The 70,831-nt window shown below is 52.3% G+C and overlaps 1 protein-coding gene across 1 annotated transcript; it reads right to left on the bottom strand.

Moving 5' to 3' along the window:
- Positions 1 to 43,268: 43,268 nt before the first annotated feature.
- On the bottom strand, positions 43,269 to 57,384 carry VEGFA (vascular endothelial growth factor A). Its single transcript, XM_081140756.1, has 8 exons — positions 56,290 to 57,384; positions 53,216 to 53,264; positions 49,944 to 50,140; positions 49,140 to 49,216; positions 48,761 to 48,790; positions 46,936 to 47,007; positions 45,654 to 45,785; positions 43,269 to 43,376 (listed from the first exon to the last, which is right to left on the bottom strand). Exons 1-8 carry the CDS (start codon positions 56,353 to 56,355, stop codon positions 43,355 to 43,357), a joined length of 645 nt encoding a protein of 214 aa, XP_080996882.1. The 5' UTR covers positions 56,356 to 57,384; the 3' UTR covers positions 43,269 to 43,354.
- Positions 57,385 to 70,831: the final 13,447 nt, after the last annotated feature.

Here is a 70,831-nt window from a genome sequence, read left to right as displayed (position 1 = left end):
GCCAAGTGTCCCACCTCTAAGTTCCCACAGCCCAGTACAGATGCCTCCATTCTGGCACATACTCCGTTGCACTGAAATGATATGTTTCACCCTTTGCTCCCTCACTAGATTGTGATGCCCATGGGGCAGAGGGTTGCTACACTCATCTTTGTATCCCCAGATACCCATATACCTACCCATATCCTCTCAGCACTCTCCATTTGCATTTTGAGCTCTTTGGGTACAGGACAGGCCAGGAGTGCTGGGGAGTTGGCATCACCCTACCCCTTCCCCAGGATTCCTCAACCAATGACTACAAGACTGGGGGCATAATGGCCCAGCTCCCTTGCCCCATGGGTGGTAACTTTAGGAGAGCGGTCTACACAGCCTCGCGGGGCCCTCAGCATGACCCAGCCCCAGCTGCCCCCAGCAGGCACCTGCTGGATAACACGTATTTTATGACCTTCTTCCTTTTCCTGCCTCATCTCCCCACACCCTGACCAGTATTTCACGGGATCACTTCCCAAATCTACCACTAGAGTTGAAATCCTTATGTGAAGGGGAACCAGCCAAAGACAGTGACATATATTAGGTGCTGACAAATTCTAATTAGTAAGGGTCTATTGAGCAACTTCTATGTCCCAGCCACAGGGGCTTCAAAGAGGGCAAAGCTCACGGGGCTGGAGCAGTAGCCGAAGGTTTCTGAGGAGGGGGATTGAGCTGCCATTAAGGATGGGTAGGTAGGACAGGCAGACAGCAGTGGAGGTGAAATCCCAGGAGGAGGAAGGGCAGGAACAAAGGTGGGGAGGCTGGAGAGAAGGTGACCTAGCCAGACGGCAAAGAGGAAGCACTGAGTGACACATCTTATTCCCGCTCCAAGGGGCTTTCCCTTTCCAGGACCAGTTCCCAGGTTCCTCTTTCCCTGAGTCCAGAGCTTAGACTTGGGGCTTGGCATCTTGGGGGAAGGGCCTCTCTGAAATTCCCTGCACTGGCAGAGAAGCAAGCCCCCTCTCTGCCCCCATTCTTTGGAGCAATCCTCATTAAGAGCTTTCTCCAGACAGGCAAAGGGATTAGGCTGACTTCTGGGAAGGCCAATGCCTCCACCTGCCCCCTCTCCCCATGTCTGGAGAAGGGAGGGAGGCAGGAGGGAGCCAGGGATTCTCCGTTCCTCTGCTGATCATTAGGTGCAATTAAAAGCAGGCAGGAAACAAATCTGGGCATGCTGAGAGTGGGCCTTGTAAATCCCCTCATCCACCCTGGCCTCTGGGGTCCTGCTTGAGCTGGTGGCGGCGGCAGCACCAGCAACATCCATCCTGGGCACCCACACTCAGCCAGAAAGGGTATGTGGGCTTGTTCTGAAGCAGCAAGATAAGCCCTCACCCCTTGGGACTGAGTCCAGAGGGCTGGCCGAGGAGTCCAGATAACTTGTGCCCAGCCCGCCTCTGCCACCTGCTAGTTGGGGGACCTTGGGTGAATCCCTACCCTACCTGTGACTCAGTTTCCCCAGCTGTGCAATGAAGGAACCCTTCAGCTCTGGCGTTTTATATTTTAAGTCTGAGATGCTTTCCGCCTGAGATTCTCCGGCCTAGAGATTCTGGGGTGCTAACCCACAAATCTCAAACTAAGCTGCTCTGGGGTCCCGGCTGGGGCCAAGATGCTGTTATAAAGACTATGACAATTCAGAAGGAAGGAAGAAGCCCAGCATTTGAACACTCAGGCAGCTTCCAGGGAGGAGAGGAACCTGCGCTGGCCCTCCTCTGAGTTTCCCAGGCCTCAGGGATGCCGGGCCCACATGTTTAGGGTAAGGTTTCCTCTGGCCTCTCCTTGAGGAATGACTCCCAGGAAGGAGTGATCACCCGGAGCAAGAAAGGATTCATGTAGAACAAATCATAAAGTTAACCTTGTTTTCTCCTTCTATAGGGTCTCTGGTCCTCAGGGACACTGGATACTGGGATTCCAGTGAGAAGAAAAGGGGCTTAGTCCCTGATATTGTGATTTGTCCATCCATAGAGGACCAGCCTGGAAGAAAGGCATGGTCTTTGGTGGAAGTCATTAAGCCTCAGGAAAAATTCCCCACTGACCTGACCAAGTCCCGGGAGAGCACTCTAAACTCATACACCCTAGGCTCCACCCATTCAACCAGAGGCAAGAATAAGCCCATGTGGCTTTTCCAGGCACCATCGGATTTAGAGATGACTTGGGTTGGTCCTGTTGCAGTTAGAGTCTCTGCCTAGGCCAGCTGTTCTTGGGTTAAAGCAAATAAGATCACGAGCATGGGCCCTGCCCCGACAGCTTGGCCTCGGAAAATCCTTTGCTCCCCAACAGAACACTGCATCTGTTGCACCTCAGCCAGACACCTTGCAAACAAAAGCATGTCCAAGTTACAACTGTAGTAAGATAAAATGGTTCACCTATCAGATTGGCAAAAATCCAAAAAAATTTAAATAATAAATTGATAGCACACTTTGTTGGCCAGGCTGTGGGGAAATAGTCACACTCATTCATTGCTGATGGAAATTTAATTGTTACAATCTGCAGTGAACAATTTGACAATATGTATCAAGATTACAAGCGCATATACCCTTTGGCTAACAATTCCAGGTCTGAGAATTGATGCTACAGATATGTAGAACATGCAAAATGGCACACGTGCAAGATTATTCGCTGCAGGATTGTTTGTAAAAGCTAAAGATGGAATGAGGAGCAAATGAGGTAATAGGTGAAAGTGAAGAGCTCTGGACACTGTCACAGACCACGAGAAGCATGGCCAGAACCTGGCTGGAGTTAATCCTGTCCTTAAATCACCGCCCTCATGCCTCAGGGCCGTCGCTCTTAGAAGCTAATCTCAGGAAAAGAGTGGAAGCGCATTGTCCTTGACCTGGTTAGGCTCAATCTGGGCCAAGCAGGAGCGAGTAGAGGCGGGACTTAATATGTAAATGAGGCCCTGGCTGGTTTGGCTCAGTAGTTACAGCATTGGCCCCGAGGACCAAAGGGTCATGGGGTCGCAGGGTCGATCCTGGTCAAGGGCACGTACCTTGGTTGCAATTTTGACCCTGGACCACGGGGTTCATGCAAGAGGCAACCAGTTGATGTGTCTCACATCAATGTTTCTCTCTCCCCCTCCTCCTTCCTTCCATTCTTTCTAGAAAAATCAATGGAAAAAATATCCTCAGGTGAGGATTTAAAAATATATGTATATGTAAATGAGGCATTGGGTCCAGGTAAGAGCAAACCATGCCTAAGTCTCCCAAAGGAACAAAACCCTGTATTCTGGTGGTCCCTGCCCTGTTCATATTGCAGGTGTTGATTTGGTTTCAGCAGGAGCCATTGCACTAAAGTGTATGCCCTCTATTGGAAATTGATTGCTTGTCTTGTTTTCTTTGCATTTAAACTGCAAATTGAGTTTGGTTTCGGCATTTATAAGCTGCAAGTGAAAGGTGTTTTATACCTAGTTGTATGTCTGCATATATTATAGTTAATACTGGGGTCCCATGAGGATCTTTTCCCCTTGAAATGAGGTCCTAGACATCATTCATGGTTGAAAAAAATCTATTTGATTATGAGCTGATGGGGTCTTGACCCCTCCCTTGATGATTGCAGCTCTCAAGGAGGGGGCTTCCTCATGGGGAAGCAAGTAGAGTAGGACCAAGTGCCCCCACCTGGCCTGCATCCTCCATGCATCCCTTCCCTCCTGAGCCTGGACATAGGGGTCAGGGTGGCAGCAGACCAGGGCAAACCACTGCCGATGCCGGGCGTGGTCCCCAAGTCAATGGGATCGCGTTCCTGAGATAGCGGTGCAATGGCCGGAATGTGAGGGGCCAGAGGCAGTGATGGACAGAGCCAACCCAAGAGCTGAACAAATATTGACTCTGAGCAGGGCGGCCTCTTAAAAGCCCTCCACAGGATGCCTCTCGCTGTTCCCCTATCTCCAGCCACCCTCATGGCTGGGTGCCTCTGGCTCAGGGGAGAGGAGTTGCTGACTCTCCCTCTGGGCCCGAAGGTTGAAACTCAGGCCTGGATGTGTGCGACACCTGGAATAGGATGTGGGTCTCCCTAAAACCAGGCTGCCCTTAAAATGCCCCCTGGAGGCCCTTGTCCCAGCTCATTCATTAAAAAATAAATTCACTACAGACCCTCCTAATTCTTGATAGTGATAATGATAGGTAACATTGATTAAGAACTTCCTGTACTAAAAGCTTTACATGTATTAACTCACTGAATCCTCACAATAACCTTAGGAGATAGGCATTATTTTTATTCTCATTTTACAGATGCAGAAACTGAGGCACAGGGAGAGTTAGGAATGACAAATAGAGGAAAGCTTCTCAAAGATATTGTGTCATTCTGTCTGTGGATATAGAAACATGGAGATGAGAAGTCCTTAGAGAAGGCTGGGTACCCAACCCCTTTTCCAAATGGGGAGACTGAGACCTTGAGAGGGAATGACTTATGCAAGGCGGCTCTAGGCTGCAGAGCCAGTGTGCTGAGTCAAAGGTGCTGCTGACTGGTGGACATTCCTAGCGAGCTGACTCCTGACCCTTGGGGTTACCTGAGGTCTTGTCTTCCAAGAATTTCCAAACACTGTTTTCTCTTCCTGCAGGCCTCCTACTTTGGGCGAACACTGCCGGCCCCTCTCCCCATTGGACATCTTTCTCTTCTCCCACTTCACTCACCCCGACCCTGACATTTTCCCACATCACCCAGCAAATTGCTTCCCAGTTCCCAGTCACTGGGCCCTCTCTTCTGTGGCTTCTGTTACTCTACTTGCCCAGTGAGGGCATCGGACTGGATGATCCTCAAGATCCCTCCCTCTCTATCTCTGAAATGCAAGGAATCTCAGACTTCATTTCTGTACTCAGCACAGAGTGGCTGCTATCTCACCTGGACCCTGCTCCCACTCTGAAGGCAGCTGGGTCTCCTGTGGGTTTCAAAGCCAGGTTGGAGGAGGTCAAGAATGGAGACAGGAAGACAAGGAGGGTGGGGGAGCTCAGAGAGGGGTATTCAAGAAGGGGTTCACTCCATTGCCACCCCCAAGTCTCCCAACCAGATATCATCACTCCATCCCCATACACTGTTCCAGTGCCCAAGGCCTGGCCAGACTTTTAGGACCCTGCTGTCAGCAGAAGAAAAGGGACTGTGAGCTGGGATGGGGCAGGGTGAGCACCTCCCAGGGTGACGGGGAGAGGGGGGGTTCCCTGAAATCCACTGGCCTCACAGCCTGACCCCTCCTCAAGGATGCTGAGGGGAGGGATGGGCCCCTCCAGTTCTGCCAAGGGCAGCGCCCTCTGTCCTGGCCGGCCTCACCCGGCTCACCCTTGCCTTCCCAGCCACGGCCTCCCATCCTTCTGCCTGTCTCCAGATCAGACTCGCTGAATGCAATCCCCACGCAGGAAAAAGCCTCCTGGGCCCTCCTCTCGGCTCTCATTGTCCACACACTGCTTGGGCAAAGGGCAGTGGCCCAAAGTCTCACAGACCAGCACATTGGCCAACCCCAGCCCGCCCAGCCCAGGCCTCGCTGAGTGGGGGCTATGGAGTCTGCGCCTTCTGAGGGGGAGGGGTGTTCCCCGGGGGCTCCAGGCTCCTCATGCCCTCAGGACGTGCATGTCTTGCTCTGGGAGAGACTGAGGCAAGCAAGGGCATACACATACCTTCTGGGGTCCACCGGCAAGCACTGAGGGGAAACAAATCAAGTGTTGACATACTGAGCGGGCTGGGAGCTAAAGAGGTTTTCTGGGATAGGAACCGGGAGCCAGGCCCAGGGCAGAAGTGGGTGCTTCAGAACACAGAGGAGTCCCTCCATTTCTTTCACCTGGTCCAGAGGAGCTGGGCTTGTGGACTCCCTGAGGGCAAGGCCGTGTGCCCCCTCAGGCTGGGGCTCCCGGAGGGCAGGGCCAAGTCTCCCCTCAGACTGGGGCTCCCTGAGGACAGGGCCGAGTCCCCCTCAGACTGGGGCTCCCTGAGGACAGGGCTGAGTCCCCCTCAGACTGGGGCTCCCTGAGGACAGGGCCGAGTCCCCCTCAGACTGGGGCTCCCTGAGGACAGGGCCGAGTCTACCCTCAGACTGGTGATGTTTTCCTCATCAGACTGGAAGCCTTCAAAACTGGGACTAGGTAAGGAGAGAAGTCACTTCCAAGCCAGGACCAGAAAGAACTCACTTTTTCCTCTTTTTGTCATTTAAATGGATTCTCTTTGTGGAAAATAAAGCCCCCACACACTCTGGATGTAGGAACAATGTCAGCTTGGTCGTGAAGCTCATCTTCTCTGAGAAACACGTCTCATCTACCGGGGAAGGATGGACAGTGAAAGTGCCAGCGCGCTGGTTTTTAAAATTAGACGCTATATCCAGATGGTTCTAACACCAAGGTAACACTCAAGGATGCACCTTGAGGAGTGTCACCCCACTGTCCCCGTTCCCCCTGGCTTCTGCGTGTCCTGCCGCGTCGTTTATGCAAATACAAGTGCCCGCTCTTGCTTTCCTCTGCCCGGGGGCAACTTCCTGGTAGCTAGAACCAGTTCAAGCACAAGCCCGGGTTTGTGTGGCCTGCGACACTGGCCTCTCCGGGGTGGGGTGACAGCCTGCAGCCCTGCGTGCTGTGAGGAAGGAAGCAGGCTCTGTAACGGCCCGGCGGACAGCCGGCCCCCCTTAAGCCCTTATGGGTTTGGGTTCTTCTAAAGAAGAAATGATGTGACCTCCGTCTGTTCCCTGTGCCCTTAACTGGGCTGAGCTGGGCCTGTTGGCAGGTGGATTCGCACAGAAGAGCTCTTACAGTGAAGAGGGCGGGTGGGAGGAGGAGGCTGAGAAGTGAGAATGTGGAGGCAAGTGGCACTGCTGAGGCCTGCGGGCTCCGGGCTCTGCCAGCGAGGCGGCCTGGTCCTGGGAAGGGAAGTCAAGCCCACGTTTCCCAGCCTCCGAGGCCAGGCTTAAAGCCCTATCTAAGGTACACAGCATTATCTCCATTCCTCCCACCCCCAGCCCCAGGGGAGCCCAGGCCTCCCAGAGGGCCCGGCTCCCACTGCTTTGTTAATGTTTACCGCAGGTGAAAACAGTGGGCACACATGGCACGGGCCACCTTCCCACCCAGAAACGCAGCCAGGGCACGGGCACGCCGCACTCAACAGATCACCCCCGAGGGTCCCCGTGAGCCCCTGCCGCAGCCAGGCAGGCACGGGGGACGCCGCAGACTGCTGGGGTCAAGTCCCTGCACGCCCGGGGGCAGCCCTGGCTCCTTCCAGCACAGGGAGAGGAAGACAGATAACCGAGACCTCCTGTCCCACACACACGTGGCCCGTCCAAATCGAGATGCTCTGTGAGTGTAGAAGGCACGCAGATTGCGAAGACTTACATGAAAAATTGTGTAAATTATCTCACTAGGCTCTCATATATTGATTACCTGTTGAAATGATAATATTTTTTATATATTAGGCTAGATAAATATATAAGTATATAAAATAGATCATTAAAATTAATTTCACCTGTTCATTTTACATTTTCATGTGGCTCATAGAAAATTTTAAAATACAGATGCGGCTCACATGATTGTCCTACTGGACATGCTGACCAGAAGGCTGTACCCCTTCTCTCCCGCTGGACCCTTTTCCTCCCCCTGGACTCAAGATATGGTCACACCACCTGCTCCAGCCCCTAGAGCCTGTCCCACCTCCTGCCATCAGACTGGGGGTCCTCTGAGGACAGGAGCCAGGTCTCTACTCTCTCCTAATTTTGCCCAAGTGCCTAGATATTTGGGAGGTGGCCATGTGGGAACCGGTTGCCCAGGCCCTGTGGTCACATTATAAACCCCTCTGCGCTAACTGATGGTCAGACTCGAAGTTGTTCGTTTCATTCAGGTGGTCTTAAGAAGACACATAACCCTGGCCAATGTGACTCAGTTGGTTGAATGTTGCACCACGAACCAAGAGATCCTCGGCTCTATTCCCGGTCAGGGCACATGTCCACGCTTCGGGCTCCATCCCAGCAGGGGGCTTGCAGGAGGCAGCCCATCGACATCTCTCTCTCATCAATGTTTCTATCCCTCTCCCTTCCTCTCTTTCTAAAATCAATAAAAACATTTTTAAAAAAAGAAGAGGCATAGTTTTTCTGAGACTTGAGATTCAGGCATTCAGCAACTTTGGAACACACCTGGATCAGAAATGGCTTCATATGCTCACAAATTACAAAATGAGAGGGAGAATCCATAAGTAAACGCAGGAAAAGTCATAACACAAAGCCTGCCAGCTTCCACTCCCTCGGCCTCATTCCACCATTTTCAGACACACAGACCCTTCCTGGGAGAGTTTCTATGGGAATGGAAGCCCCCCAAGTCCACTCTTCCAAGCTTGCATTCTAGTTCTTTACCCATTGCTCATGCAGCCTCGTTCCCAGGTCCTTACCCCTGTGCAGACTTACTGTGTCAATCTCTACCTCCCCTCCCCCAGCTGAACCCAGTTCCCCTCATGTGCCTTGAGCTGCTTGCTGAGCCCAGCAGGTCAGTCACCTTGGTCCTGGATAAGATATGTCCATTAACCCAGCCTGTAATTACCTTGTTCTCCGAATCACTACGAGTCACTGCTGACACACCGGGAGTTGTCAACAAGCCTCCAAGTCTTTTGTACTAAGTCCCTCTGCCCCTCCCACTTAGACAGCTGGCGTTTGGAAACCCAATGTAGAGCCTGGCGAATGCCACCCAGTACCACTGTATTCCTCCAGGCCACCTGTCATGCCCTTCTGGGTCCTGATTCTCTCACTGGTGGTTCACTTTTCCTCCCAGTGGGGTCAGCGTATTATCTAGGCCCCCCTCCAAGTCCTAGCTTGCCGTGGGTGGATTTCACCCCCACCATTCCCGCTTAGTGCTCTGGTCACCCCTATGGTCAAGCCTCAGTCAGTCCTCAATCCCAGTTGGCCTCTGAGCACCATTCCGCACAGTTGGTCATCCCTCTTATTGAAAGCTTTTTCCCCCTTGATTTTCAAGCCATCACACTCTCCTGGTTTCCCCCCTACCTCCCTGGCCACTGCTCAGTCTCCTCACTGGTTCTTTCTAACTCCCGTCGGAATGTCCCTGGCTAGTCTTTGCACCCCTTTCTCTTCCTTAACCTCATGCACTCCCTTGGTGATCTCATCTGGATGATAGGCTTTAAATATTATTTATAAATTGATGACTCCCTCTCCTCCGAATCTCAGACTCAAATGTCCATTGCACGCTCTCATCTCCACCTGGCTGTGTAATGAGCTTCTGAGACAGCATTTCAAACCCCACCTCTGGTCTCCCCACTCCCAGCCAGCATGTCCACCCACAGCCTGCGCCATCTCAGGATCTACGGTCATGTCAACTCCATCCTTCCGACTGCTCAGGCAAAAAAAACTTGCACTCATTTAACTGCTCTCTCTCTCACATCCCTTGTCCGATTTGTCAGCAAACCTTGTTGGCTCTATCTTCAAAACATATCACAATCCAACCTCTTCTCTGTCACTTCCGATTTGGTTCAAGCCACTATCATTTCTCACTTGGAGTTTTGCAAGAGCCTCATGACTTTTTCCCTTGCTCTTGGGATTATTACAGTTGTCCTGCTCTGCCCCTTCCCCCCCCACCCCCACCCCACCTCCGTCTTTTCTCAACACAGCAGCCAGAATCACGCTATTAGAACCTAATTCAGATACTAACCCTCCTCTGCACGGACCCTCCAGTGGTTCCCCCTCACTCAGACAGTCAGAGTGAGCTCACAGGGGCCCCAGGGTCTATGTGATCCAGTTCCATTTCCCTCCCTGCCCCATTTCCTCCCTTCTCCCCTTTGCTCGCTCTCTCTGCTCCAACATCCTGACCTCCTTGCTGCTCCTCCAATACTCCAAGGGAGCTACAAGCCTCCAGGGCTTTGCAACTGCCGTCCCTTTCCAGTTCGCCCCATGGCTCCTCCCTCCCTCCTTCAGGTCTTTACTCAAATGCCACCTTCTCAGTAAGGCCTTCCCTGGCCGCCCCATTTAGAATCACAACCCCCATTCTTTCCCACTTAACTTTTCTCTGTAGCACTTTTTTTTCTAACATATTACATATTTTCTTATTTATTTTGTTATTGTCCATCTCTTGTCACTAGAATGCACGATCTTGGAGGAGAGTGATTTTTGTCTGTGTTGTTCACAGCTCTATCCCTAGCTCCTACAACAGCACCAGGCACATACTTGTTGAATGAGTAAGACAGGACTAATGACAGAGCCCTGGCCCATGGCATCCATTGGAAACTATCCTCTTCTAGACCATATGGATTCATTAAAACAATATTCTAGGGGTATAGCCTTCTAATATCCTACCTAATTTACTTATTTATTCTGGTTTAATTTATTATCTGCCTCCTCCTATAGAACATAGTTCCACAGAGGAATTGTGTTGTTTTATTTTGTTCATTGATGTATCCCAGTGTTTAGCAATGCCTAGCAAATAGTAGGCACTCCTGGGTGTTTGTTAAATGAATGGATGACCATTTACTCAGCAACTGAGCCATAAAAAGCATTTCAGGATCCCAGCTATATTTCTCCAACTTGACCATGAAAGACTTTATTAAGAGACCTGGTCAAGTTCCTACACTTCCCACAATTTCTGCATCTTCCAGTCTCCAGTCCTCCTCAGAGTAAAAAAGTCCATTAGTCAGTAATCTTAATTAAGAGAAATGCGTTTTAAAACTAGGGTTTTCTTCTATCTGATCATCCAGCACAGGAAGACCTGAAAGTTAGAAAACACACTGTTAGCCAAAATATAGGGAAACAGACATTCAAGATGAGATAAAAAATGGCACATCTAAGGAATTTGACACCTATCAAAATTAAACATGCATATATTCTTTGATTCAACAATGCTACTTCTGAGTGTCCTATAGAAATACATACATATCACATATATCAAACATACAAGAAAAATATAGATGCAAGGTTATTCATTATAGAAATGTTGATAAGAGAGAAGGGCTGGAGACAGTGGGGGACTGACTGAATAAATGACGGGGCAGCTGTACCATGTGCCCTGTTGTGTAAAAGTTTCCAGTATATATGGTGTCTCAAAAAATGTATGCACACAGCTCAGCTGATGTTTCTTTCCCTATATAACACCTTGGAAATAATAATTATTCAAAGTGTGTATACATTTTTGGGGACACCCTGTATATTGTTAGAGGAAAAGAAAGTTAGATTTTTTAAAATGGCAAGTGTGATATACTACAATTTGCCTTTTTTAAAATGATAGGTAGGTAGGTAGGTAGGTAGGCAGACAGACAGATTGTTCGAATAAGCAATGGCAACACTGGTTGCCTTTGAGGAGAGAAACTGAGAGGCTGGGGGTCAGGGATGGGGGAGACTTTTTACTGTATACCCTTTTGGTTCTGTGGAGTTTTATTCCATGGGTATTTCTTGTCTGTTTCATTGTCCTGACACGGTAAGGCTCCTGATGACCCCCCCACACCTTCCTTCTAAACCCTCACAAGCCATTCCTTTCACAGTCTGCTAGGATCCTGGGCAGGACTGCCCTCTTTTTGAAACTCAGAACCACATTTTCCTTTACCAGGTCCCCATGCTCCAAGCTTCCCAAGAAGGGATCAAGTGGACCCAACAGTCTTGTTCACAAGCTTCCTTTGTGCCTGAAATGTTTTATGGGGACAAGCCCTCTGCAGACACCAGGAGCAGCTGGTGGGGAGGGGCTCATCCTGCCTCCAGCTCCCCACTCCCTCACCCACCCCACACCCCTCTTCTCTTTCCCACTGTGGCCCTCTTCTGGATCTGAAGGCCAATGTCCATGTCCCCAGCAAAGGGGCAGCAGTCAACCCTAGGGGCTCCACCCTTTCTCCACCAGGGTGATACCATCAGGCCCAGCACAGCCTCTTCCTCCTTGGTCTCCCCAGACTCTGACCCTGCCTAAACAAGCTTGGATTGCTTCTAGTATCTTTCAAAAGGTTCTGGCTACTTTTGTCTTCCAGGCACCATCTTTATAGGCCATAGCCTGTCTCCCCCTTGCCCTTCCCTTCTCTGTTTAATCCTTAAAACAGCAATCTGGCAAAGAGCTCCCATGCCGCTCACTCATCTCCTTGGCCGCTTCCCTCCTTTCTTCATCACAGGGACAGGACAGACTACCCTGTGTGTGATTGCACAGTCTAATGCATATTTTGGGAGCTTCCCAGCCCTCTTGTGACATCTTTCCCTCCCAGAGATTCGTGCCATGGAATCTTGCCTCCCTTGTCACTGAAATATTAGCTGTCTGACTTTGGACAGGCCCTCAGCACCTCTCTTCTAGATGGTTGATAGAACCCCACATGCTTCAGTCTGAGCTTCTCCCAGCCTCTCTCATTCATTCTCTGCACCAGCACTAAGTGATCTTTCTAAAATGCGCAATTAACCATGCCCCTCCAACTGCTGAAAGCCATTGAAAACCCTAAGGGATACAATTCAAGGTTGTGGCATGACTGGCAAAGCCCACCATGGTCTGGTTTCTTGTCCCCTCTCCACCTGCACCACCCACCTCTCACTCTCTCCCTAACTTCATCCTTTAACAAATATTTAATCATGTTCACTTCCTGAACGCACTATCTTATTTCACATCTCAATGCTTCTGCTCCTGCTTTTCCTTCTACCTAGTATGACCTTCGACTGTCCTTTTTTTTTTTTAATATATTTTTAAGGTATGTTTTTATTGATTTCAGAGAGAGGAAGGGAGGGAGAGAGAGATAGAAACATCAATGATGAGAAAGTCATTGATCAGCTGCCTCCTGCACACCTCCTAATAGAGATTGAGCCCACAGCTCAGGCATGTGCCCTGACTGGAAATCGAACCGTGACCTCCAGGTTCATGGGTCTACACTCAACCACTGAGTCACACCGGCCTGGCCCAATTGTTCTTCACAAGGGTGCTCATAACCTCATTAAGGAGTCACCTTTTTAAGGAAACCTTCCCTGACACCTCAGGTAGGGCTAACTCTGCTCGTCTGGTTTCTCTTTGCATCCTGGGCTTAATCTAGCTCTTATCACACATGGCATTCTACCTAACAGCAATTTCTCCCCACTCCTTCCTCGTAGCCACCTGAATCTCTACCTTTTCAGGTGGTAATGTGTCCAGTCCCAGGGGATAAATCAAGGTTCACCTGCTCTCAGCCACCTTCCCGCCTCCCTTGCAGCATTCCCTCTCAGTTCTGGCCAATGAGACATGATAGGGCACTTTCTGAAGAGGCTTCTGGGAAACAGAAGATAAAATACAGCCCCATTTTCTTCTTGACCCTTTTCTTTTCTGCCTTGAGTATAACTGTAGGAAGTACCATAGCCACCAACTTGCAACCATGAAGCAACAAGCACGTGGACAAAAGGTTAACATGTTGAGGATGGCAGAGCAGAAAGATTAAAAAAATGTTTGCATTTTCAGGAATATCGTTGAGTCCTTTCACCAACCTGGAGCCACCTGACTCTAGACTTTCTGCTGTGTGAGACTGATAAAGATCATTATTACTCAAGCCACTGTCCATTGGGTAGTCTTTTACTTGAGACCAAATGCAGTCCAAACTGACAGAGCGTATTATATGAAAATACTCTTGTTGGAGTTTGTCTCCTTGACTACATGATATGCTCCTTGAGGGCAGGAATGCTGTCTTATTTCTCTTGGTGTTTGCAGAGCCAAGCACAATGACCCAATAAATGATGAACTGAACCAGCTTCCTTTCCCCAGCTATTGTGAATAAGAGGACAGGTTCACTTTTATCCCTGGTTCCCAATATCACTGCCATCCTGCCAATGCACTCTGCCAGCCAATCCTCCTTCTTCCATTCACTCCCCCCAACCCTCTGAGAGATGTCATGGTCCCCAACACCAGAAGAGAACTAGTCGGATGCCTGGCAAGTCTTCACAGATGAGGTCCCCACTTGCTGGGGCAGATGAGCACTGTGCATCAAGAAAGCACCATTCCTACCCTGGCTGGTGTGGCTCAGTTGTTGGAGAGTCATCCCATGCACCAGAAGGTCGCTGGTTCAATTCTTGGTCCGGGCACATGCCTAAGTTTCAGGCTTGATCCCCAGTGGGGCACGTGCAGGAGGTAACCAATTGTATCTCTCTCACATCAATGTTTATCTCTCTCTCTTCCTCCCTCTACTAAAGAGAGAGAGGAGAGAGAGAGAGAGCACACACCATCCCTGTGCTCCTGCTGCCTCAGGAGGGCAGGACACACGCCCTTTTAGCCCCAACCAGGCAGTTACTCCTTCTGGGCAGCATCTGGATCCAGATCCTTATGCTTCGGGAATCTCACCTTTATTCTTTTTTGGAGTAGAAGTTTCCCAAAGGCAGAAGCTTGGCCTTCAATATGGATCCCAGCCTAGCCAAGTGCAGACACCTAAACAACAAAGAAGGCACTGCGCCAGCCACTCCCAACCACACTACCTTTCCCCATCCAGCTCATTTTCAATAGACCTAATTATTTAAGGTACAAAGTATACCTTTTAAACTTCGTCAATGCTGAGTACTTAAACCACTGACAGCATTTCATATTGATTACCTGGGGCTACAAATGTGTGTACTAAATACCAAACATGGAATTCTTCTTCTGATAAAAAGTAACAGGAAATCTCACCCAGGCACAGCTCCCCACCTCGTCCACAGTCTCGTCGGGGGGCCGACCTGGCCCAGGGCCTCACTGGATAACCCTCCCCCCCCCGGGAAGCGGCAGACCAGTGCAGGCTGCTTGGAGGGCTGCAGCCAGCCCCCGAGGGCTCGCCAACGTGTCTCCCATTTCTGTTTCCACCAGCCAAACCACATGTGTCCCAAGAGCCATTGTGTTTGTCCCCAAACCTGTTTGCCAGTTTCATTTGTTGTTGTAATTATGTAATTTAATTAAATACAACACATAACAATGAAATATGACTAAAAAGAAAGGGTTTTCGTTTTTTCTTAAAAATCCAAGTCGAATGCTTTGGAAGAATTTGGTAATAGCAAACTGCTGGGGGGAAATTTGCCAGTCAGTTAGATGTGAAAGAGACAGACTGGTGCTGACAGTCCGGTTTGGGGCTGGAGGGCGGGTCTAAAAATCTGGAAGACTCCTGTGTTTGATTGGTTCCTAAAATATATGAAGTTATTGCTCCATTTTAAATAAACCAAAACTGGAACCCAAAGAAAACAGAGTGTCACGGGGAGGTTTATGCAAGAAAGACCATTCAGGGCTCAGGAGGGCCTGTGCCCAGGGAAAGGCCTCAGCTATACCTGAAAAGGCTGGCAAATGTTACCACATCCAGAGGTCTCTAGTTAAAAGAAAATATTTACACTATAAAGTCCACATTATCTTATTGAACCCCATTCTAACCAGCCAACTACAAGCCTTGATGGTATTAGATAGGAGGGTTTCGCTGCACCAAGTGTACACCCTACAGCCGAGGTCTTATCTCTCTGAGCCTCTGCTTCCTCGTGGATTATCCTCTGACCTGCCTCAGAGGACTGTGAGGAGTAATTGGGAGGGTGATGTGGTTAGCAAAGCCCCCAGTACACCGTAAGCACTCAGTTCAGCCAGCCAATTCAGCCAGCCAGAAATCGTAGAAGCACTCCCAACTCCTCTCTCTCCCTCACCTCCCAACTCTATCTATCAGCCTGTTAGTACAACCCTGCCAAGTCTACTGCTGAAAAAGCTCCTGATTCTGTCTTAGGAGTTCCATCCCCACAGCAACCACCCCAGCCAGCGCCACCACCATCATGCCCCTGGAGGATGGCACCAGGGCCCTACCTAGTCCTTCAGCTTTCATTCTGCACCCACTCGAGTCCAGCCTCCTCCAACACCAAGAAGGATGTTTTAAAAGCACAAATCTGATCATGTCATTCCTTTGCTCGAAACTCTTCAACAACTTTTCAAACTCCTTCAAATGGCCGAGAAAGCCCTACACACTGCCTGCACACACACACACACACACACACACACACACACACACACACGAGCACTTCAGCTGCACCAGCCGCCTGTCAGCTCCTCAGAATGCACTCTGCCCTTCCGTGCCTCAGGACCTTTGTACATGCTACACCTGCCACCTAAAACAGTCCTTACCCCTTCTTGACCTGGTTAATGCCTCCTCGTCCTCCAGGCCTCTACTTAAATGCCATTTTCTCAGAAACACTTTCCCTTTCACTTATACAAAAAATATTTATTTGACATCTTCTACATACTAGGCACTATTGTAGGTGCTGGGAATACAACAGTGAGCAAGACAAAATCCCCCCCCCCCTTAAAAATTATATTCTAATGGAAAATACAGAACAATTAAATAAATATTATGTTCTGATGGTGGTGATAAGAGCATCTGATCAAAATGATTCATTTTATTATTAGAAGAAAGAGATATTAGAAAAAATGACAGTTTCAACTGTTTAAGAAAATTAAGTTTCAACAATATATCAAAGGCACCCTAGCCAGTTTGGCTCAGTGGTTAGAGCATTGGCCCATGGACTGAAGGGTCCTGGGTTTGATTCCAGCCAAGGGCAAGTACCTCAGTCATGGGCTCGATCCCGGGCCCCAGGCCAGGCTTGTGCAGGATACAGCCAATTGATGTGTCTCTCACATAGATGTTTCTCTCTCTCTCTCCTCCCTGAAAACCAATGGAAAAAATATCCTTGGGTGAGAATTAATTTTATATATATGTGTGTGTATATATGTGTGTGTGTGTGTGTGTGTGTGTGTGTGTGTGTATTTCAAAGGCATTTATTTCTATATATATCAAATATATAATATAAAATACAATATATGCATACAATCATATAACAATGACCTTTAAAATATAGTTCTACAATGTTGTTTCTGTTTGTGTGATTTTGAAAGTGTGACTCTGGCATGTTCCCCCAATCAAGAAATAAAATAAAATACAATGACACTGCTCATGGGTATACACACATGAACACATATAACCTCAAAACCAGCATGCAGAGCCCATCACAGGTCACAGGCTCACCATGTATCCAAGGATATACCAGACTCAAATCATCAAACACATACACTCAGGCAGTCATAAACATACAGAAACAAGAGGCCAGAGTGTGAGCCCTACCCCACCGCCAGGGCTGGCCCTGCCTGTTGAAGGTATGGTTCCAAGGGTGGCAAGCCTCTGCTCTCCATCATCATTCAGATGGTAATCAGCAGCTGGGGGGAACAGGAGGCCCTAAATACCCCCTCCCACTTTCAACAGCTACCCAGCAACCTGACCCCTAACAGAAACTGAGGTCAAATTAAAATAGAGATAAAGGTACCTTGTAATTCTGTGGTCATTCTCTGCTCTGACCTCTACTCAGCCCTGAAGCCCAGCATCACGCCCAGCGCCCGCCCCCCCCCCGCCGTCACTCACACTTCCACTCGCTGCACATGGACACACATGAGCACACACTCGACCTTCACTTCACATAGTTCCCATCCTTACATCCCTGAATTCACACTCACAAACCACACACTCCTACACATGCATGGAGATACAGAACAGGTTCTGGGCTTCTCAAGAGATGGGAAAACCTGGGGTGTGACTCAGGCTCCCCATCCCTTCACATCCACACGTGCCCAGTTCCCATGCCTGCCCTCTCTCCTCACCACTGCCTGAAAGGTGGTTATGACTCACTCACTGCTCTTACGTCCAGAGCCAGCCATGCAGGGCAAAGTGGTACCCCCCCCCCCCGGCCCCAAGCCAGCCTCCAAGCTTCCACTATCCACTGGCACCTGCCCATCTACCACACTGCCCATGAGCATCCAAGGAAGGGCCAAAGTCCTCAGGAGCAAGGTCCCTCCCAAGTGGGGCAGGGCAAGTCACAGGATCTGAGGTGACGTCAGGGGACTCGAGACACCAGGAATCCAGGAAAGGTTGACCCCTGGGCAGAGGGCACAGCTAACTGCCCAGGTCCATGCTGGCCTGGCACCCCTGAGACACAGCTGGCTGTGGCAGCAGTGCCCAATGAATGGAGGGCAGTGGGGCAGCCCTCAGAGGAGCTTGCCCATTGCCAGTGGGTCCACCCGTGTCCAGGGGGTGGCTCCTGGGTGCCTCTGGGTGCCAAGGAGATAATCAAAAGTCACATCAGAGAGTCTCTAGAAGGAGACAAGGCCAGCACCCTTTCAGAATACCTAAGGGTTTTCTCTTTTCTCTGATTCCCTGGTTCCAAGAGAGAACCAGGCAGCCAGCAAGCTGTAAGAACAGGCACAGAATCACCCAGGCTCCTTGGTGGCAGTAGAACAGCTGTGAGATTCCATGATTCTGTGATTTGAGGCAGGGAGATACAGAGGAGAAAGCAAATGAAGAGTGGCAGCCTCCACCCAGCTCCTACCCTCCTGAACTGTCATGCCAGCCACACCAGCCCCTGTCCCAGCCCAACCCTGGGATCCCTTTATGAAAGGCCAAGAAAGAACTAGCAGTTTACCCTTCATAGAGACCCTTTGCTGGGGTCTTCGGGGTGAGACCAAGACCCAACTGTGCAGCAGGACATTGGAGAATAGGACTAAAAGTGTCAGAAAGCTGCAGCAGGAAAAATTAAGGACAGAGTAAGGAAGGACTACCTGGGGAACAAAAAACAATTTAATTCGATTAACAAATGTCAACTAAATGCCAACTCTGCCTCTAGGTGCTGGGGCCACAAAGATGGGGTAAATATGTTCTCTGTCCTCAAAGAGCTGAGACTATAATGAAGTAATAACAGCCAGCACCTGAATGATGTTTATTGTATGCTAAGCCCTGTTCTCAGGTTTTAATGAGTCATTTAATATTTATAACCAACCTTCTAAGCTAGATGCCCTTTCAAAGATGGCAAAGAAATTGAGGCATAGAAGAGATAAGTAACTTGCCCCAGGCTACACAGCCCATAAGAAAGGATTTGAGCTGGGCACTCTGGCTCCAGGGTCTTGCCATCTTATTCCCCCCACTCCCCCGTCCCATATGGCAGCGCCAGGCTGTCTCACACCCGTTCACCATGGCACTGGGAGCTCCTCATCTCTCCCACCACCCTACCGCCAGCCTGAATCACCTGTTATTCAATTCATCTTCACCCATTCACCAAACACACACTAAGCCCCTGCTCCATGCCAGGTTCTGTGCTGGTGCTGGGAATACGGACCTCAGCCAGGCCAGGGCCTGGCCTCTAGGGAGTTCTCTGTCTGGTGGGTGAGGTCAGCCAGGTAAACAGGCCATCAATGCTTGGAGGCAGGTCAAGAGGCACCGTAGGTATGTCACACTCTGGAACCCAGGTGGAAGCGACACAGAGACAGCACCAAGAACTATGGGCGTTCATGAAGACTTAAAATCCTTTGTGCATCAAAAGACACTCTCTGTTCTTTGATAGATGATTGAATAAAGTTGTGCTGCATGTATACAATGGAATACCCCTCAGTCATAAGAAAAGGTGAAACACTGTCATGTGTGACAGCGTGGATAGATCCTGAGAATATCATGCTAAGTGAAACAAGCCAGATGGACAAACTCAAGAACTATATAATTTCATTCATGTGGGATATAAAACAGAAAGCAACAAACAAAAACTTATAGACACAGATAATAGTATGGTGACTAACAGGGAAAGAGGGGAGGTAGGAGAGGGTAAAGGGGTTTAATAGATGGTGACAAAAGGAGATTAGACTTTGGGTAGTGAGCACACAATACAATATACAGATGATGCATTATAGAATTGTACACGTGAAACCCATATAATCCTATTAACCAATGTCATCCCCATAAATTTAATGAAAATTTTTTAATAATAAGGATTTTTTAAAAGACACTACCAACAGTCAAAAGGCAACCCAGCAAATAAGAGAAAATATTTATAAGCTGTATATCTGATAAGGGATTAATATCCAGAATATATAGAAAACTCCTAAAACTCAACAATAAAAAAAATTCAAAAATGGACAAAGGACTTGAATAGATGTTTCTCCAAAGAAGATATACAAATGACCAATAAGAGCATGAAAATGTCCTTAATATCACTAATCATTAGGGAAATGCAAATCAAAACTATTCCAAGATACCACCTCACACCCATTAGGAATGCTGCTATCCAAAAAAGAAAAGAAGAAAAAAAGAAAAAAAAAAAACAGAAAATCACAAGTGTTGGCAAGGATATGGAGAAACTGGAACTCTTGTGCACTGTTGATAGAAATGTGAAATGGTGCAGCCGCTCTGGAAAACAGTAAGGCCGGTTCTCAAAAAATTAAAAATAGAACTACCATATGATCCAGCAAGTCTACTACTGGGTATATTGCCCAAAGAATTGAAAGCAGAGTCTTGAAGAGATATCTGTGTACCCATGTTCATAGTAGCACTATTCACAATAGATAGCTAAAAAGTGGAAGAAACCAAGTGACCATTGACAAATGAATGGATAAGCAAACTGTGATATATTCATACCATGTAATATTGTGCAGCCTTTAACAGAAAGGAAATTCTGCCCTGACTGGGGTAGGTCAGTTGGTTAGAGCGTTGTCCTAATGCACCAGGGTTGCGGGTTTGATCCCCAGTCAGGGCATATACAAGAATCAGCCAATGAATGCATAAATGAGTGAAACAAATCTATGTGTGTCTCTCTCTCCCTCCTCCCCAAAAATTAATAAATAAATTTTAAAAAGGAAGGAAATTCTGCAATATGCTACAATGTAGACGTACCTTGATGAAGACATGATGCCTAGGGAAAAAAGCCAGTCACAAAACCACAAATACTGCATGATTCCACTTATGTGAGGTATTTTGAGTAGAGACAGAAAGTAAACTGGTGGTTGTCAAGGGCTGGTGGGGAGGAGCAATGAAGAGTTGTTCAATTGGTACTGAGTTTCAGTTGGACAAGATAAAAAAGGTTCTAGAGATAGATAGTGATGACAGTTATGTAACAATATAAATGTACTTTATCCCACTGAACTGTATACTTTAAAATGGTTAAGACAGTACATTTTATGTAATGTGTATTTTACCACAATAAGCAAAAATTAAGTAAAAGAACTTGGGGCAAAATGTAACTCCAAAGCCAGTCAGACTGAGGTGAGAACGTTTCATCGTTTCTTCGGGGCAGGGACAGGGCAAAGGCAACAGAGAAAGTAGCCCCAGGAAGAGCAGAGTATGGGTGAGAGCAGAGAAGGCCTCTGCCACCAAGCCCTGCTGAGTTCTGCACGTGTCACTTCCTCGCTAGAGGGCTCAGTTTCTTCATCTGTCTAGTGGGATTAGTAAAACCTGCTCTGCCAATCCCAAAGGAAATCACATGTGCAAAGGGCTTGGGGAAGGATAAACCATGAGCATGTCTATTTGAGACAGATGATAACAGTTAAAAGCCACAGGCAAGAATCTGGTGAAAGGATTTAAACCCTTGAGTAAAGAAAGGTGTTCATGAAGAGCTCTGTGAACCAGTAGCAGGAAAGGAGAGTGAGCTTGAGATAAAGCTTTCCCAGAAGTAGGGACAACTCTTTCCACAGCAAGCTCTCACCCGTGAATCATCTTATCCATCTCTCTGTCTCCTCCTGGCCCTTCCCCCTGTGCCCTGGGAGTCTCCTGGGCTGTAGGAAGGCCTCAGGCACTTGCAGCCACAGAGCCCAAGAAGGCGACAGACAAATCCAGCCTGGCTGCGCCCAGGATGACCAGATTCTCATGGAGTGGGGGGAGAGGAAGAGAAGAGGCTAGTTGGGTAAATCTCAAAAGTTTTCTGGGGGCCTGGCTGAGCCCACCTGCTGGGGGAATAGCAGTGTTGAAGCCCATCACCCACAGCAGCAAAAACGCACAGAACTTTGACGCAGCACAGACCGGGGGGCGAGTCCCACTCTGCCCCTTGCTCTGTGTATGATTTTGACAGCTTCCTTCTCAGGGCTTCCTTTTCCACTGGTAAAAGGGGGTGTGAAATCTGCACTCTTCTCCAGGGCTTTCGTAAGGAGCACGAGTGAATCTATATACTATGCCCAGGGAGGGCCCAACGAAAGGGGCTCTAGTTACCATTATTATTATTTATTACTCTGCTCCACAAAGCTGGGGGAGGAGAGTGGAACAGAGATGGAGAACAGAAGAAGACTGGGAGATTGCTGGGTTGGGATGAGGTGATGCTGGGGCACCTTCCAAGTCTGTGGGACATGAGTGTGTCAAGGGGTGGGAGAAGGGCCCCAGGGGCTTGCCTAACCAAGGCCTGACCTCCTGAGATCCCTAGAAGCGCTCCTCCCTCTCATTTGGCTAGGAGACCCCCTCCCCCACATACACACCCCTACTGTGGGAATCCTAACCTAAGCCTGGTATGTTTTTTCATCTCCCAAACTGCTCTCCTGTCAGAGCTGGGGGCAGCACCCTGGACTTTACCCTCCCTTTTGGGCTCACAAGTTCCCTGGGCTGTTTGCCCTTAAAGACACAGGTCCCTCCTCATGGCCTAGGACCAGCCAGGAGCAGAGGCAGCCCCTGAGAGGATAGGTTCAAAGGAACCACTATTGGCTTCAGGTTTCTTCCCAGTCCCGCCCCAGGCCACCCCTCTGTCACCACCTCCCACCCATCCTCTGAACGTACTGACATCTGGATCTATGGGCAGCCCAACAGGTAAGTAATCATTAATTCCAGGAGGAGATGCTGGCCCTTTAAGGCTGTCCTGGGAAGAGATGACAAAATCACCCCACTGGACTTTGTACCCTGAAGCTGCTGGGGAAAACAAGGCCTGGGAGCTATGTGGGAGCCTGCTCAGGCAGGTCCATGGGCCGGGAAGTCCAGCCCAGAAACAGCCTTCTCCTGGCCCTTTCCCCGTCTCTGTCCCTGATAGGCTTGCTCTGCCCATGAGTAATGGACTCTGCTGTGCACACAGGTCTCCAGGAGTCAGCCTCTCAGATGAGCATCCTTCTGCCTGAATTGTGAGGCTTCTTTCATACCCCACCTCCTCCCAACAGGTGTCTTAGCCTGGGCCACCCTTTCCATACCCATCTCTCACTATGTAAGAAGGACCTGTTAAGGACCATCCCTCTGTGCCCAGCACCCTGCCCAGAGCCCAAGGTGCTGACCCAACAAAGGCACCAGCCTAGTAAAGGCAAGGGGAGGTGGGGAGTCTGTGGGAGACAGCACAGGGCTGGGAGTCAGGACACTTGAGTTTGGACCCAGCTCTGCCCTGAGTTACTGCGGGGCCTCAGGAGTATCTATCTCCCCCCTTCACTGAGCCTGGCATGTCTGCCTGCAGGTGATGGGCCCCCTCATTGCCAGCAGGAGTCTGTGGCTCTGTAGCCCTGGGTGATAATGGACCACAGGAGGTCACAGGCAGATCTTGAGCTAATAGAGATGGGCAAAGCTCTCTTAAATCGCTTACACCAAATGAATGGCTGTGTAAGAGTCTTTCAAGGGCCTCAGGCGCTAGCTCCTCGGGGAAGCATTCTTGACTGTCCCAACATCTGGCTCCACCACTGAGGACTTCTCTGGTAACTATCCCACCTCCCTAGATAGTCTGCACCTCCCTGAGGCCAGGAACCTCTTCCTCCCACCACCTCTTCCTCTTCTCCCTTTTCTTCACCTGCCTTGGCCCAGACTGGCCAGTAGGAAAACCCTAGGGACCTCCCTGTGTGTGACCCTGCTGGGCAGTACAAAGGAAGCCCCTAAATTTCTCAGCCAGCAGCTGGGTTCCGGGCCCACTCTGCCACCCACAGGCTGTGTGACCTTGGGCAAGTCACAAAACTTCACCGACTCTGAGAGCCAGAGCAAGCACAGTGCCTGGCACATCGAAGGCCTGGGCAAACATCTTTTGACTGAGTAAATAAATGAATGTTGATTGTTTTAAAATATTCATGGTGTACAAGGAAGGAGCCCCAGGTCTGAGTGATGATGTGCACATTGGGCCAGAACAGACCCACGCTCTTTCACCGAAAAGCTGGGTAATCTTGAGAAGTATCCTGATCTTCCTCACCCCCCTTTGGCCCAGATCCCACAGGCCAGTCCGTGGGTGAGTATCAATTAGGGGCCTGCTGTGTACAGGGCGCTGTAATGGGTGCAGAGGGCCACGTGGGAGAATTAGAAGATGTGGCCTCTGACTGTGCAGAGCTAACTTGTGGTTGAACATACCCATCTGAAATAATCTGAGAGCAACAGCAAGGAGAAATTAGGAGAGGACTGACAGGCCAAAGGTAAGGATGGGAGGATGGCAAGAAAAGGTAGAAGTTACCCTAGGGGGTGTCCTAAAAGAGCTAAGTTCTGAACTATAGACCCAGCACATTAGTTTCATTCATTTATTCAACCATCCATTGAAACAGACATTGTTAAATGCCAGGCCCTGAGAATACAATGGTAATTAAACAATCCTCTCCTTGAGGAGCTTCCAGTCTCACTGGAAAGCCAGCATCTAAACTCAGGTAGCCACACAGTCTGAGATGTGACCTAATAGATATATGGACCATGTACCAGAAACTGGAGGAGTGGGGAGCCTCTTGGGAATGTCGATATTGAAATCCCCCCCAAAATCTGCCCAGTGGATCTGAGCTTCCAAGGGAGCAGGAGGCTCAGGTAACGAAAAGGGGCCAAGGAAGCTTATAAGGCCACAGATACCTGGCAGGTAAACAAGGTTAATGAGGACCTGTTGTTTCTGTACGTTCTTGGTGACCTCACCTTTGACCAACAATTTCCTGGCACTGGCTCAGGCTGTCAAGGGGGGGGGGGCAGGAGGGGAGGAAGAGGAGGGTAAACAGCAGGTGAGGCCAAAGGTGGCCCTGGAAGGCACAGGGCACATTCCAAAAAGTCTCCCCAGCCTGAGTCCTGCAGCAAAGCCCAAAGTCCAATAGGGAGCACACACCTGCATTCCAGTCATCCAAAGAGACTATAAACACCGGAGAACCCACCAGAAAGGATGTTTTTGGCTGCCTGGGAATTCTCCCCCTCCCCCACTCCACAGCCCAGCTCTCCAGCTCCCCACACGCCCCCTTCTCCAGGAGGCCTTCTGGATTTGCCGGAAGGAGCTGAGCATTTCCACCTGGGTATGGCCCCTTCTTCCATCACCACTTCCTCTTGTCCCTTCTCTTCACCTGCCTTGGCCCAGACTGGCTGGTGGGAGAAGCTTAAGGACTTCCCTGTGTGCAACCCTGCTGGGCAGAACAAGGGAAGCCCTGAAATTTCTCACCAGCAGCCGGATTTGGGGCACACTCTGCCACTCACCTTGGACAAGTCACCAAACCTCACCACCTTGGCTTTATCATCTAAAAAAAAAGGAGTACTGACAGGAGGCATTTTCACAGTGCTTTTGGAAAAAGTAAATGAGATTATGTAAATGATATAGCTTTAGGCATTATTATTCTAAATGCCGGATGTTACTAGAGATCACCCAGACTTCTGATTTTACTGATAAGGAAACTGAGGTTGAGAAAAGACATGAAAAACTGAGGGGGTTGGGTGCTCTCTCCTCTTCCTCCTTCCTCTATCACTCATCTTAGTTCAGCTTGGTCTTCTCAATATGGGTTCCTAAACTTTAGGGGGCACAGTTCCCTTGGAGAAAGCAATGAAAGCAAGTGCTTTCTCTCTGAAAAATACATTCATCTGCATACCCCCCCAAGTCTGTGTGGGCAAATTCAGGGGGTTCATTTTCCCCAGGTTGGAGACACTTGCTGTATGACAGAGCAGAAAAAGAGATAGGGGCTATCACAGTTCTCAGCTCATGGTCACAGCTCCAAGAAAGCAGAAAATGACAAGGGGCAAACCCTAAACTTTGAACAGCAAACCTAGCTCAAAGGGTCCCCTCCCCCAAAACCAATCTTCAAGGCCCTGAAAAGAAAGCCCCCTCCAAACTGCTCAGCACCCTCCCCCTTGCCTCCTCGCATTCCCCTCAGTCCACTAAACCCCTGGCCTGATTCATTCCATTCTGGTCCTTGAAAGTCAAACACAATCTTAGAGACCATCTTTCCAGATGAGGAATATCATCCACAAAGCTTGCTTAGAAGAATCATACACATCTATGCACAACCCAAGGACACAGATAATGGTGTGGAGAGGGACTGGGGAGGGGGTGCAATGGGGTGGAATGGGTCATTGGGGAGAAAAAGGGACATTTGTAATATTTTAAACAAAAACAAACAAACAAAATAAATAAAGCAAATAGATGAAGAAGAAAAAAAGGAGGAAAAAAAAAACTTCCTTGGAGTCACCAGATAATCAGTACAGGAACTAGGTTGCATTAACCACTTCAGCCCCAGGTCCTAATGTTGTTCTGTGACCTCTGACAGAGGATGAGCTCTTACTTCATTGACCAAGCAAGCCTAAAATCCTTGGAATGAGGGTGCAAACAGGTTAGCAGGCTCCCGGTTGTGTAAGAGAGGTTGCAAAATCTCTAGACATTCAGCAAAGGCAGAGTTGGAGCATTCACTCATTCATTTATTCATTCAACAAATTTGCACTGAACCCCAAGCATTAGACACGGGCATACAGTGGTAAATCACCCAGATAAGATTCCTGCTCTCCTGGAATCTTAGAGAGAGAGAAAGACAATAAACAAGTAAATAAATGAAATTAATTTAGCTAGAGATAAATACTATGAAGAAAATAAATGGGGTGATATTTGAATCGCTTGGTGATGTAACTGATATTGTGGGGAGAGGTACTCAAGGAAGGCCTCTTGGAGGAGGTGACATTTGAGCTGAGTGCCAAAAGGTAAAGAGGAGGCATCCAGGCAAAGGCGTGGAGTCAGAAGAGGTGGTCGGGGGGCAGGAGAGGAGGACAGGCTTTATGCTGCATGCGACAACGGTTTAAGCAGAGGCAGACCGATCCTGCATGTTGTGCATGTCGTCCTTCTGTCAAAGCTCATCCTGGCTGCTGAGGGGGCAAGAATTGGCCGGGCTAGAGAGGAGCAAGGAAGCCGAAGAAGCCAGGCCAGAGGGTGGGGAGAGGGGAGCAAGGAATGGAAATAATTTTGAAGTCCAGCAGGCCCCGGAGTTGCTGAAAGATTTGGAATGGGGTGGGGGGAGATATGCCAAAGTGCTGGTCCAATACAAATGGCAGGCTTCGGCCCGCGCCACCAAGGGGTGGGACCATTTACAGGTATAGGAAAGGAACAGGTTACAAGGGAAGCCAAGGGTTACACGCTGTGTATCAGGAAAAAGGCTCAATGTCCTTTGCCCACAAAACCTGTTCCACGTGAATGTGCTGTATAAAAGTGTGTCCATATCACAACAAAAGATAGAGCCTTTGAAAGAATCCAAAGGAGGTTGTGACACAGGATGGGGAGAGCAGAGGCCAGGCTCTGAAAATGGCCAAAATGGCCAGCAGTGTCTCAATCATGAGTAGAATTTCAACATTGCTTTCCTTCTGGGTTTTCCACACCGTGCGGCCGGCGGCCAGGCCTCTCCCCCTGGGTAAAGGCGACAGTGCTCGGGCAGGGCCATCGCATGCCCGGGGATTGCGGTGCTTTAACTCTTCTTGCTCACTCTCTCACTCCATTTCTATGTTGTGCGAACAGTGATCATTGCTTTGGGCACGATTCTTTTTTAAAAGTCAAGACTTTCTTTTTATTGGAAAAAAGCACCAGCTGAAATCACAGGACCACACTTGGGCCCAAAGCCCTGAGGGAAACGAGCATTAGGCTGGGAGTCTCCTGGGTTACAGGGCGGCACCATGTGTCCTGTGTGGCCCCCTGGGCCCCAAACCCAGCCTCCAGTCCTGCCTCTCTCCTGGGCCTCTGCTGACCTCGGCCACAACCTTCCGCGTTCTCCCCCATTCCAGTCCCCCCACGTGGCCGTATTTACTCCTGACAGAAATGTCAGGTGTCTTCCTGCGGTGCTGGTCTAGCACCAGACAGCCTCCTCCGGAAACCCTCCACGGGCAAGCCTGATGCCACCTCAACCTGGCAGTGCAGTTTCCATCCTTCCCCCCCTCTCTGATCTGTACGCTGATGTGTGATCATCTGGAGTGTGTGTGTGTATGTGCCTGTGTGGATGTATATGTGGATGTATGCATATATGTATATGTGTGTATATATGCATATGTGTGTGCGCGTGTGTATGTGTATGTGTGTATATATGTGTGTGTGCATGTATGTGTGTGTGTGTGTGTGTGTGTGTGTGTGTGTGTGTATGTGTAACAGGACTGGAATAACACACCTCTTGCCTAGACTGGGGGATCATAAGGAGCCTTGGAGTGACCAGTGGACATTCTTTGGTCGTCTTCCTTATGAATTCCCCCTTCATAGGCCTGATCTTTGTTGCTGTCCTGCCTTCCTGCTTTTCCTTGTCCCTGCCTCAGGTCCCTTCCATCTAGCTGACAAATATTTACAGATTGCCTACTCTGTGCCAGACAGGTGCTGGAGCATGCCAGTGAACAGATGGACAAGGCCCCAGCCCTCAAAGAACTGTTATTCTGGGTGGGAAGTCAGATTATAACCAGGGAGGTGGGTGGGTGAGTGGGGAGTAGGCGAGAGCAGAGGCAGAGAGAAAGAAAAGATCTCTCCAACAGGAATAGGTGCTATTCACTCACTCACTCAGCAAGTTGAGCACCTACCCCTATAGAACTTAAATTCTAGTGAAGGGAGACAGACAATACACACGCACATCATGAATAAATGCATTTTATAATGTGAGAACATTAGAAAGTGATCAGTGTTTAGAGAAAAGATAGAGCAGGGTACGAGAGATGAGAGTGCGCCGTTTTAAGTAGGATGCCCAAGGGAGGCCTCCTTAAGAAGGTGATGTCTGGCCCTGGCGGTGTTGCCCAGTGGTTAGGGCGTTGGCTGCGCACCGAAGGGTTCCGGGTTTGCTCCCCGCCCCCCAGTCGGGGCTTGTGCAGGAGGCAACCAGTCAATGTGTCTCTCTCACATCAATGTTTCTCTCTCTCCAACCCCCTCCCTCTCTCCCTCCCTCCTTCCCTCTCTGAAAAGCAATGGAAAAAATATCCTCAGGTGAGAATTAGCAAAAAAAGAAAAAGACGAGAAAAGAAAGAAGGTGATGCCTGAGCACTAACTGGAAGGTGAGGGAGGGAGTCCTGCAGATGCCCAGGAGACATTCCAGGCCGAGGAGAAGGCCGTGAAAAAGTCCTGGGGCAAGAGCAGGCCTGATCTGTTTCAAAAGCAGTAAGGAGGTGAGTGGGGTCAGGGCATGAGGAGCAGAGAAGCTGGGAAGGCGGTGAGAGAGGCAGCCAGGCTGGGAAGGGGTCCTGCAGAAGCCCCTGTGAGGACTTGGGCCCTTCCACTGTGAGGCAACGAGGAGATGTGGCAGGGATCTGAGCGGAGAAGTGACTTGCTCTGACCCACCCTGTCCTCATCAAAGGGCCCAGTGGATAGAAGCCATGAGGGAGGAGGTTGCCACTCTGGGCAATGAGGTCAGGGAGCTCTCCCTTAGAAGGGGCTTCTAAGCTGGGGGCAGAGGGCAGAGGAGGGACGCCCACCCTCCACCCCTCCTTTTCCCTCCTCTGCCAGTGGCAACTGGGGAAAAGCCTCTCTCCTTCCCCCAGGTCTCCCTTCTGCCTCTCAGGCTCTGTCCCTCCTTCCCTCTCTTCCCCCACCCCTACTGACCCTGCTCCCTCCTCCTCTCCCTCACCTTTTTGTCTTAGCCTGACCCCACAAAGATGAGGGCCTCTCCCCTCCCCAGTTCTTAGAAAACAGTTGTGAAAAGCAGAAGGAAACACTGCAGAGGCCCGCGGCGGAGGGAGGATGGTGGGTTAGTGTCTGGTCCTGGCTGCTCAGCCTGTAATCAGTGAGTGTTTCAGGTGGACACGGACCCTGGAGCGTGCCCAGCCAGGCGGGGCTTCCTCTCCTCAGCCAGCCCCTCCCCAGTCCCTGCCTCAGGCTCAGGAGAGAGGGGACATCTTCCAGGCCTTGCCTGCAGCCCGCCTTCAAGCCTTGACAGGAGAAAAGCTAAAAGGAACCCCCAAGCTTTCCAACACAACCCCTCAGATACAGAGGGTGGGACTGAGACCCTGAGAGAAAACAGTGCAGCTCCAGGTGACATAGTGAGATTCTAACCCAGGACACTGCCCATGGCCCAGGCCATCTCATCCCCAAGGCCATGCCTTGGAGTCAAGCAGCAGGTCAAAGCTTTGGTACTCTTGGCCTCAAGCAAAGAAGACAGGGACGTCCATGGTCAGACACTGGGCTCTAAGGGCAGGGGCAGGCCTCTGTGCTGATGGACACTGGCTCCAAAGGGCCAGGGAAAACTCTTGCCATTGAGAGTGACCCTAACCCACACCTCTGGGGGAATGGGGAGGGCTCAGCCCAGCCCAGCCTTGCCCACTGAGGACCCCTCAGCCAGCCAGCAGATCAAGGTGAGGGAGGAAAGGAAAACTGGAAGGCTAGGCTGCCTTGTCAGCCCCACCACACGGGCCCAGGCTCCAAGGCTGTGAGTAGGAGCCCTGACGTCCTCTAGGAAAGGAGACTCGCAGTGTCAGCCACCTGGGTCACCTATCTGTCCAGTAACAGACTCAGTTCTTGGTTGTCACATGCCACTTGTGGCTGTGGCCTCTAGCACCTGAGTCATCTGTGACTCATCGCCCTCTGCCCTTGGTCCCAAGAGGGCTGGGCCAGGTGGACTCAACATGGGGATGGAACAAGACCTGTCTAGTCTCCCTGGTACAAGCCTGTCCCTCCCCCTCCACCCTGCACTGAGACAAAGAAATAGCCAGATCCCTTGCAGAGGATACTCATGTGACACACATCTGCTCACAGGGGACCCAAAGTGGTTCTTCCAGGTCCCTCCCCCTACACACATGCACACTTACACACACACCCCTCATAATGCCTTTCCACTCACACATGTGCTGGGTGGCCCCACATCCCTGAGAGTTTTCATCTAGCCCAGAGCATGAGTCTGACCTCAGGAAGGATTCCTCCCCTTTCTAGGCCTCAGTTTCCTGCTCTGATCTGGGACTCACAGGTCTCCCAGACCCTTTCCAGCCCTGAATCTAAAGACAGACTTTAATGTAGTGATTGCAGACCTTTGGTCAGTCAGTGAAGGGAGAGCTGGGAAGGTAATGGTAGGCATGGCGGAGGGAAGGACTCCTTCTTGGAACCTTCCAGATGACGCCACACCGAAGGCTACCGCCAGGCACTGCAGAAAAAAGGACAGTTGCCCTGACAGATTCTTCCCCAAACCATCTAGCTCAGGACCTCCAGGGCCCCATGGCAGCTCCACCAACCCCAGGGTAAGGGCCAAAGAGGTAGATTTCCACAGGTCTCCCCTCGGACTTGGGCTCCCTGAGGGCAGAGCTATGTCTCCCTCATATTGGGGTTTCCGGTGAGCAAAGCTGTGTGTCTCCCTCAGACTGGGAGCCCCACAGATTAAGAGCTTTTGGTTCCAACTTTTTATTTCAAACCAAAACCCAAATTTTCCCCTCCCTGAGTGAGCCTGACCCAACTCCAGGGCCAGATTCCCTTTCTGCCTGTTTTCCTGTATGAGTTGGACACCGGGATGCTGGTACCCACAGAGACAGAGGGAAGCAGTGATGTAACAGTCTAAATATTACCTACAGATCTTTCCCATCTTCTATCTGTTTTATCTCCAAATCTCCCTGGGAATGCCGGTCACACCTAGATCTTATTTCCCAGAGGAAAGACAGGGCCGTGAGTCTGAGGAAGCCAGGGGTTTGTCAGGCGGCACAGCAGGGAGCTTCCCCAGCCCCTCGTGCTCTCTCTGTCCTGTCCACCCACCCAGACCCACCGCCCTGGAGAGGGCTGCCTCCCCCACAGCCCAGGAAGGAGTTAATGAGCATTCGCCCTGGCAGCGTGCAGGGCAGTTGGGAAAGCCAGGGAGGGAGCAGTGTTTCTCCACTTGGCCAGAGCTTCGGTTTCCCAATACACTGTTACTGTGGGGCAGAGATGGGCAGCCAGGCAGGCTGGGCCCTGCCAGGCTGAGGGTCCCAGCACCTCTGTTGGAGTGGCCGGGGAACCAGACTAGCGTCTGAGGCTCTCAACTAGGAAGGGCCTGGCCTCTGGGATTGGGGGATCCCAGGCCCACAGAGGCAGGGCAGGAAGTAAGGCCTAGGAGAGCAAAGAAGAGCCCCAGAAAGGGGGCTGCTGGCAGGCCCGGCGTCCATGAGGTGAAGTAGCAGATACCCACTAAGGGCCTCCAGCTGCCCCTGCCACTCTCTGTCTCAGCTTCTAAGATATTGTTCTCCTGACATTATTGTTTTACCATAACCCATGCAAACAAAAGCATCCTACATTGTGACTCCTGCACACATACACACACACATACCCCAAGAGTGTCAAGAAACAACACTTAACCCTACCACATGCAAGCCTCTCTGAATATTCCCTACCCTATTCTCTTTCGTATTTAAGAAAAAGCACAATGTCAGTTGCAAACCAGGAGACTGAGGTAATGACCCACTGATAGCTCCTAATTTGCCACTGGGAAAATTCTGTCCCTAGATTGGCAGGTTAGATACACTGCCATTGTATGGAGCCAGAGCCTGCCCAAGGTCACAGTGACAGAGCTCAGGTGGCTTCTGCAATCATTTCCACGGAAGGTGTCCAGAGCCTGGGTGTCCTCTTGAAATAACTGCCCGAAAAAACAAGGCGGGGGGAGATTACCACCAGCTGACGTCAGAAAAGAGGAGATGAACGTCTGCTGATCGGCAGGCTCTTCCAGCTCTCCCAGCTCTAAGCACCACATGGAGCCTGTGGCTTAAGTCAGGCTTGAAGTCAGCATCCAATCCCCCCAGAGAATGTTCTAAACGACAGGGAGGGAAAAGCGAGGCTCCCAGTCTGAGGGGAGAGACAGGCCCTGCCTCCGTCCTCAAAGAACCCCTAATTCACAGGTCTGCTGCAGGCAGAAATTGAGGGCATATCCAGAACTGGGGCCCGATCGCAATGTATACACTGGGACGGGCGCCAACAAAGCAAGAAGCAGGGAGGGAGGAGGGTACCATCGGAGCCCCTGAAGGAGTCACCGGAAAGCAGGGTCCAGCCACTCCCTCCAGGCAGGATTGCCAGATTAAATACAAGATGTCCAGTTCAATTTGAGTTTCAGGTAAGCAATGAAAATTCACCTGGGTAATCCTGTATTTTTATTTGCTGTATCTAGCAACTCTACCTCCAGAACCTTCCCTCCTCAGACCCAAAAAGGTCAGGCTGACCAGGCGGCTCTGAGGCTCACGTAGTACAAAAACAACAGGAGAAACTCAGCTGTCCAGGCACCAGGTACCAATCAGAGGGGCGAGGAAGGGGGCAGAAGTGAGAGTTCCTGGGGTCCCCTGAGCCTCCAGAAGGCAGTCCTCAGTCCCACAGACACCCCCAGCTTGGGCAGCCACCTCCTTGGCCCCCAGGAAGTGTGGCTGGGATGGGGCAGGCCAGGAATAAATAGCTTTTGGAGTAGACATGTGGCGGTGATGGGAAAGGAGCGGATGACTTCCTCGCCCCTTTTCGGCAGCCAAACCAGACCAGTCAAGATAAGACAACTTCAGGGAAACTTCCTGTTAGGCAAACGCCAACGGCTGGGCCTGGCAAACCACCGGCATTTGGGGGCAGTTTCTCTGAAGTCATGGGGTCTAGGGGAGGGTTTTACCACCACTGAGCTGTGCTCTTCCCCCACCCCCATGTCTCTTCTGCCTTCCTTCCTCCCTGTACCCCTTCAACATACACAGCCACAGTTTTGGCTTTTAGTGTGACCACTGGAGCCAGGAAGTGCCAGGGGTGTGGCTGGGGTGGTTGCAGCCAGAAAAAAAGTGGGTGATCCCACTGACCTCACCAGGAGGGCATTCCCTGAGCTCTTATAGCTTTTGTGGGCAAAAACATCCCCTTCCCCAGGCTCAGGAAAGGGGCTAAGTGCAGGGTCCCAGGCCTTGCCTGCACCTCATTACTAAGAGGAAAGGAAAAGTTGTTTCTTTCTTGCCCTGTGGGTTTCTGCACTGGCCCTTTCTACATTCCACACAAACCATGGGGATAAGCCATCTCGAATGCTGAGCCTCCTTCAGGTTCTATAGATCAGTCTCGAGGAAGCAAGCCCATCCTCAGGGAGCACCCAGGCTGAGAGAGAATCTGTCCCTGCCCTGACAGAGTGATGTGACTAACATTCGCCCATTCACTCAACAAGTACTATATTTATTGAGCCCCTCCAACTGGCAATCGCCTTATATTTGTTATCCAATTTAATCCACATTCACATCTGGGAGGTAAGTGTTATCACTCCCATATTACAGATCAAGACAATGAGACCAAGACAGGTCAAGCGAATTTCCCAGGGTCACAGAGACAGAAAACTACTGATGTCAAATGTAGAGCCCAGCTCTGTCTGATCCCCAACCACCTCTTCCTACCACCTGTGTCCAGTCACAACAGAGACAGTAGCTGACCTTTTGGGGGCACTTACTACATGCCAGTCACCACCCTAAGCCCAGCCACATTTATCTGAGCCTCAGGTATCCTGGTACCTGTTTAAAAGATGACATCTGAGGCTCAAAAGGTAATTTTGTCCTAAGACACAATTTAGAAGCTGTCTGGGTTGGGGCTGTGTTTTGGATTCAGGTTTTGGACATCAGGGACTCAGAATGAGCAGCTGGGATTTGAACCCGGGCAGTCAGGCTGGGCTGGGCCAGAAGTGACCCCGTATTATCAATTCTGTGGCTACCAGATAGAGGGTTATATTAATAGCCATGAGGTGTTTATTGCTGAACAGCCAGCAGTTCCCACAGGGCAGCTTGGGGTCATGGGACTACTGCCAGGTCAGCCCCCAACCCCCAGTCCCATGGGGGCTTGTCCTGAGAAGCCAGATTCCTCAGCTGGGCCTCACAGCCCCCGCCCCAGGAACCCTTACCCAACCAGGCGGCCGCCCCGTGACTGGGAGCAGTGACCCCTGTCACACTTGTGTGTGTGCGACCCTGTGTGGATGTGCTCATGCAGAAGAAGGCCTGTGACCTGGCGTCCTGCTCCGGGTGGGAGGATGCTTCGAGGGTGTCTGTCTCCCCGCCAGTTCCCAGCCCCAGGGACCCAGCAGGTCCTAAAGCCAGGCCCAGCGTCCTTTCTGTCTCAAGCTGGGTGGAATGGAGCAAGGGAGGAGCTGCTGGGAGGGAAGTACAGGGGCTGAAGCAGGCAGACCTGAGGAGGGGGTGGCGATTCCTCTGGAGTCAAAAGCATGCAGATACGCAAGCACCCTCCCTGCAGATTTCTCCAGAAGCCATCCTCCTGCTGCCTCCCCAGAAGATGGCAGCTCCCAGGAAACACCTTCCTCTCCCATGCCTCAGCCTCAGAGGCCCCTCCCCATACTTGTGCCACAAACCTCTTTCCCTGAATGACAGGAGTTTAGTCCTGGGGGGCTTCTGAGATGGGCACTCCTGAGGACCTCCATTGTGGGCCCCTCAGATATAAGCTAGAATAGTCTGGGAGCAGCTGGCCCAGGCAGCCCTGCCCCAGGCCTCAAGGTTTTTCCGCCTGAGTGTATAAGGGTGGACCTAAGGCCTCCTCTTTCACACGGAGACTCCCAGCATGTTTTGGAGGAACAGGGAGAGAAGATCAGCCTTGTGTTCTGGTCCTGTTCATTTGCTCATTAATTCCACAAATGCTCATTGAGACCCCAGAACCACGGGGTGTCATCCCTGACCAGGAGGGGCTCTCTCCACACCCCACTTCCCTTCGGTCCATCCCCTCTTCCCCACCCCTGGCTCCAGGGCTGACGCTGCCCTGGCTCATCTCACTCCTCAGTGGGAAAGTAAGGATATGGACTTGCAAAGATGGGTGCAAAACCCAGTAGCGGTATTTTAATTTAAAAATGAAAAAGTGGGGAGGGAAAAACCCAGCCAGATTATACTAAAGTGGGAGCTCAGAGATGATCAAGGCTTGACGTGGGGACGAGAAATAACAGCATAATTGTAAGGACTGTTTTTGAGCACACCAGCCACTGTACTAGGTACTTTCACAGGCCATCCCTTCGCCCCCTCAAGCTCACAACACAGGGATGATTGCACCTACTTTACAAATGAAAAAATGGAGGCCCAGAGAAGTAATCTGGCTAGTGGCAGGCCCAGGATTCCAACCTAGACCTGTCAGAAGTCCTGATGGGGTTTAGGCCAGCCCAGATTGGGCTCTGCAGAGGCACCAGGCAGGAAAACATCCTGCCTGAGAGGTCTCTACAGCCCTGGGCCTCGCAGGCCATCCCCACACCTCCTGGGGGACTTCCAGTCCCAACATGGCTGGATCAGCTGCAAAAAGGGTGGGGAGTAGGGACATAGTCTTCCTGCAGGGAGCCTGAGGAAATGACGAATGGAACTGTGAATGCAGAGGACGGGCAGGGCCCCAGCAGAGGCATGTGTTGGCATATGCCCCACTTGGGGCCAGACCCAGGGACTGTCAGGGGATGTGTGGGGAAACATCAGGGCGCAGATTGGTAAGCCATGCTCGGCTCATAGTGGAAAGAGAAGCCCTGCGGGGACTGTAAATACGTGCTGGGAGAAGAGGGAAGGGTGGGGTTGTAGGTCCCGAAAGGGCTCCTCAGGACCAATATCCAGTGATTCCAAACATCTACTATAGCCAAATGAGTGGTTTCAATTTGCATCAGCAAGGGAATGTCTGATGGCAGGGGTCTGTCTCTTCTCTCAGACTAGAAACTCTGTGAGGACAATCCCCATGCCAACTGCCTCACACTAGGAGCTCCCAGAGGCCAGCACTTATAGTCCCTTCTTTAACGGACTAGCCCCCCAAAGGCAAATGCAACCTTATAAAATTTCTTTTAAATCCCTGTGGAGCCCTCATCCTGAGGAGACCTGGGCCCAGCCTTTCTCCAGTGGGCACCGTTGCCTGGTGGGCCCTTTTCCTTTGAATCACTTGCCCCCTTCTGAGTCACTTCTGCCCACTCCTCTAGCTCAGCCAGGCACGATCTTTGCCTTGCATTTTCCCTTTCCAGGCAGATAGTAAATATTTACTGATCCCTTCCCTGCCCTTCCCCATTCCCCGCGTCATGGTAGAGAACATCCTGTGGATGCAGCTGAATTGTCTCCCTGCCAACAACTCCGAATCCAACCTGGTGGGGCCTCCAAAGGGTCATGTAGGCCATCCCCGGTCTCTAGGCTGCATAGGCTAAAGCCACCCTAGTAACTGAGAGATCATTCTACACATAGCACATGTGACTAGTATTCCATAAACACTGCAGCGTCGGACGCAGGGAGGAAGGAAAGGGGTGAAAAAGTCCGTGGCCTTTTCCTCCAAATCCTTTGTGCTTCTCTGCCAGTTCGTCTCACCTCTAGCCTCTTTCCCTCATGCTGTAGGTAAAGCTCAGTTCCTCTTGGTGAGACTTCAATAAAACTGAGTTCCTCTCCTTGATCTAGAAATTTGGGTAATATTTTTTCCTGCCTCGGTCCTTGCCCTGCCTGAGTCTTCCCACCAGGGCAGACCCCTGGTCTTTGATTCTTTTAGAAATATGTCCTGCCATCCTTGAACCTCCCTTGACCCCGAGACCATCATGCATACCACTAAAACGTTACGAATGGGAAGGGACAAAGGTCCTAATCCCACGAAAGTGACTCTTAAGTTGGATGGCTGTTATGATTGCAGTGTTACGACCAGCCCACAATGTCATAGCTTGAAACAAAGACGGCCTGTATGCTTGCTCGCCACTCTCTACACTTGGGCAGGGATGGCTTCTATGTGTTGTTGGCTAAAATGGTTCACCTGGGTTTGGAAAATCCAAAATGACCTCACTCACATGGCTGGTGCCTCAGCTTGGGATGGTTGGAACAGCTGGGGGCTATTTCTGCATGAGCCTCTCTCTCTCCAGCAGGGTAGTTGGACTTCCTTATAACATGGCAGCTGCCTTCCAATATTCCTTAAAGCCTAGGCCTGAAAGCCCCAGAATCTCTTCTGCACATCCTCTTAGTCAAAGCAAGTCACAAGGCCAGCCCGGATTCAAAGTAGACACTATCTGCTAGGAGGAGCAGCACACAGGCCCAGGGTGGGAGGAACCATATTTGCACACAGGCCACCACAATGGTCCTAACACCCAAAACAGACCCAGAATCACCAAGGGCTGTATGGATCCATCCAACCTCCTTGAAGGAGGGAGGAGAGGAGACTGACAGGTTCTTTGGAGAAGCAAGTACCCCAAAGGCCTTTGGGGCTATGACCAGGGTAGGTGACTCCTTAGGAAAACGGGAAAGGGCTGCAGGGTGGGCAGAGCAAAGTTGAGAAGGATCACTGTGGATCGCCAAGGAAAAGGGGGAAGGATGTGAGCCCCACGGTGGCGGAGATGAGCTGGGACAGCTTGGCAGGCCCGACGGCAGAGAACAGAGGCATTGGGCCTTGACTGGGCCCTCTCTGGGCCTTGGCGGGCCTTTGGGAAGGCTGCAGGGGGTGTATGAGCAGGTCTTATACAATTGGGAAAAGCAGCATGTTCATTTTACCCTCCTTTTCTCCATAATCTATTTAAAGACTATTTCTCTCTTCTGAGGCTGCGTGTTGCAATCTCTTTCGTACTTCGGTTTCGGGTTTTCCACTGACGAGCCCCAGCCCCTGGAGACATCCCTGCCTCCTCTTGCCTTGCCTCACCACACTGGAGGAAGTCTGGATTTCAGCTCTGGGCTTGGCCACCACCACATCCTCCCCCTGTTCCACCTCTCTTCTGCCTGTTTGTATTGAGTCTAGACTTTTCGTTTTTATTTGTTGATGCTCTGCCCTAGCCTGGGGCAACTGTGGTGTGGTGGGAAGAGCACTAGAATTGGAGTCAGGAAAGCTGGTTTAGATTCTAGCTTGGCCATTTACTAGCTGTACCTAAATGTTCAGGCAAGTTATTCACCCTCTCTGAGCCTCCTGCTTCTCCTCTGCCAAGCGAAATAATGAGCCCCATCTCTGGGCTTGCTAAAAGGAGACAGCCCGGCCAGCGTGGCTCAGCAGTTGAGCATCAATCTAGGATCCAGGAGATCACAGTTCGATCCTCGGTCAGGGCACATGCCCAGGTTGCAGGCTCGATCCCCAGCAGGGGGCGTGCAGGAGGCAGCCGATCAATGACCCTCTCTCATCATTGATGTTTCTCTCTCTCTCTCCCTCTCCCTGAAATCAATAAAGATTATATATATATATAATTTTTTTTTTTAAAGGAGGAGAGCGCCTAGACTCATGAAGAGGCCTTCGTCGCTAATACCTACCACCGATGCCGAGGCTCCTTCTCCCCAAGCCCTGCTCAAATCCCCACCTTTCTGAAAGCCCCAGAATCTCTTCTGTCATGTCCCCTCCACCAATCACCCTCCAGTGTCAGTCCTCATCCACCACCACAGTCTTGGGGCGAAAACCTCAGCTACCAGGTCCCAGTTTAACAAATGTCTACTGAGCATGTACAGTATCCCAGGCACTGTTCTAGGAACTGGAGGCACAGCAATGAACAAAACAGACACAAATCTCTGCCCTCGTGTTGCTTGCACCCTAGAGGGGGAGGAGGCAGTGAAGAAAGAGCAAAGGGGAGTACATTTTAGAGCTACACTATCCAAAATGGTAGCCACTGACCACATGCGAATGGTGAGAGCTGGAAATGCGGCCACTCCCGACTGAGATATGCGATAAGAACAAAATGCACAATGGATTCAAAGATTTAATTTAAAACGTGTTCAATCTCTCACTGATTTTTATATTGGTTCGGTGTTGGAATGACATTTTAGATACATTGGGGTTAAGTAAAATATATTATTCCATTCAATTCTGCCTATTTCTTTTTACCTTTTAAAATCGGGCTCCTAGGAAATCTTAAGTTACACATGTGGCTCATGTTATGGTTCTATTGACCAGCTCTGTTCTAGAATATGTTAGAAGGTTGTATGTGCTATGGGGGGAAAGGGGTGGTAAACAGGATCCGGAGCAGAGTGAGGAAGGGGTGTCGATCGATGGTAAACGCAGTGGTCAAGGTGGCCTCACAGAGAAGGTAACAAGACTTGAAGGTATGCCACATCTGGGGGAGGCTGATCCAGGAAGAAGAAATGGCCAGCGCTAAGGCCCTGAGGAAGGAGCATGCATGCTACTTAAGGCACAGAGAAGCCAGTGCGGCTGGAGCCTAATGACCAAGGGGTCAGAAGTCACTGAGTCAGGGAGAGAGGCAGCCTGGATGGCACAGGGCCTTTTGAGGCCATTGTACAGACTTTGGCTTTTTCTCTGAGTAAAACAGTCTCTGCAGGATTATAAGCCAAAGGTGACACAACTGGCTCACATTTTAACAGGTTCAACTCTGACTGCTGTGTGACAGTCAACTAAAGGGCAGGAGAAGGACAATCATTTGGGGGGGGGTGACATTGAGAGGTTTGGGCAAATATCTACTTGGGATGACAACAGCCCCCACCTCACGGGGCAGTGGTGTGGATTCGGTGTTAACCGGTATAAGAGCAGCAGGTGGAAGGCGCCTGGAGAACTTGATCAAAAGCTCCAGCGAGGGCAGGGACCTTGCCTCCAGCCTTCCTCACTTTGTAGCCAGGAGAGGCACAGAGCACCCTCCGCAGCAGTCGTGGGAGTCACCACCACCACCCTGGGTATCTCCCCCTGGAGGACTCCAACAACCTGCTGTGGGCCTCCCTGCCTGCCTCGCTGCTGGGACGCTCAGTTTAAAACCTCAGCTGCTGCTCAGGTTGCAGATTCCCCCAAAGCTAACCCTGCCTATCTCCCCAGCCCCCCCCCTCGCCTGGTTCCCTGACCGAGTGCCCCTGCCAAGCCTTTGCTCACACTAGCCCTTCTGCCTGAAATGCCCGCTTCTACCCTTCCACCCTCCTCCCCCTGTTCTGTCTTCTACCTGTTCTTTAAGAGGCAGCCTAGAGGTAACACCATGAGAAGACCCCCAGACCCTGCCACCCCCAATGCACTCCCTAGCCCCAAACCAGATCAGCTGCCCCCATCATATTTTATGTATTTTTCTATTTGTGGATTTAGTTCTGTCTCCTCACCGGATCAGTGAGGGTTGGAATTGTGTCTTAGTCCTAATAGTATCCCTTGCCCTAGCCTGATGGCTGCCCAATAAATACTGTTTGAAGGAATAAAAGAGAGGCTAGAGGAGGTGGGTTTAGAAGCACTGCTCATAAATGCCAAAGACCCAGACACCTACGTTCCCCAGGACCACAGGAGAGAAGACCCCTCAGGGGCAACCAGGGCTGTGCGTCTACCTTCTAGGGGCTCAAGGAACTCCAGGACTCACTAAGTATATATTGGGGTCCAGGCCCCCATGAGCACCCCCTTCCCAGTCCCAGCCTGTTGCAGCCAATGAGCAACAAGGTCCTATAGCCAAACCCAGCCCTCCCCTTTCTCTGGGTAGCAAGCTCAGGCACATGGCCAGCTCCTTCCTTGACCAAGGGACAGAGCTGGGACCACATGATTCCTAAAGGTAGCACTACTCACTGCGGGACCCTTGGCTCCTGTCCAAGGAGCTGTCTCTCCCAGCCCCCTTCCCAGAATGCCCCACGCCCCACCATAGCATGGCAGAGTATGGGCAGGTTTCCCAGCGCCAGCCCAGTCAGAACCGAAGGACTCTGGCCCCCAGCACAGCGAGCCTGTACCTTACGTACACACCTGGGACCCCTTTCCCAGGCCTAAGATAAATGCCATGTTCCCCAAGGGAGGAGGGAAAGGGGGCAGGAGGAAGTCTGGAACAAAGATTCAATGGAGAAGGAGAAACCAGGAGGAGCTCTGAGATCAGAATTAAATTCTTTAATACAAAATGCTTTTTTAAGATATATCTGTATTTCTTTGTTGCTGTTTAAAAATAAATATGTACTACGGAATATCTCGAAAAACTGCACTAGGGACAAAGATGTGATGTTAATATCTTTTCCCCCACAATTATTATGGATAAACAGTAGCACCAATAAATAAATGATAACAAATATTAAAATTAAAAAAGGAGAGAGATTTAGTATGTAGAATTCTCTATTTTTTCTTGTTTTGTTTTTACATATAAAAAACAGAATAGCAATGTCTATTTTATCAGAATCACATATATACATAAACATATATATATATACAAACACGAGTTGCCAAATATATATATAGTATGTAGATGTATATTGAAACCTTATTTTAAAGGAATGTGTGGTGGGGAGTCAGGGGAAAGGGTAGGGCAGAGTTGAGTGTTAGCAAAATTAAATATCTGTTCAGGACAAGCTAGTGACTGTCACCGATCAGGGAAGAGAGACTGGAAACATGACTTTTATACACAAAGACCAGTACAAATAAGAGAGAGAGAAAGCGAGAGAGCGAGATACATCTCATAAATAGTTCAAATTAAATATTAACCAAGAATACTGAAAAAACCCTACTCTTTAATTAAATTAACTGTTTTAATTTCTAATTAAAAAGAGATATTAAATAAGTACCGTATATAAAACACTTTCTCTTTTCTCTGCCTCCATGGTGGGCACATGGATCCTGCCCTGTCTCTCTGTGCCGCGGGAAGGGTCGGGTGGGGGACAGAGGAAGGTTAACCACTCACACACACAGAGCCAGGTCTCCTGGGGGACAGAACTAGTGGTTTCAATGGTCTGAGGACATCGGGCCCCCTGGGCTGTGCCCAGGAAGGGGAGCAGGGAAATGGCCAAGGCAAGAGGCCCTTCCCGCAGACAACGAGCTGTCAGGCTGCTCTTCCGCCAGTGTCTCTCTTCTCTTCGCCAGGACATCCGTCAGTGGCCTCCTGGGCATCGCAGAGGCAGGTGAGAGTAGGAAAAGGCTGCCCAGGCTCCTGAATCTTCCAGGTAGTACTTCTGAGGGCAAGATGCCCATGCAGCACGTGGAGGGGATCCTCAAAGCACAAGCAGTGTCCCGAGGCTCCCCAAACTCCTGGTCAGAGCCAGCGTCCTCGTACCTGTACCTGTCGTCTGTCTTTCTGTCCATTTGACTTGGGGTAGAGGCTTGGAACCAGGGCTGGGTTTGTCGGTGTTCCCAAAAGCAGGCCAAATTTGCCCCCATGCCCTGGTCTTGCATGTTCCTAGGCAAGGGAGGGGACCCTGGCCTCCCTAAGAGGGACAAAAAGATCATGCCGGAGTCTCTCCTCCCATCTTCTTCCTTGTCGGGGTCTGGGTGGGACCAGTCTCCTCCCAACTCAAGTCCACAGCAGTCAAATACATCCAGTGAAGACACCAATAACATTAGCAATGTTAATTTAAAAAAAAGAATATATATATTTTATATATATATAAAATATATATATTTATTTTTATATATATAATATATATATATATAAACATATGTATGTGGGTGGGTGTGTCTACAGGAATCCCAGAAATAAAACTCTCTACCGGGCTCGGTGATTTAGCAGCAAGAATAAAATGGCGATCCAATCAATTCCAAGAGGGACCGTGCTTGGTCACCGGCCCGGGAATGCTTCTGCCGGAGTCACGCCCTCCGGACCCAAAGTGCTCTGCGCAGTCTCCTCTTCCTTCATTTCAGGTTTCTGGATTAAGGATTGTTCTGTCGATGGTGGTGGTGTGGTGGCAGCGGCGTGGTTTCTGTATCAGTCATTCTGTATCCATCTTTCCTGGTGAGAGGTCTGGTTCCCGAAACCCTGAGGGAGGTTCCTTCCTCCAGCCTGGCTCACCGCCTTGGCTTGTCACATCTGCGGGGAACGGAAAACAGAGGCCGGGGTTAGGGCCAGGTGAAGAGACCCGGTGGCGGGGCAGGCAGCCTCCCCTTCCTGGCAGCTCGGTCCCTGCAGCGAGAGGACAGTGAAAGCCTGGTCCCGCCTCAGGAGCCCAGGGCGAGGGGGAGGGCCAGCCCCTGTCCGTGGGGCCCCTGTCCGAGCTGTCATCTGAGCAGTAGCTATGCCCAGAGCTCCCCATCTGCCCTCTAAAGCTCACAATCTAGTTGAGACAAAGCAAGGACATGGGGACATCTCATCACAAGCAACAAATAAGCACATACTAAAGGACAGTCCCTACTTGACATTTAAGAGCCAATGGGTGAACAGAGTTCAGCCAAGTTACTCAGGAAAGGGTCCCTGAAGGAGGAGGTGATTCAGCTCAGTCTCATGGGGCAGGTTTGGGAAGAGAGTGGAAAGAGCACCATGAGCGAGGGAAAGGGGCTGTGCAGAGGCTCAGCTGGGGACAGCCAGCTGCAGGGGAGACACTGCCCTTGGAAAATTGAGGCTCCCAAGGGAGGGGGAGCCAGCAGGGTAGGGGCACAACTCCCTTCCCCATGCTCATCCCTCCCACCCTCAGCTATAGGTCTCATCTTTCTTGAGTTCACTGGCAGCGGCAGGCCCCGGGGACCAGGCTGCCTTTTCTTTCCAATATGCTCTTTAACTTAGGGTGGGGGACAGACAATCAGTGGCTGTGCTACTCACACTGAAGCAGAGGGGACTCCAAGAACTTTCTCATTACCCCCTGCCCCTGGACTGATCGACTTCTACCCTCCCCACTGTGAGGAGGGGTCAGAGCAGCGCCTGCCCTTCTGAAAATAGGGATCCTAAGCCTCTAGTTGGGGTAATGAATTCCCCCCTACAGCCCCCAAGCCAGGGGTTGTGGGAGGTCTCTGGAAGCTGGGGTAACTTCGGTTAGCTCCCAGGTCATTTGGGACATCCCCATCCCAGACAGTCTCTCTGCAGAATCATCTCTACAGAAACCCTAAAATGGCCAGTCCCTTATCTCTCCCAAGTCCCCCAAGGGGTGTGGAGACCCCTCATCCATTCCTGGAGTTAGACAGAACCCCCACAGCCAACACTAGTGTACACTTCCTGTCAGCACATATCACCAAGACAGACAGAGCCCCAAAGCAACACCCCAAGACTTAGTCCCCAGCATCCTCTGAACACTCACAAGCCACAAGAACGTGGGGGTGGGAAGAGGTAGCCACACTCCGAGGACTGTGTTAATGAAGCATCTAGACTAGCCAGGGGATACCTGGCCCTGCCGGGGGAATCCCCACAAAAGCCCCTCCCTCCCTGGGTGATGCTTGAGCACAGGCCAGATTGGTATAAATGCCAGTCGAGGCATCAAAAGATTGCCAGACACCTGTCACAGCCCTTGCTCCTGACCTCACCCCTGAACTCACTCATGTATTCATTCACATACCTGACACTTCCTTGGTACCCACTGTGGACAAGCAGCAGAGTACAGATGCCTTTGGGGGCAGTGGGGCGCTCACATAGGTGAATAAAAACCAGGCCCAGGTGTGAGGAGTTAGTCCACAGTCTAATGTTAGGGGGTGATGCAACACCCTCTACCGTGTGCATCAGCCCTCCCTCCACTCAAGCTGGGGGCACTGGAAATATGTGGGCTGTTAGGAGTTGTTGCCGTGACTACTGGAGTATTTAAGAAATCTTTTATCCCCAGGTGTTAAATCTCCTATCCACCCTAAACCAACAGCCAGAGCCCGTGCCTTCGGAAGCCCCAGTATGAGGAGGGACTCAACCCCTGCCCACCTGTGGAGAGACAGTGAGGGGTGAAAAGCCTAGTGGTACAGACTTCAGAGGGCGAGGCCCTCAAGAAAGTGTTGGCACTCTGTAGACGCAGCATCCCCACACCAGGAAGGGCTGTCAATGTTAATAGCGATAGTAGTAATCACAATGTCAAGACCGACAGCCACCACGAGCAGGACCACGGGACACAACACTCAGCTTGCGTCCACACCACCACATGAAGCCACATCAGTCTATCCACTCAGGCAAGCAGGGCAACCTCTGAAGGGGCCCTGCCAGGCCAGACCAGGTCCCGCCACCCACTGCAGGGGCCTTGCGAGCCAAGAAGGTAGTAGTCACCGGGCAGGCAGCTAGAAGCCAAGCAAGCAGCTGGCCCCTCTCAGGTCCCCACTCGCTCTCTCGCGCTCTCTCTCTTTCTCTTTCCCTCCATCTCTGTGTGGAGCCCCTCTCTGACTCGCTTGCCCTCTGGGAACCAACCTGCAAGTACGTTCGTTTAACTCAAGCTGCCTCGCCTTGCAACGTGAGTCTGTGTTTTTGCAGGAACATTTACACGTCTGCGGATCTTGTACAAACAAATGCTTTCTCCGCTCTGAGCAAGGCCCACAGGGACTGCAAAAAGGCAAAAGGAAAGACATCTAAGCTAGAGCGTCAGCAGAGAGAGAGAAAAAAACCATGCAACACCCCCTAACATGTGTGCAGCAGGGCCCCCACCCAGCTCGTGGGCCCCCACACCCTTCCACGCCCTAGAAGGATCCAAGTGCTACAGTGGAAGACAGAGAGCGCGGCGGAAAGAGGCAGCACTGGTAGGAAGCCTGCCCGCAGAAAAAGGCAAACACAGACGGGCAGAGAGCAAGGAAAGGCTGCCAGTAGGGCAGTGCTGTCCCACTGGACGAGTGCAAGCCTCAGGCCACAGGGTCCCAACTGCTGGTGCCCCCAAAAGAGCACACCTGACTCTTCACCTGCTGGGGACAGCAATCAGGGGCCACCTTCTCCTTGTTCAAGGGCTCATGCCCAGGCCCCTCCACTAAAGGTGGACTGAATAGGGTGTGACAACCGGCTGAGCCCAGAGGCAGTATCCACAGGCCGGGTCACTGGCAGCCACCCCAGAGCAAGCCCACCACAGCCTCCAACCCAGTGGAAGCAGCCACCCTCAAGGGAGGCTTCTGTGGCTGCCATGCGTTGGGCTAGACTAGGGGGATCCCCTCCAGAAGCTCCAAGTCCATAAGAGGGGGCACCAGATGGTGCTTGACCCCACCCAACCTCCTCCTTCAGCCAACAACAAGCTGCTTCGTGTCATTCAAGCCCATTCCTCACAACACATCTGCCCTCCTCACCACCCCTGCCCTCCTCACCACCCTCAGTTTCCAGATAAGCACAGAAGCCTAGAGCAGTGGAAACCAGTTGGGTGAGCAGGCACCAGTGCCTGGCACCCATGCCAACATGGGCCGGCCACCAGTGCCCAGTGGGTGAGAGAAAGGCAGTGCCCAGCCAAGCACAGGCCAGAGCCCCCTCCCTGATTCCTCCAAGCCCACTCTGCCCACGCACCCACCCCCAGCCTTGGACCAGCAACAACACCACCAAATCTACCCATTGGTGCCAATTAGTGGAGTGAGAGTGAGAGAGTGAGACACTTGGGCAGAGGGGAGGATGAGAGTCAGGGAGGGAGGGGGAGAGGAGGGTTAAGAGGTCCTGTAAGCAGAAGTTAGATCAGGGGCCCTGCGGAGGCTCCAGGGAATGAGACAGCAGCGGCACCACGTACAAGTTCCAGGATTTATACCGGGATTTCTTGCGCTTTCTTTTTTGCCCCTTTCCCTTTCCTCGAACTGATTTTCTGGAAAATAAAAAAACAGAGCCAGAGAGGAGGAGGGGCAAGGGAGAGGAAAAGAAGCCGTCAGAAGGGCAGGGGACAGGACATGCTCAGGGTACAGGAGGCAGCCAGCCTCAAGGAAGAGCTTGCACACACGTGCAGGTTGGGCAGCAAGCAGTGGATGGCCCCTTCTGCTCACTTTAGCCATCCTGGGGTGGCAAACCCAGCCTCAGGCATGGCTTTGGGTGGAGGGCATAGGCCCCAAAGGCCTCCATACTCATGGTGGCTCCTGGTCCCAGGCAGGGGGCAAAGCACCAAGGGCAGGCTCTTTGCCCAGCAACCCTGTACAAGTCTGACCCTGATGATCAGGGGGCTATAAAAGGTAGGCCAGAGTTTGGGGAAAAGGTCAGAAACCTGATTTAATGGGGGGGGGGGGGGGGGGTGCTAGCTGTGCTTCAGGCATCTTCTGTCTTCATTTCCAAGTTCAATAGCAAAGGGGTCCCTCTAGGGGCCCTGCCTCTGAGAATGTTGGGGAGCAGCTCCACTGGGGGCTGGCACAGAACCAAGGATGGCACATAAAAGACAGCCAGCCCCAGTCATAACCTGGGCTGAGAGGTAGGGCTGGGTGTCCTCAAAGCCCCAGGCAGGCTGGCAAGGAGGGTGGGGTGGGAGTTAGGGAGGCGTGGGGAGGAGGGGCCTGGGCGTCACTTGGCAAGGAGCACCAGCCTGTCAAAGCCTGCTACACCATCTCACCAGACTCCCTTCCGAGCCCAGGGCCCAGGCAAGCCCCTCACTCTCCCAGTGGGCAAAGTAGGCATTTGGGGAATGGGCAAGGAAGGCAGGCTGAAGCCTGTCCAGTAGAGGGAAACAGCACTCTCCTCACCTGCCCAAGAAAATGCCCCTCAGAATGTCTGCCACAGGGGAGGAAAGAGGGAGAAAGGCACTGAGGAAAGGGGCCAGGCTGTTTCCTCTTGTTGGGAGAAAGTGCTAGAAGGAGAATGCACAGGCGCACTCTCCCTCTTCCTCCCTCTCCCTCCCTCTCTCTCTCAGAACACTGGGCAGATAGGATTGTGGGGGAGGGGGAGGGAAGGGCATAGGTGATCTCTCCGTCTCAGTCTCTTTTCCTGCAGACTCAACTCCCAGGCCAGCTGCTCACCCTGTCTGAAGGCTCACTGCCCCCAGACCTTGCCCCGTTCCACCTCTGCTCCATCCTGACTCGGCCCTCCACACTGAGCAACTGGAAGCCTCAGAAAATGACCAACATTCAATCAACTCTTTCTCCCTGGCCATGAGGACTGAGTGTCTCTGGCCTGCTTCACTCCTACAGGAGGGCAAACACCAAAAAACACCCCAGCCAGCCCCAAAGCCATTGCACCACCACAGCAGCCACCATAGAGGCCGTTTCCACACAGAGCTGGCCTCTCTGCCACCCACTCCCTCTCCCTGCTGTGGGCAACGGGAGGCCTGAGCAAGCCGGGGAGCCAGTGTCCACACTGCCCCGTGACACACCAAAACCACAAGTCCGGGCCAGGGATGACCTGGAGACCTGGGGCACATCGTCTCTCCCAAAGGAAGCTTGAGGCTCCAGGCTGCATTTTGTCACTAAGTCTAGAACCATTATCCTGGAGTTGGCTCCATCCCACTGCTGCCACCACATGTCCTCATGAAACCAATTCCTGACCCAGTGAAGCCATCAGACCCCCTGACAGAGGAAGCCAAGAGCCCCAAACCAAGAAAATGGGCAAGGAGAGGAAGTAATAAAGTCATGGCCACTTACTTTTCTTGCCTTGCTCTCTCTTTCTTTGGTCTGCAGTGGGAAAAGGAAAGGACAAAACAGAAGGATTCAGATGGTGGTCACAGTGATACAACAATAACAATACTACTAATAAAAACTTAACAAAGAATTTATGACATATCAATAGAGTTTTAACCTCTTTAAATATAACCCACTTAATCCTTACAACAATGCTACGAGGTACATACTCTTATTGTACCCATTTTACAGATGTGGAAACTGAGGTACACTGAAGTAAAATTGAAATGCCCAAGGTTACACAGTTGGGAAGTGGAAACGGGCTAACAAGAGGAACGTGCTTAACCCTGGCATAGAGCAGGCAGCCGTTTGCTGAATGAATGAATCGTGACTCTGTTCTCACCTGCATTCACATTTGCTGTGCTGTAGGAAGCTCATCTCTCCTATGTGCTGGACTTTGTGAATTCTGATCCGCATAATCTAGAGAAGGAAGCACATCACAGAGGTTAGTGACCCAGCCAGCCATACCCAGATGGGACACCCCTGTGGCTCCAGCCACTCAGCACCCAGGGGTTCTACAGTGATGGGTGGTGGAGGTAGGAGGACCAGGGGCTCTACCAGAAAGAGCCTCAGGCCCATCCCAACTCCCCCAACCCTGCTGACCTCAAGGAGCCCCTGCTCTTCTTGAGGCAGACATGGCTACAAGGGTTGGCCAGGCTGGGAATTCAGATCCTAGGTTCTTGCCACTCCCATCCCTCCCCTCCTTTCTTCCCTTTAGGCCTCACCCTGACCCTAGTAGCAACCCAAGAGCCCCCCACCCTGGAGTCTCAGAGTTCCCTTCCTCCCACCCTACCCAGGCTAAGATGGACCCTGTCACCAGATAGCACCAAACAACCGGCTTTAAAACTCTCCACAAACCACACTCATCCAGCTTCCCAAACAGAGCCCCAAAGAGGGAGGGAGGGCAAGACAGACTCCTGTCACAGGTGGCACCCTCCTCCTGAACCCAGGGGCAAAGGTCAGGGAGGGGGAGGAGGACGTGGTTGGAGCTTGCTGGGAACTTGGACTGGGAAATGCAGGCACCTTTTTCCCCAGAGGCCAGACCTGCCACACCTCCCCTGACTGACTCAGGGGCAGGCGCTGGACAAGGCAGGTCTGGCTCCTCCTCTCAAGTGCCCTCCTGGCCCTACTCCCCACAGGTACCCACCTGCATGGTGACGTTGTACTCCTCAGTGGGCACACACTCCAGGCCCTCGTCGTTACAGCAGCCCCCGCACCGCATCAGGGGCACACAGGATGGCTTGAAGATGTACTCAATCTCATCGGGGTACTCCTGGAAGATGTCCACCAGGGTCTCGATTGGACGGCAGTAGCTGCGCTGGTAGACATCCATGAACTTCACCACTGCACGGGGGGGGTGTGACACATGAGCCCAGCAGGTGACACAAAAGATGGCCAACCCCTATCTTTACCCAGGTCTGTAAGGCCACTCCGCAGCATTTCTGTGAGAGGTACCCACTAATGGGAAAGTCCTCCTACAAATCTAACTTAAGTCCCTCCAGCTGTGGTTGAAGTCCTTCCCCAAGCTTTCTATCAACACTGATAAACACCTGTTTTTATGCCAAAGATCACAGGATGCTGTCGAATCCCAAGGGAGATGGCCTGCCATATCTGATCCCCCTGCCTCAGAATGACAGCCAAGCCAATTCCAGAGGACACTTTCTGTAGGATTATACCCATTGGGGGTGCTGTAAGCATCCCATGAAAAAAGGAACAGCCAGCTTAGCCAACCTACTCCCCATTTCTGTAGAACCTCTCCACAGCCACTGCCATACCCTACCAACCTACCAACAATCATTTCATAAGCACTCACTATACGCTGGGCACTGCATACAGTAGTCCACAGCTGTCATCTCAAATAATTCTCTACTCTGAGGTCTAGTAGGACCTCCAAATGTGGAACCGGAGGCAGAGAGGCTGAGTAACTTGCCCCAAGGCCACACTGCTAGTAAGTGGTAGACTTAAAATCAGATTGGACACAAAGCCTTCCCTAACCGATGCCATGTGAAAACAGATGGGAAGCCTCAGGGGGCACCTTGCCACCTGCCAGACCCCTCCCCAGATATAGGTTAAGGAGGCAGTGGGCATCAGCACAGGACTGGGGCTGCCTGGAATCAGCAGGTGGCAGTGGGCGGGCACACTGTGCAGGCCCTGCCAGCCACCGATAACCCCACCCAAGAGGGCAAACTGCTTGCATCATGGAAAAAACAGTGCTGCCACTGCAGCCACCGAGCACTTCTAGAAGCTGATCCAGAGGGAGAGCATGGCAAAGACAGCTTCCCAGGCGGGAGGCGGAGCCTGATGTGCATCGGTGCATGAAGGGGTAATTCTGGGCCACAGGGGCGGGCCCTTGAGAATAAATAAACTCAGGACTCTGGAATGACTACTCCAAATTGTGGCCCAGCCTGCCACTCCCTATCACACACCCCCACCCCCACATAGCAATCCTGTCCCTGAAATGAGTTTCTCCTACACGGGAGGGAAGAGCAGCAAGGAGGCAGGGCTCTGGCCACAACTTAGTGTGACCGTGGGCCAGTCCCTCCCTCTCTGCGCCTCAGACTCTGCACATCTATGTAAGTGGGCTGGGCTGATTTCTAAAGACACTGAAACAGAGGCTAAAATGTGGAGGTTTTGCCTTCCATTTCCAGCCCCAAAACAAACTCCCTCTTCTCAGCCCAGGTAACACAAGGTTTAGAACCTCACCATGGCTGCCTCTCCCCAGACTGTAGCTGAGCCTCCCCTGCGGCCTCCCTCCAAGGTGGCAAAGGAAGAGGAGCCTGAGGGCTGTGTATATCATAGGTGGGTTGAGGAGAATTTGGAGAGTTGCGGGGAAGTGGGGGGTGGGGGAAGGCCACAGATGAGAAAACAGAAAGGACAGTAAGGGTCCCCATCGGGTAGATGCCCGATGCATCTACCTCCTCTATCCAGGCAATGGGCACAGAATTCTTCCCCACCCCCGAAAGGGTTAAAGTAAAGTGCTGTGAAAAAGAGTATAAAGACAAAACCAAGGATATGAAGAAGTCCTTTTCTAAGCCAAGTCTATACTGAAGAAGATGACTAATCAAGAATTGACACTCAGTCATGACTGGGGAGAGAGGTGGCCCAGGCTTCAGGGCCACAGGTCTCACCCAGGACTGGAGAGCAGAAAAGTCTGCTCTCCTGGGCCATGGTGGCTGACAGCTGAGGGTAAAAAGACCCTGGATAAGAATTCCTTGGAAAAGCTTCCTGGAATCCCCAAGGCCTGTGGGAGGTGAAGAGGAAAATTTCACCAGCACCCTTAGCACCCCACCATTGCCTCCAAAGAAAGCTGTTCTGCTTTTGCGCAGGGTGTGGACACACATACGCTCCAACATCAGGCTTCCTTGGTTTTCCTTATTACTCCAAGACAACCTTTTCCCCAACAAACAAAGACCATTTGTCTTGCTTCTCCTAGGCCATTGAGACCACTGGGAGGCTGAGGGGGTGGGGACACTGGGAGCGGGTGGCCTGTCAGTGGCATAGGCCTTGGAGTGGCCAGGAAGCCAGGCCCTGGGCCAAGGAAAGGGTTCCTGGGCCAGGAAGGAGGCAGAACTGGCTGGGCATCACCACCAGACTGGGCATGCAAACATAGCCCTTGGCCACTACCCTGGGCCTACTTGGTTAAGGTCAGGGAAACTCTCCTGGAGGAAGACCCCAGGGCCTTCCCTCCTCACAGGTGGGGAGCTGGGGGAGTAGCATTGAGCAGTCCTCCCCCAGGCTTGAGCGGAGGCCACACTCACTGGTAGAGAGCCTGGACATCCCTAGAGAAATGGGAGGCTCCCTACATACACCAAACCTCAGCAAACAAAAGGCAGGCCGACTGGGCTTGGGCAGGGGGTGGGGCTGGCGCCTTGGAGCTACAGCCAGCCCTCTGCTGGCCCAGGAGGGAAGTTCATAGCACCCAAACCTCCTCCACCTGGAAGGCAGAGGGAGTCCTTAGGGCTTTCTCTCTCCACTCCCAAAGGAATACAAACTGGGGGACAGGGTCCCATAAGGCTGGGCTCTCTGCACTCCAGCTCACGCACAGCCAGCTCTCTGGATGGCAAGGGTTACAGCCCCTCCACAGAGGCCCACAGGTGAGACATGCTGGGTTAGGAGTGACATCTCCCTTGGGAGGGGAGGTGGAGGGGGGGAGGGTGGACAGAAGGACATCTGAGACCCTTGAACATTGTCTTCCTGGTCCGTGCTCAAAGCTTCCTCTCAAAGAAAACTTTACTGGAAAGAGCAAACAAAAAAGGCCACAAGTCCTATCCTTAGTAAAGGCCTGACTAAGAAAGAGCCAGTCCTCCGGAATGAAGGGTTGATCTTATCCTTTCCTGATCCCTACCACAAACCATAAAAGAAGGAACTGGGCCTCCCCATCCAACCCCTGGGGAGTTAGGGGACCCCAAGGGGACTCACCTTGGTGGGCTTTCTGCTCTCCTTCTGCCATGGGCGCAGCCTGGGACCACTGAGGACAAAAAAAAGAGTGAGACATGGGCAGGGGGACACAGGCCCAGCCACCCTGCCCCTGCTTCCTCTTCCGGGCCCTCCCAGCCCACCGCCCCTGGCTTCTCCAAGGCTTCTGAGTAGAACTGGGCACCACCAGAGGCTCCCCACAGCACAGAGCTGACCCACCACCCCTGGACTGCTCTAATTAATTCTGAAGCCAAGAAGATAAAGACTGACCAGACACTGGGGGTGGGAAGCTCAAAATGCAGTAGGAAAACACCAGAATGTCCAGCTCCCTTCCCCTTCTCCACAGTTCCCTCTCCCCATTATCACTGGCCCATTGCTGAGCTAAGGGAAGTGAATCTTCTCAGCTCCGGGACTCCCTGGTCCAAAGCCACAGGTAAGTATTAAGGTCAACTAGGACAGTTTGGACTGGGACAGGAAGAAGGACTGGGGGTGAGAAAAATAACATGGTGACCTTCTCCTGCTGACATGACAAATACCAGGGTGAGCTGCTGCTGGGAAGAGAGGGGGTTCAGAGGACCGAAGGGCACCAACCACCCTCCCCCATCCAAACTCTTCAGTCTTCAGGAATATTCAGCAAACCCATGGGTTGCCTGGAGGGTAAAACCTGGGAGGAAGCTCTGGGGGAGGGGAGAGCCCCATTTCTTTCCCTGCACAAATCTCACCAGGGCCAGAATATATCTCCAACATCTCTAGCTTCACGCTCCTCCTACCTTGTTCCCTGGTTCCTCTTCTCTCCCAGATTGAGGGGGTCCCCAAGTCCCTCTCACCTGGGCACCTTCCTCAAAAGCAACCAGGGAAGTCTTTTATGCCTTAGCATTGCCCAGCCCCTAGGGGGCCCCCTGCACTACCTAGGCCTGAGGCCTCCCCCCATCGCTCCTCACCGCCACCAGATCATTCCTCCCCTCCCCAGAAGCTGTGAAGGTCAACAAGTCCAACCATGTGGACCTGACAGCACTGGGCAAAGGCTTCTCCCAGCCATTCTAGAGGGTCTCCAGTTCTTACCAACTGCCCACCCCATCTGCCCCTCTTTCCTGGCAAATCCTGAACAGCGGAGCCGCCCTGTAGCCCACAGAACTGCAGAGAGACTGAGTCGGAGTCTCAGTCTGTCTGGCTCTCTCTCTCCTTCCCACATACCCCAATGCACCCCAGTTCCCCCAGCCTTGCCCCAGGGACAAGGTCAGATAGCCATTTCTAGACTCCCAGCTGGATAGCCTCCAACTCCAGCTCCCTCAGGGGCCCCCCAAAATCTCCACTTCAGCCCCTCAAGCATCCCCAGGGCACCCCCTGACTTCCCCCTGCCAACATTCTCTCTATGCCTTCTACTCCTCCTGGGCCCCAACTAGAAAAGGGGACAGAAATTTCATACCTCCTCCAAGGCCAGGGGGCACAGGGAGGAGCGGTTCTGTGCGGGGAGGGGCCAGGTGCCCTTCTCTGGGGGCCTCTGAAGGTCACACAGTGGCTAGTCCGCCACTCCTCCCCCTTCCCGCCCCCCCCCCCTTGGAGGCCTGGAGCCAAGGCCTTTGTGCCAGGGTCTGAGGAACTCCATGGCAGCAGGGACCCCAGCCCATTTCCTTCCTTCTGCTTCTCTCCAAGGGGACTCAGGGTGGAGGAAGGTCTAAGAGAGGGGTAGAAAAATGACCTCTTAGGTAGCTTTGAGAATCAAGTTGGGTGGGCAAGTTTGAAGTTCCAAAAAAACCACCTGCTTCTGCTCCAATGTCTCATTTCACTAGGACAAAGTGTGTTTGCAAGGCTGGCAGGAGTTCCTTCCAAAGGTTTGGGGAAAGCTAGTCCCACCGCCTATGTCACAGCAAATTTCAAGCCATTTTTCCAAAAAGTGTAAAGTGGAGTAATGACACTCTTTAAACCCTCCCATGGCCCTCCCCATAAAAGCTAAAGCTCACCTCACTCGGAGGTGTGGGGGAAGGGAGGGAAACTGACTGTCACCAAGTCGGGACTTCAGGTAGTCACGACAAAGTCCCCGGGTGGGCCCTGGCACCCTGACCTCTGACAGAGATCGTCCTTTTCCTGGACTCTGGGGCTGGAGAGAGGTTAGATGGCTCTTCTCAGCAGAGGGGAGTAAAAAATAAAGGGGTGGGCAGGGGTTTCTCTCCACGCTAGGGAGGAAATGGGGAAGGGGCGTCAGGAAATTCCTCCTAACACAGGAAGGGCTTAGGAGCTGAGGACGGTCTGAAGGGACGGCGTGGTTCTCCGGGTCCTCCCGCTGGGGCTACCTCGAGAGGTCACCTTCCCGCGGAGGGCCGGCGGGGGGAGGGGCGCCGCTCGCCGCCCGGGACTCCCAGCTCGGGCCGCGGCGGCTCCGGGAACACGCGGCCGGCCAGGCCCGGGCTGATGTAATCGGCTCCGCGCCGCGCGCGCCCGGCCGGGCGGGGGAGGGCGGGCACCGAGCGGGACGCGAGCGGGGACGGGCGGGGGTGGCGCTGAGCAGGTGGCCGAACGGAGAGGGGGTCTCCGCAGCAATACACCCCAAAACTTTTCCTAAACTCGCGCAGAGGGCCGAAGAGATCCAGTGGCAGTGACAGCAAGCCCCCTTTCGCGCCAGAGCCCTGCCCCCTCCACGCTCTCAGCCCTCCTTCGGTCCAAGGTCCGAGCACCCCCCTGCCCATTGGGCTCCGGCTCCCGCCCCCGCTGCCCGGACTTTCAGTTCGTCTGGGACCAGCGGCCGGGAGCAAACTTCAGCAGCCGGCGGCAGCGCAAGCCCAGCCCCCTCGGCCTCCTCCAGCGGCTCCCGCCCTCCGCTGGTCTGCCCAGATCGTACGTGCGGTGACTCCGGTGGGTGGGCAGGGCCCGCGTGGGCGGTGAGACTCTACCCCGGTGCCCTCCCACCTAGCGCGCGCCCCCTCCCCCTGCACGTACGGGGATAGAGGGGGAAGCCGCGCGCCCGGTGCCCAGGGATCCGCGTGGGGCACGGAGCCCCCACGCGCGCGCTCGCACGCACGTCCCCAGCCGGGAGAGGCGCTCGCAGCTGCCCGCGGCGCCAGGCGGGTACGGCCACTTACCTTGGCATGGTGGAGGTAGAGCAGCAAGGCAAGGCTCCAATGCACCCAAGAGAGCAGAAAGTTCATGGTTTCGGAGGCCCGGCCGGGGCCGGCGCGGCTCGCGCTCCCTCTCCGGCTCGGGCTGCGGGGCGGCCCGCTCTCTTCGTCGCCTAGGCGGGCTCCTCTTCCTCCCCGAGCCGAGGCCCGGGCCAGGGCCTGGGGCGCGCGCGCGGCTGGAGCACTGTCTGCGCACACAGCCGCCTCACCCGTCCATGAGCCCGGCTTCCGAGCGCCGAGACGCCACCGCGGCCCCCTCTCCTCTTCCTTCTCTTCTTCCTCCTCCCCCTCCTCGGACTGAGGCTCCTCCCGGCCCGAGCTAGCACTTCTCCCGGTTCCGCTCGGCTCGTCTGCCCCGGCGCGAACCACGGCTCCTCCGGAGCGAGAACAGCCGAGAAGTTGGACGAAAAGTTTCAGTACAACGCCGCGAGCCCCGACCCCCTCCACCCCGCCTGCGAGCGCGGGCTCCGGCTCCTGCCCGCGGCTCGCCGCCGCGTCCACCGTGTGCCGCCGGCCGCGGAGGAGGTGGGCGCTGGGGCGGGGGGCGGTGTCTGTCTGTCTGTCGGTCAGCGCTGCTGGTTTGACGAGGGACCGCGCTCTGGCGGTCACCCCCAAAAGCAGGTCACTCACTTTACCCCTGTCCCTCTTGTTACTCGCTCGCTCGCGCGCGCTCTCTGACCCGGTCTCTCTCTCTTCCTCGACTTCTCTCCGGAGCTCTTGCTGCCTCTTTCTTCTCTCTGCTGGTTTCCAAAATCCGGAGTGATTTGGGGGAGTAAAGGAGCAATCTCTCCAAACGGTCGGCCCGATTTAAGCGGGGAATGGGCAGCAAAAATAAATTAAAACGGAAAAGAATACGGTTTTTTAAAATGTTTAAGAAAAAAGGAGGAGGGTAAACCCTGGATAAATGAATATCAAATTCCAGTGCGGAGACCCCTGGCTGGTGACTCCGCGGGTTCGTCTGCCTCGCCGCCGCGTCTTCCGACCGAGCGCCGCTGCCGCCGGCTCCACTAGCCCCCCGCGCTGCGGCCTCCCCGCAGCCTGGCTGCCCCAAGCCTCTGCGCTTCTCAACGCTACCAGCCGCGCAAAAAAAGGCCTGGCTCCTCCCCGCCCTCCCGCCCGACCCCGCCTCTGGGCACGCCCCCGAAGACTCTGCCTCTAGCCCGCTGAGAGGCTCGGCCTCCCTGGCGCAGCCTTCGCCTGGGGACACCTAGTGACGCCTAGGCCTCCCACCCACTCCAGTGAAGGGAAAGCTCGACCCCCACAAAGGTTCACAGCCTGAAAATTACCCATCCGCCCCACTTTGCCCCGAGACCCACACGCGGTATTTGCGGGGAGGTAACAGGAAAGTGAGATTATGTGCTAAAAGGACTAGAAAGCTATTCTCCTTTGCTGGGAATATTGGAGAGGGCATGGGGATGGGGGGATCTAAGGGGAACGAGTGGGGACAGGGAAACACAGATTACTGAAATCCTGGGGTGACCCCTGCCCTTCTTACCCCCTCCAACACTATCCCCCTCCAACACTCTCCCCCCTCCTCCCCACACGCACACACTCACACTGACAGGCTCACGCGTCCTCACTCACGCAGACGCTCTCTCCCGAGTTCACCCAGCTTCCCTGTGGTGGCCGAGCGCCCCCTAGTGACACACGCCAGCTCTGCCTCAAGAGGGAATGGGCCTCAGGATGCGAGTGAAAGACTACCCCTGATCTCCCCATTTCTGACCTCCCAAACAGTGGTATTTTTTGGATTCATGGTCCCATGTGCAGATAGCCCAGTGATGGGCACAGAGGGCTCAGCGTATGCATCTGGACAATGTGCCCATCTGGAACCATCATCAAAGTGAGCCGCGGCCAACAGGCCAGGGTCCTTTGGAAAGTATCCAGGGAGGGTTCCCTGGAGAAAAGTATTTGGCACCAAGTTTGTGGGGCTGAGAATGGAAAGCGTGTGGTTCTGGAGTTAGTCAATGGCCCAGAGGAAAGAGGACCTGTTGGAGACCACGTATGCTCAGTGGAGTCTGGCAGAGCCCAAAGGGAAAGGCAGCTGGGCAGACAGAGGCCCTTGTTTCTGCTCCCCCCCCACCCAGATGTTGCCAGGGAACTGAGGCCAGGGGGCTGGTGGGGCGGATGGAGGCCAGGGCCTGAGTGATGATTCAAACCTACTCACCAGCACTAAGGAACGTCTGTAGGCCAGCTGCCCAGAGCTCCCACCAGGCTGGGGGCCAAGGCTTCCATCAGCACCAGCCCAGGCTCACAGCTCCCCTTCTGAACAGAATTGGGGAGTTGTCCTCTGCACCCCCAGGCCCCCAGGATCCCTTGCCCACTTCTCCCAGTTGGTGGCCTCTCTTCTCTCTCCTTCCCTCTCATCCCCTCCCTTCCTTCAAAGCCCCACTCTCTCCCAACTCCCTATATCTTCTCTAAGTGCTCCCCAAGGCTCCTCACCCATGCATATAGGAACCAGCCTGGAAAAATTCCTGGTTGGGCTTTGACCCAGCAGCTCCTAGGCTCCCCCAGGGAACAAAGGGGGGGGGGGGTCTGATACCTGTGGGAAGAGAGGGACCAACCAGTCTCATTATTTATCTAGATCTGGCCTAGGGTTGATGTAGCCTCTATGAAAGCCCAGGTTGAGAATGGAAGCCAGGGAATGGGAATGCAGTAACTTCCCCCAAGTTGGCCAAAATGATCCAAAAAGGTGACTCAGCCAGCCCTCCACCTCAGCACGTGGTTTGGTTTGGTGGGAGTGCTAGGTTACCCCTTTAGTACTCCAATTCCATTGTAGTGGTGGTGTCTGAGGCCCCTATGAGCAGAGGGGCTGGCTCCACCCAACTCTATCCTACTCTTTCCATCATTCATGCTTCTAGTCCTGTCTCCACCACTTGGCAGGCTTCCCAGCAGCAGGAACAAGGTCTTTTTACAGTTTACTTTTTAGTAAACATTTATTTGCTGGCTCAGGGCCCCCTCCCAGGCAGGCCTCCTCACCTAGGCTCCATGCTCAAGCTGCTGCATGGGATATGGAAGGTACACTGCTAAACTTCCTCCTTGCCCAACCTGGTCCACCTCTTGTACCTCCAGGAGCACAAGATATGGATATGGGCAGCTTGGCAGAGTCCCTCGCCCTCATCCCTACCCTGAGGCCAGCAGAGCCCAGGACAGAGACTCCCAGTGTCATCACTTCCATATCCCTTCTCATCTCAGGCTTCTTCAGCCCCTGGAGAGGCCTGAAGAGGTCTTAATAAAGGACCCTGCAGTTGGGAGGAAGATGAAGAAGTTCCAAGGAGTTGTAGCCATTAATTGCCACTTAATAGCCCCAGGGTTCTCCCCAACCTGAGCCAACCATCCCCTTTGGTGGCATTCAGCAATGTGTGTTACAGTGCCCTATTTGAGGTTCCCTCTGTGAGCTCTACAGAGGGAACCAGAGGAAAGAGGGGAGCAGAATTGCAGAGTGGCCTGAGGGATTTTGAGCACCATTGACTGGGATGGGGTGGGGGGGTAAGGTCTCCCATCTCCACTATTTATTTCAGAAACACAGCCTGTTGGTGACTTAGAGGAGGGGGGTTGACTCTGGATCCCAACCCCCAATGTGATATCACCAGCTTTCACAATAATACATAATCATGGACCCATCCAATGCCCACAGTATCACTGAATTGAAAGGCCAGTGCACCTGGGTCTTCAAAATCAGGAATGAGAAACACAGAGCAAGGAACACAAATCATCATAAGACCTCATCACGTCTCTATAGCACCTTCTCTTCCAATGGGCTTAATCCACAAACTTAATTTCACTTATCTTCCCTCCAGAGGTGGCTTCAGGGCAGGGAATGTCAGGGCATACTGTCCCTCCAGAGAATCCCAGAGGGACCCAAGATCACCCAACAACAAGGTGTAGGATGGAGCATGGAGCAGAGAGCAGCCCAAACAGAGGTCATGCTGGGTCCCCTGGAAGGACAACCTCAGCTGCACTCAGGGCTGAGGAAGCCTCCACATAGGCTCTGTGCAGTTCAGAAGGAGCCTAGGAGGAAAGGGAAGGTGTTCCAGGTGAGGGGGAAGGAGAGTGAGGGGAAGGGGTGCAGTGGAAAAGAACCTGAAAGGTGGCCAGGAGCCAGCTGTGGCCCCAAACAAAGGAAGTAGTGATCAGCCCAAGGCACAATAATTGTACTTTGTCCTGAGGTCCTGTCACCTCTGATGTTCAGGGAAGCTCTCACCTGTGTGGGTGTGGGCAGTTAACCTCCAAGCCCAGGGATAAAGGGACAGAGCCCCCCTGACGTGAGTCTTGCTGTTGTCTAAACATTTCTTCAAGTGGCCTCCCTGTGATGCAAGGAAGGTCTTCTCCCTCACTCAGTCCCCTCACCCCCAGGCACAGAGTAGCCCACAGGTCTAACCTGCAACAAGGGCAGGAATATGAACCAGTTGAATTGGAGGGGAGAGAACTGGGCCGGTTCCCCTCAATTCTGCCTGGCTGTGGGTCAGTCTCTCTCTCTTTCTCTCTCTCACTAGGCCTTTGCAACAAAACAATGGAGAGACAAAACGAAAGCCAGGAAGAAGGGCCTCTTTTCCAGCGGCAACATCATATCCACATCTGGATCTGGAGGTTTGAGAGTTAATGATAGGTAATGATGCCAATTGGTAACAAGATGGGAGCAGAGGAAGCCAGAGAGGTTAACTCCCTTGAGAATCCAATCAGGACAAGGGAGGAAAGCGGGCTGGGGAGCAAGCGGGACACAGGGTAGTAGGGCTGGGTAGGAGACGGGTAGAGGGGCGATGTGGGGAGAACACCTACCCACACCACCCCCTGCCTCATCAGCCAAATCTCCCTCCCCTTCCTGGGCCTCAGTTTAATCCCCTAACGCCAGGCTTTCTCCCTGGATTGCTTCTCCTGTCAGCTGTCTACTTCCTGATACCCTTGTCTTTGCTAACCCTCAAAATCAGACCCCCTCCTGCCCACTGCTGCCCCGGTCCACACCCCTGCCCAGTCTTGAAGGGGGTCTCTCTGTTGGGAAGGTGATGGTGCAAGGTGGCAGCTAAGGTCCTGAAGATACATTCTCCCTCCCAACTCGGGCCCTGCCCGGGAGCCGAGTTTCATTTCAACTTGTGGATCTTTTCCAAGGTCTACCAGGCATCGGGCACTGTGCTGGTATTATAAGAGATATAGGGACACCTAAGTGGGGCAGTGGAAAGAAAGCTCAGGGGCTTTGGGTCCAAATGAATCCAAGTGGCACTCCTGGCTCTGTTGCTCTTGAACTGTGTGACCTTAGACTAGTTACTCAGCCTCTCTGATCTCTTGTCTATAAACAGACAGTTCCCCTTTTCTGTAAAAAAGAGTGAAAATGCCTGTGTGGGAGAGTTGTGGCACACAGACAGTTGTGTACACAGTTACCCCAGAAGGTAAGGTGGGAAAATAGCCCCTGAGAGAGGCACAGAGTGCTATGAAGGTTCTAAGGCAGAGCAGTCCAACTGGCTGAAATGGATGTCAGGAAGAGCTTTCTGCAGGAGGTAGCGTGGGACATTTATTCCCCAAGCAGGTATTAAACTTAGCCCATGAGCCCTGTTTTGAGCTGGGCCCTGGAACTACACCAGTGTAGAAGGGGTTTCCTATGTGGAGGTGATCTAAAGAATAAACTGAAAATAGAAACTCTCCAAAGGGGGCACATAATTGCTGAGAGCAGGGGAAGGCTTCCTGGAGGAGGTGGCACTTGAGTCTTGATGGAAGAACAGGAGTTTAGCCAGCTCAGTGGAACAAGAATAGAGAACAGGCAGGGGAAGTGAGGTCTGGAGGATTCTGATGGCCCACACAGTTCTCCCACTGCTCCTCTGGGTGATAGAGACTTTAAGACTAGGCAGGGGAGAAGATTAGGGCTTTTTCAGAAACAGTCCCAGTCAAAGCCCCCAGGGACAATGACACCCCCTCAGGGGGTGAGCCCCACATTGGTTTCCCCACCCTCTGGGACAGCATGTCTCTGCCAGAGAATTTAAACAAACAAGAAGACACTAGAGGTAGACCCAGCACCACTGTTTGCCTGGAGTCCAGAGGAGGACACAGCCAGTGACAAGCACAGGGCCACTCAGCTGGGGCAAGGCACAAAGCAGAAAGACCTCTTCTCCAGCTTTGCCCTCTCCCTGTCCCCAGCCGGTGCCCAGAGCTTTCCTGTCTGCCTGCCACAGATGTACAGAGACTGGGAAAGAGCACTGGGCAAAAAAGTAGAGTCTGCTGCATGTGGTGTGACCTTGGCCAAGTCAGTACCCACTTCTGAACCTCAGGCTCTTCCTTGGTAAAAGTGTGAGGTTACATCCCCTAAGCTTCAAGTCTCTGTAACAGCTCTATCAAACACTCCAAGTGAGATCACTAATAGAAAGTGTCACATTTTCCGGGTTGTGCATTCTCAAAGGCTCCCAGAGAGGATGACGCCTAACTCAGGGAATCCAGCACGAATGCTGAAATCCAAGGCACAGCACCAAGTGATGCAGGAGATGTGGTTCCAAGGAACCCCTCCAATTCCAGCAGGTAGGGAACTGCTTCCTCTCTTACCTGGGAGGCCAGAACCTCTGTCTTTTTTGAAAAAACACTGGCTTGGTGAACCCTCACTGTGAAAAGCCCCCACCAGCTTCCTGCCCCACCCTCCACCTACCTGCATAGCATGCAATGGAAAAAGTCGGACAGGCTGGGCTCAGTCTTGGTTCACCAAGTCCAAGCTTTGACAAGTCACTTCATCTGTCTGAGCCTCAGTCTCCTCATCTATAAAATGGGAGTCATAGAGCCTTCCTCCCAAGGTTGTAGGGAGATACAGTCCGCCCACCATCTCCGAGGAGGTTTGGCGTGGAGGATTTTGGTATCTGGCAGTATTATGGAAAACGAGTGACAGTAAATACAAGCAAACTCCTGACCTAGCTACGGTAGGTGTCACACCATGTTGCTGCCCTTCCTTTTCTCCTGTCCCTACCCCCATGTGAGAACAAACTTTCAGAGAATGCAAGCCCACTATCATTTGGCTAAAGTCAAACAGAAAGAAATAGGGAAATGGGTTTATCCCATCCCCCTATTGAAAGAAAGAAAGAAAGAAATCACACAGTGCATGCCAAAGATGACTAGGGGTGGGGGGGTGTTGGCTTGATTCCTGCTTTAGCCTTTCTTCAGAGCAACTGTGTCACCAGGTTGTCACTGAGTTGGCTTCAGTGTAGGCTCCTTCAGGGAAATTCTAGGGAAAAACAAAAGAGGCAGGGACCCAAGGTGTCCCCCACTTCTTAGCAAGAAGGGTCCTTTCCCTCCGCCTCTAGTGACCCCCTGGGCCTTGGCCGGAAGCCTGGCCCGTGACCCAAGCCCCCCAGGACAGCTCACAAAGATAAAGCCAGTTAATCATTGGCCCCCTGGGAGGAGTCACCCCCACCATCCTGCCTGCCTTCCCAGACCCAGAAGAGCAGGGCGGCCCTGGGGAGTGGGGAAGACCTCCCCTCGGCTTCCAGGAGCAGCCTGGCCTAATGTCCTCGAGATAATCAGTGAAGCAGACAGTCAAGGGGTACACATGTGAGGATAACATTGGACCATGATCTCGGGGGCCTTCGGGGGCCTCAGAAGTGGGGCAGGTGGGGGAGGGGCAGGAGCGAGCGGGCGAAGCACGCCCAGTTAGTTTTATCTGCCTCACTGATTGGAGTTGCACTGGAATTTCACTTGAAGAAAAGGCTCCACTGCTAAAGCAGAAGTTTGAAAATCCCTTCACTGGGCAGATGAGCAGAACCAGGCCAGAGTTGTCCAAAGCCATACAGCTACCCAGAGACAACACCTAAACTCAGATCTCTTGGCTCATAGCTTGGTGCCATTTCTACCTCTCCAAGGGCCACTTAACCACTCACGGTCCAGGACTGAGCCAGGCACCTTTGGGATACAGAGGGCTTCTGCCTCTAAGAGCTGACTAGCTAGTTGTAGAGCCAGGCAGTGCCAGAGTGCACTGGGTGCCATGTGCATCTGGAGCAGGTCCGCTGCTGGGCCCAGGGCTCCAGGGTTTGCTACCCCTCCCATGTGGAGGGGCTCAGCTGTGCTCTGCACAAGGTACAGCTGGTGTGAGCCATGCCCCTGGGGTCCCCTGGAGAGATGGTCCTGCCTACGTCTCCCCGAATGCCAGCCGGCTCAGCCGGACCATCTCCTTCCAGAACACAGCTGGAAGCATCAGGAAAGATAAGGTAGGGCTGCTGTGCCTGCTGCCAGCTTCCCCAAGTCCCAGGACCTGGCTCTGGGTAGCTCCAGCTCTGAGACACCTGCTTCCCCAGCTGAGGTTCCAGCTAAAATAGTATTTAACACCCATTATGGCCCAGCACAGTTCACATAGAGCTGGGGGCATATGCTGAGCTAGACATAACCCCTCAGTTTCTGGATAGTGGGGAGGTCCCAAGGACCCAGGAAGGGATGGGGTGGTCAGAGAGGCACACAGGGGACTCGGGCTGGAACAGCAGTTATTTACCAATCAGGTGACCGTGCCGGGCTGTACCGGCTGAATGTCTGCCCTGCCCCAGTCCACTCTGGATTCTAGGCTGGAATGTGCATTTCCCAGCCGAGAATGAGGCCTGTCTGGGGCCCCGATCTGCATGCCTTCATATCTTCTCCGCTCCTGGGAAGACCAGGTCAGGACTTCTCCACTCTCCATACATGAATGCAGCCCACACCCACTGCTGAGGGACCTCACAGGTGCCAGCCACCGTTGAAAAATGGCAGACATGGCCAACCCCACCCTTGGGCTGCAATTCTAGCCCCAGGTGCCCAGATCACAGATAGTGATGAGTAATCAGAGCACTTTCCTTTCACTTTCTCTTTCGTTGGTTATCTCCATCCCTCCTCTCCTGCTCTCTCCCTCCTTTCTGCCAGAGAACTCCTGGCCAGTCCTATTGACTGCATGCATGCTTCTCTGTGCCTGTCAGAAGCCTAAGCTTCTCAGGGTCCCCTGGGAGGTGACTGCTCCCCACTCTCCATTCACTGTTGGGCACCAGGCTGGGCAGTGGGGGACAAGCTAGGAGGAAAGATGGTCTTCACATCTCCCCAATTCCCACTGGCCTTCCAGAGGCTAGGGGAGAAACTGCAGAAGGGAGATTTCTGAGGAGCTGGTACATGCTCCCACCCATCAGGGTGCTAGGGGAGGTGGGGTGGCAACTCTAGAGAAGGCAAAGAGTGCAGTGAGGGGCATCGGCCCCCACTCCTGAGCTGAGGCTTTAAAGAGGACAGAGGCAGGCACAGTGAGCCTGTCTTCACCAGACTCACCATCGCCCTGGGGGAGCTGCTCCTCCCCCACAGTGTGACTCTCTCTCCACCACTCATCCACCAATCTCCTTTCTGTCACTCCTCAGGTCCGCAGGCTGAAGGCCACAGGAACTAATAAACCACACACACACACACACACACACACACACACACACATGCCACCACCCCTGCCTATCATGGGGCACCACAGAAAGGAGAGGCGTGCTCCCAGAAATCCAGCTGTCCCAAGCAAGCCAACTGGGCTGTTGAGAGGTTGGATGTGTCATGAGCACTCTCCCCCCAATACTGCCAGAGGGGTTACCTTGAAAGCCCCTCACCCAGAGTGTCTCTAAAGCCCAGGCGTGAAGCACTGCTTCTTCCTGAGCAGCAGCATGTCGCACCCTGGCTGGAAGTCAGGACACCTAAGTCAAAATCAGGAATTGTCAGTGCCTTGCTGTGTGACCTGGAGCAGGGCACTGCTTGTCCCTGGCCTCAATGTCCTCTCCATAAAGTGAAGGGGTGGACTGATTTCTAAAGCCCTATTAGGCCTCCCAGTCCATGGCTGTAGGGACTGGGGAGGAAGCTGTAAGGATGTGAGCTGTGGATGCTCTGGCTGTGGCCTGGCTGACTGAAAGAGATGGAGGGAGGGCCAGGGAGCCCCACCTGGCCCACCTCTCAGAGGTGCTATGAAGACTCCTGCGGAGGCAGAGAACAGCCTACTCTTCCGTCCGCTGTCTGATAAACAGCCTGAGTTTTCCTATCACCATCAACCAGAACTGCTGGGATTGTAGCAAGAAGGATTTAAGTTAGATAAGTGAGGCCTTCCAAATGCATCACCTCTGGGGGATTTATGGGATGATAGCAGCAGGATGTTTATCTAGAGACTTCTGGGCCTGTTTGTTACCTGGATGAAATGTCAGGAGAGAAGGGGAGAGGAAGGGGAGAGAAAGGGGAGAGGGTGAGAAAGGGTGTCAGCTTCTGCCCCCCCCTTTGGGAGCAGAGGTGGGTGGGGTGCCTGTGCCTCTGATCTGGGAGCTGAAGTCGGGGAAGGAATGTGTCAGGGGTGTGGTGGGGCCGAGAGCAGGGCAGCAGGGGAATGGAATGAGAAGGCTGTCAAGTGGCAAAGCAAGTGTTTGTGGGAAATGGAGGGAAAGGCCGTTCCCTGTTGGGAGGGGATGAGAGGGCACCTCAGCCCTGTGCTCCCTGCCCCGGCCACCCCAAGCCACACTCTAAGCATAGCAGGGCATCGTTGGGGCAGAACCTCCACCTCCACTGTGACATCAGCTGGGGCAGGAAAGCCCAGAGCCACTGTTTGAGAAAGCCCAGGTCACCCAGGCACTGGGGAGGGTAAGGTTGGAGGTGTCCACAGGGCAGGCTGTGTGGACGAGGGGCCTTCCTTCCCCCAAGACTGCCAGGGCACCCAGGCCAGTCCTGCTTTTTCTCTGGGTGTCCCCCCGTCACCTGGGGGAAGCTGGTAAGGCTCTAGGAGAGTCTGCCCTTACTCTGCCCGTGGCCTGGCACTTGGGCTGAGGGGACAGTTCTATAACTCATTCCAAAGTCCCTTCTCCTGCGCAGTCCAGACCCAGGAATCTCTGGTCTCCCAAGGGAACTGAGGCTGGAAAGCTACCCAGGAGGGATGTCCCTTTTTCCTCTATACACCTGCCTTTTGGCTGCAGTGAGGACCAAGGGAGGAGAATGAGAGTGGGGCAAGAGAGCAGGGCCCGGCCCCCCAATGCCACAGCCAAATAATGGGCAACTTGAGGCGAGGCCAGAGTACCTTGGTGGGGACCAGCTCCCATCCTCCCCTTCTCACCTAAAGCACCTCCAGTGACTCCTCGCTGTCAAAAGACAGAATTGTAGTTGTCTCCACACACCCCAGGGCTGGCAGGGGCAGCCTCCAGCCCCCTTGAAGCTGCCCAAGGGGAAGATGAGACACGGAGAGGGCTGTCTGGCTAGGCTGGCAGGGCACAGGCTAGGGAGCTCCTTCTGGGGCCCACAGGAGGGAGGACCCTCCACATCAAACAGAGGTGGGGGCCCTTGAACCCCCTTCTGCCTGAGCCAACAGCACCATCTTGCTGGGCTCTTTCCATCAGTAGGCTTCAGATGAAGCTGTTGGCTGACCATAGACACCTTCCAGACATTCTTGGAAGCCCAGGGCCCCCTCCTCAATCAGGACCCCTCCTGGGTGCCCTCACCCAGTGCCACCCCAAGCCTCTAGAGGGCGAGGGAGAGCAGTGCTGGACTTCCCAGCCCCTGGGGCATAACAAGGTGGCTCCCTGGGACCAACCAGTTGCCCCCACTCCCTGCTCCTGGAGAGGGGCACAATGCTGGAGGCTGGGCAGCCAGGCTCAGCCATCTAGGAGCAGAAGAGTATGGGCCAGACCTGGAGGGGGCTACTTGGAGGATGCAGGGACAAGAAGGGAGGCTTTGAATAGTGGAAAGATTATCTGAGCCTGAATCCAGTCCCCCCTGTTCAACTGGGGACAGAAAAGAGAGCAGTGGCCTGGCCTGGGGATTTCTGCCAGGCTTTGGAATAAGAGCCTCTGGGCCTGCATAGTAAAGCTGCAAGACCCCTCCCCCTCCCATGCAGGGTCACAGCTAGGGTGAGGCAAATGAGGTGGCCAGGGCACAAAATTCAGGGAGGTGCTTACTCTCAAGTGCAGGGTTGGCCCTGATAGTGAGTGACTCCTTAATACTGTATCCTGTCACCTTACTCCCCTCATCTCAGTCCCAGCCCTGCCCTCTGAGCTGCCCATCATGAGGACTAAAGCCACAGGAATATTTGAGGCAGAAGTGAGGCATACGAGCAGAAGGGTCACATTTTCACACTGGGCCCCTCAAAGGAAAGAAGTAGCCCCTAACTCAGCTAGAGGGGAGGGGAGCAAAGGATGAGGAGGGACACAGCTGTCTGTCTCCTGAGTCTGGGTCCCTGTGTCAGTGTGAGTGTGTAATTGTGCATCCAAATTGTGGGTCTGCCAATTTCTAGCTCTGTGTCCCTGAGCAAGTTACCTAACCTCTCTGAGTCCTAGTTTCCTTGAAAACTTGTGATAATTATACCTACATCATAGGGTTGCGGTGGGGATTAAAGGAGATAATATATGGAAAGAGTGTAGTATAAGTACCTGGTCTGCACACAGTAGAAGCTAAAAAATAGTGATTGCTATTCCCGTTGTTAATAATATTATTACCGTGTGTGGCCCCAGCTTTGAAGCCTTATTGCCCACTGCCTCCCTACACGTGCATCGCACTCCAGCCAGACAGGCCTTCTGACCGCCCCAAACACACACTGCTCAGTTCTTAATCCTGGTCTATGTCCCAACAGCCATGAAGGTGCAAACCCTTAAAGCAAGAAGACTTTCTAGACCACTTCTGCTCAGTGGTCTCCCCAAAACTCCTACAGCATTTGTCTCTGTCTCTCACGCCAGCCTCAAATTGCTATTCAATGCATTTAACTCTGGGAGTGAGTGTGTGTGTGTATGTGTGTGTGTGTGTGAGAGAGAGAGAGAGAGAGAGAGAGAGAGAGAAGGAGAGAAGATCTCCAAGCACGCAGAGAATGGATTGTATGTTTCAGTGACCGTCTCGCTGCCCACTCCGGCCTAAGGCTTACTGTGGGCCTGCTGGTGTAAATACCCACTTGCAGCCTCTTTGTGAGTAACGATGGGAATGATGGTAGATACTGCCTTGGATGCATTCCCACAGTGTGCCTTATGTTATCACATTAATCCCCACAATAACCCTGTGACGTAGATTATAATTGTAAAACTACAGCTTGGAGACTTTAAGTAACTTGCCCAAGGCTGTACAGCAAATGAAAAACAGAGCTGGATCTAAACTGGCTGGCTGGCTCCAGAGGCTGCACTCTTGTTTAAGTAAAAGAATGAACCAAAAACCAAAATTTCCTTTTTGTACTCAAAGAAGGAAATTACAGTAAAGCAAGGTGATACCAAAACTTTAGTTAAATGATTTCAGGGTTTCAAGTCAGAGTTCATCGGAGGCTGAGTCCCGTCGCTCTGTTCTGAGTACGGCCAGAGCGCCTCAGTCGTTGCAGAAAGAGGCACCCGGGTGGTCTTGCCTTACTAGGGTTTTAGAATAATTTTTTTGTAAACGAGGTTGAAAAACTACTCATCTCAGCGTGAGTCAGGAAAATTACTTACCTTGATCACTCAAGAATGTTCCGATAGGAGAAACTTATTTTCTCTCCCTTTGTGGATCAACAATTAAGCAACTTTTTGACAACTTTGGTCAGCCAGCAAATAGAACATGGAGTACCCACCGGAAAACCACTTGCTGACTGATTTTCACATTCGCTGCCAATCAATCTTCAGCTGTTATAATAAAATGTGGCTGTGGGGAATGTGTTCCCATCTGGCTGCCTTTGCCATCTTCCTTTTGTCATTCTGGGCTAAACCGGCTTTGAATGTCTACACTACATTCCTCTCCTTGTGACTCAGTTTCCTTACCTGTAAAATACGGATAACACCACTACTGACTCCACGGGGCTACGGCAAGGACCTAATGAGGCCATGTGTGTAAAGCATGGGGCTGGCATGGAATGAGTACCTAATAAATGTTTGGGGCTGTCGGTGTTGTCATTTCAAGCCAGGTAGAAGTGTCCAGATGCCTGACCCCACTCTGGCTGCAGGGAAGCTGCAATCGCCAGCAGCCCTTCCCTCCGGCCTACTAGGATGCAGGACCCCTAGAACCGCCTTCTGCACTGTCTTGCCCCTGCAGTCACACCTCACGCTCAACAAAGACTTAGAATCAATCGACCTTCATGGCCAAAAAGGTAGTGGGCCCCGGCTGACCTATGATCCAGGAGGTCATGGTTCGATTCCCAGTCATGGCACATGCCCAGGTTTGGGGTTTGATCCCCAGCAGAAGGCATGCAGGAGGCAGCCGATCAATGACTCTCATCATTGATATTTCTATCTCTCTCCTTCTCCCTTCCTCTCTCTGAAATCAATAATATATATATATATATATATATATATATATATATATTTTTTTTTTTTAAAGGTAGTGGGAGCTCATCCAGTTCAACTTTATTTTTTCTGATAGGGAAGACAAAACCTTTTGCCACCCAAATGGTTTGCCCCAAATCATATACCATTTGCTTCCAAAGTACCTGCCAAATCTTATACATCCACAAACTGGGCCATACACACCTGGACCAACAAAATCAAGTTTTCTCAAAACACATTTGCACTTTACTTCTTTTTGTGAATTGACCTCAGACTTCACTCTGCTCCAAACAAGGAAATCAGTCCCATGATTTGCTGCCACACCTTAT

Source organism: Miniopterus schreibersii, assembly GCF_964146895.1.
Source record: "Miniopterus schreibersii genome assembly, chromosome: 6".
NCBI lineage: Eukaryota > Metazoa > Chordata > Mammalia > Chiroptera > Miniopteridae > Miniopterus > Miniopterus schreibersii.
The sequence above is the reverse complement of the archived record's forward strand: the minus strand, read 5'-3'. Positions and strand labels throughout refer to the sequence as shown.

Coding starts and splice junctions, on each gene's coding strand:
- VEGFA (XM_081140756.1), bottom strand. CDS start 56,355: ATGAACTTTCTGCTCTCTTGGGTGCATTGGAGCCTTGCCTTGCTGCTC. Junction 53,265..56,289: donor TCTACCTCCACCATGCCAAG/GTAAGTGGCCGT, acceptor TTTTGTCCTCAG/TGGTCCCAGGCTGCGCCCAT. Junction 50,141..53,215: donor AGAGCAGAAAGCCCACCAAG/GTGAGTCCCCTT, acceptor CCCCCCGTGCAG/TGGTGAAGTTCATGGATGTC.